Source organism: Wolffia australiana, chromosome 19, assembly GCF_029677425.1.
Source record: "Wolffia australiana isolate 7733 chromosome 19, ASM2967742v1".
In the NCBI taxonomy this organism is placed as follows: Eukaryota; Viridiplantae; Streptophyta; class Magnoliopsida; order Alismatales; family Araceae; genus Wolffia; species Wolffia australiana.
In genome coordinates, this window is record NC_135853.1 from 3,678,958 (window position 1) to 3,749,217 (window position 70,260).

A 70,260-nucleotide genomic window follows, 5' to 3' on the forward strand; every position below is an offset into this window, starting at 1 on the left:
TTGGCCAGGGTAGAGAGGATATTGGAGAAGATGTTCTCCAACAATCCCTATTAAGCATAAGTAATAACCAAATGACGGATTAGGGTTTGATGATTAACCATACCCTAAGTCATGCGAGAGTCTCACGCAGATGAAAGATTATACATGTATGGAAAGTAAGGATGGACAAGGTTCCATGAGAGATCGATTCATTGTAAAAAATGATATGTTCATGGTTTTGTTTTTAATATTTTTTTTTTTTTACCTCGGCATGTCGGGGTATGAGGATTTTTCCCCTAAAGAGAGCCAAGAGTTATAGGTGTATTTTTTTTAAAAGACTGCTCAATATCTTCTAGAGCATGAGGTGTAGCTTGGCACCCTACGGGCAGAAAACTTAATCTATCGATTGGGTTTATTGATCATATATTAGTTAATGTATATGTTGATATAGTTAATTAATAAGGTTGGTCGATAAATGTCATTGGGCATCAAAGTTATTAACTATAATGATATATGAGCCTAGAGGGTCACACACATAAGACTAAAAGGATGTTGAAAGATATACTTTATTTTAAAGATATACTTTATTCTAAAATGGGTGCCCCCTTATTTATACATTAAATAAGGGGGCACCCATTTTAGGTACTAGGCATGCCAGATCTGGGTGGTCCCCTCTTTATTCTTTCTCTAGTTTCTCTGCTCATTCCACAAGTCACCTTAATGGTGATAAGAATCACAATATCTTAAAGGAGTGGTGAACAAGGAGAGGAGATCCAATGCCATCCTAGTTGAGTGCATACCGCTGGAGGCTGTGCAATTGATCAGCTTGGAGAAGTTCTCACTAAAAGCAAGTAAAGGGTGGAAAAAGTTCCCCAAAAGGTAATCATTGTATCGCATGTTATATAGATCATTTCTGAAATGATTTAATGTTTCCACCGATGAAAATAAGTTTTCATGAATCAAAACTATAGCCCCATAACCCAACATGAAGTAGGCGGAAGATGGCAATGATCCAACTAATGTATGTGATGGAGAGACAATGTAAGGCAAGAGACAAATCTTAGATGCCTACATTATGCCAGATCAGGTCAATTTTTTGATGCCAATCAGCCTCTCCTTTCCTTTATTGAAGTTTCTCAAACCTCAAGACATCAATAAACCCTCGATGGACCTTCAAAAACTCACTATATTTCAGTTTGCTTCTCTACGAGGAATTGAGTTCAATGATGTTTTTACAAATATTTAGGAGGAATTTATGTATGAATGAATAAATAATAGAAAAATGAAGTTTCCTTTGAAATTTCAGCCTCGTCTGCCTTCTAGATCATCAGCTATCAAGCTTTGAAGTTGGAGAATTTATGACCATTGATTCAATTCATTTATTTCTCTCTCCTCATTCTCGTCACAGTCACCACCTCATTTTTAGGACTGTCTTCATATTGGCATTAATGTAAGCATTGGCCCAGATTCTCTAGCGTCATCCTCAATAGATGGAGCATGTATTGTCACATATCCTTGTAGTAAAAAGACAAAATCAAGGAATATAAAAAAGTCAAATATTCATGTAACGAGATGGCAAATTAGTGCACAACACGTCAATGTGCTTTTTGAAAAGCCCATATATTTTAAAAGGACTCTACGGTATCACATGTACACGTGGTGCCATGTGTCATGTGACACATCAACGGGCATTGGAAAATTTTGACTTGGTCAAAAGTAGAAGTAATAATAAGATAAGATATATTCAATTCATATTTTCTCAGTCTCCGCATAACATTTATTGCAATTTAAATCTCCTTTTTTCCTGATTGGGCCACGTCACAACTGTAGTTAGTAAAGTTATAAGAAAAAGTGCGAGTAATTAATGACATTATGGCATCCCTAATCACAACGTCATAGCAGTGGTGTGTCAATGATTGGCTGACACCAATCATTAATATGAATAATTTATGCGTTGTCATTCAACGAATCTAATGGCGACACAGGGCGCTGTAAATTTTTAGCCAATAAATATTTAATGAATTAATAGAAAATCAATTAAAATTACAAAAAGTACAAGTAAACATGTTTCTTATCATAAAAATCATATCTTAATGAATATAATGTCAAAAAGTTTTTTGAAAAATCTAATGTAGACTCAAAAAATTATTTTCTTTCAGAATATAGCATAAAAAATTTCCCAAAAGTTTCTTTATCATCCACAAATTTTAAATTGGATTTAGTCATTTAGGCTTGATAACACACATATGTAACTAATTTAATGTAAATATATTTATGTAAATACCGTCATATTAGCCTAATTAGAATGTTTTATCACTCAGAATGAATTGTACATGTGGTATCTTGGGTCCTCGAGTGAGACATGTTAAGCTGCTCAATTATGTGACCTCTAGACGTAGTGATGTGGTCGTTGACACATCAAATATCCTCCTTTACCTTGATGAGACATGTTCATATTCTGTTGTTGTCATTACACAATCTAGATTGTGTCTAGAATGGTGATGAGCTATGAAAATAGAGAAAAGGAAGAGCCTTGAACCATTCTGAATGGGATAATTTTTTTGTAGGGATTTTTCATGTTTATACTACATGGGTATTTTTCATAAACCCCCTAAACTTTAGGTATATCTTCCAATGTCCAAAAGACCACATGTGTATGGCCCCCTATGCCCATGTATCATTCTACCAAATGACTTCAATGACCAATAACTTTTATTGGCCTTGAAAATGAATTAACTATATTATCATATAGATTTAACTCAATCGATAGGTTGAGTCTCCGCTACTAGAAAATATTCTTGAGCAATTGGAATATAAGGAAATAATATTTCACAAAAAGCATCATCTAAGAGTTTTTAAAAGACAAATGCATTGATAATGATTTCATTAGATGCAATGTGATGGGCACATGTCCTCACTAGCCAATGTATCCATTTAAGAAAAAGAGAAGTTTTAAGAAAATATGTTCTAAAGGGAAACCTTTTCTCTTTATATAATCAACAATATTTTCAAAAATAATGTATTCATACTTAAGTTGTTGAAAACTTAAAATAATGTATTCATACCTTTCATATTCATACTTACAATAATATTTTTTAAAAAAATTAAAATATGAAAGTTAGGGTCACAGAGTTAGTTTCCCCAGGTGACATCTAACACTCTATTTTCAAACAATATATATAGTGTTTTATGATGATCAACAAGATACATTCTCTTCCCTATATTTCTATTTGCATTGCTTGACCTGACACTTGGCCCTTCATGAAACAAAATGTAGGATGAAATTTCCAATAAAAAGCTATTACCAATAGTTAATTTTTGGAGTATAGTATTTTTTGGGATGAAAAAATACTAGTGAGACCTAGGGTATTATAACTAGTGACAAGGTACAGTTTTTTCAAACATGAGTTTTTGTCAATGAAGATTCTCAAATGCCATGTAAGGCATTGGTGGGAATAGGCTTTGACCTCAATAATAAGCCGTTAAGTAGCGCCCTGATGGAAGGATAATTTTGATGATAATTACATGTGTTTGTATATTTTAGATCTTCAAATGAAAAATATATCATCTTATTAACAACAGGTTATACATATATTATTTGAAACCCTAGAAATATCAATTTATATGCAATAATGATATTTTCAAATAAACAATACCTGATTACATGATAATTAAAGCACCTGATTATAGAAAATTGTGATACCCAAATAGGCTGAAAGCATTCTCAGTATTCCGCATGTTCAATGTCAATGATTGATAACATGCATTTTTAATATTTTTATATGACCATATTTACATATTTATTTGAATCAAATTAATTATATATGCATGTTATCAAGTTTAAAATGATTAAATTCTTTTTTAGAATGATATTCTGAATTTTCTATATTTTTATGTATTTTCAGAGATTTTTTTGTTTGCACATTCAGAAAGAATACAATTTTATGAGTCAGAAAATGATTTTTTTGGAAATTTTCAACATTAAATTTGGAAGGATATGATTTTTCTAAGTCAATATATATATATATTTGTATTTTTTGGGCCTTTATTTTATTAAATATGAATTTTAGAATATATTTTGAGTTTTTTTTACTTTTCTTGGTGCAGGTGAAGTGGACCAATCAGAAAAAAGAAGCTATTTTTTTACAATAAATGTACTCCGTGGACCGAGAAAGACAAAAAAAATTGCAAACCTGGCGAGCACTAATGCAAGCCATGTCAGCTGTGAGATAGTATTTTATAATATATTTAGATAATATATTATTATTCCTTTTTTGTCTTTCTCCCAAGTCAACACGAGGCACGACAAGAGCCGTCAATTGTGGTTGACGAGAAGGAAACTCAGCCAATCAATTCATTTAATACCCATATGACATGACGGCATTGACGAGGATGAGGAGAGAGAAATATTTGAATTAAATGAATGACTAGAAATCATCCAAATTTTAGGCTTGATATTAAACGATCCAAAACTCAGATCGAGCTGAAATTTTGAGGCCATGTTTTTGTCCTCTATCCATCCATATGGTTGGATCTATAAATTGAGCCTCCCAATCTTTGTAAACAAAATCTTTAAGCTCACTTCCTCCTAGTGAGGCTGATTGAAAGAAAGTGAAGTTTTGAAGGTCCATCAAGTGTTCCTTGGTATCTCTAGTTATTGGAGAGGTTCAACGGAGAAGTGGGGAGTTTTATCTATAGCAAGAAGACGTCGTGATCCCAGTGGAATATAGGGATCTAAGGTTAGCCTTTTGCCTTACATTGAATCACCTCCAACACATTTAGTTAGTATATTTGTCTCCATTTTCCATCACCATCATCCATTTACATCCTTCATCCACTCCATCATCATCTCTTATCATCCACTCTCACCCATTTCACATCCCCTCTTACGTCGTGATGATCTCACCACCTACCTCTATCTTTCCTATTTAAGCTGACATTCCTCTCTCATTACATCCTCTCACCTCCTACCTCAATATCCCTACATCATTCAACATATCTACTCGCATTTTCGCCACCCATCACACCATTATTACGATCCCATCTCGCTTCCCATTATCATCTTATCTTAAACCCTAACTAGTCATTTCCCATATTCTTGTACAGTATCATCATGCATTCACAACTATATACATAACTCTTCTCATATTATTTCTTCACCCAACTGAGATCGTATTATCCCTAAGATATGTTCCCCGTTGAGACAACCTTTACTTGTCATGAGCTAGTTAAATTATTTACGAGTGTAGGTTTATAAAATTTATTGATTAAAATCAAATTCTCAACGACGTAATTCTTATCTCAATTTTGGGTTTGTCAATGATACCTTTTAAACATTGGCTACAAACTCCATGAGTCAATCCTTTATGAGCACATACAAATTCTTTGTAGTCCTAATAAAATTTATATCAGTCATGCATTTAAATGTCATTAACATACTTTCAGAAAATAAATTAGAGAAATAATGCATGCCATCATTTCTTTAATACAAATTCTCATTATTCATGAATAAAATAATCATCCATAATTTTATATTTTTAAAAACTACTTTAGTAAAAAATTATGCTTTGAATAAAGTCCAAATATATTGAGTGCCTTTTTATATGTCTTTTCATTCCTTTGCGTAAATTTTCAGGATCTCAAAAAGTCACAAATAAATGAATCATTATGGCACAATACACTTTTAAATATTGATTTTGTTCAATATGAAGAAGAATTGGCTTAGTACATCATTGTCTCATGTTTTGGAGCATACTATTGGGCTGTGTAGATGGGCAGGCAAGCAAGTGGGTTTAATCATGGGTGTGGAATCATCCATGCTGACTTAGTTCAGGTTGAAAAATCCAAACTCATGTGAATATTCCCCAAGTGTAATAAAATCTACTCCAATTTGTAAAGTTTTATTGTACTCATTGGAAGGCTAAGATGAAGTAAAACTATATTCAATGAAAAATATATATTTTTTAAGAGTTTATGGTGAAATCCCTGCTAAAACCAAGGGATTGTGAATTTTTGATTCACTGTAAAAAACCACAAATCTCGCATACAATTTTCCTGATTATGGGTTTTTATTGGACTTAGCCACTATTGAGATTATGAGACAAGATTGATTCAAAAGACAAAATATGACTTGAGACAGACCTTAAACTGAAACTAAAGCACATCGATAATCAAAAGCATTTTGTGTGGAGTGAAAACACATGCTTATTTTTTAAAACACATTGTCTCAAGCCTCATAGATTTATGGCACACAGATATATCCACATGGTTTTTGGCACATCGTGACGCAGCCTTAGTACACAAACAGTGTAGAAACAGGACTTGAATCCACAAGACTTACTCTACTTGAAGGAGCCAAGTCTTGAGTCCACAGAACTAGCTTCTCCGATCCTTGAGTCCACAAGGGGTTGTGCTTGAATACTCTAGCAAAGAGAACACTAAGAGGGGAGAAACAACAATTTCAACAAAAAATAGACTTCAATCATGATCCTTCAAGGGTACATGAGGGCCTTATATAGGCGCCAATAAGTGCAGGGTCGTCCATAAGGACTGTACCCATGAAATGACAAGTCAAAACGTTGAGAAAAATAATTCTGACAAGCTAAAAGAGAGGATAAGCAGCTTGACAGGCCTATGCAGAGATATCCTTTAGATTTTGGGGTATGTGGAAGCTGTGAGGAGATATTTATGTAGCTCAAGAAGATCCTTATGGGACAAAACAGAAGATATATAGCTCTGACAAGTTAGAGCAGAGATCATGGGAGAAGAAGAATTTGTCAAAGGATTTTTTTAGGTATGAATCTTTTAGAAGATCCTATCAGAGAAAATCTTGTTAGAGAAAATCCTGTTAGAGGATTTTAAGGGGCTCTAGGTAATTCATCCTGTCAGCTCTAGAAGATCTCCTTATTGGGCCATAAATTGCTAATGGGTCTTAGAAAATGGGCTTCTAGGCTACATCACATCAAATCTCCTTGTTTTATTCTCAATCAGTCCCATTGGAGGATTTTCTTACCATTCTAAGCACACTTGGAGGGGAGAGTACCTAAGGAGGAAGGAGAAGGAGAGGAATCCTCAGTGTAAAATCATATTGGTGTTTGTCACTTAGGACTTTACTTTTATTATAGACAAAATATTTCATAGCAATCCTTAAACTTTAAGTTTATCATCCAATCTGCAATAAGCCTTACGTGTGAACCTCTAGGCCCCTGTACTAGTCTTATTAATGACTCTATAAATTGTAAAAATAAATTAATTAGTTATATCATAAATAAAGATTAACTAAAATTTGATTTTTTTGACGTGGCTGATAGATTGTGCCAATACATGACATGATTGATGCATATTATGTGGCCGTCAAGCCAATCACACTGCCATGTTTATTTAAGTTCACTAAATAAAATATTTGCATTCAATATTATTCTGTGTGATGTTTATAATGAAGTCCATGAATACGTCCAATGACTTAGTGAATTATGACGAGATCATAATAAAGTGATCACTAGTCTTTAAACATGTATTCTAAATATTCCTATTCGATGGATAGTTGAGATGGAATAGAATAGCACTAGTTGATCCTACCTATACGATAAGTATAGTTGATCATGTAGCTGTTAGTGTGGCAACACTAAAGACAGATAGTGGGTGCTCTTTGGAGAAAGATTCACTGAATTGATCCGTACGCATCCCTGAATAGTATTATACCTAGACATCAATCAGGTTGATTCAAGTCACAGTTGTATAAGTGATCCATTGACCTGAGACACCAAGGACATCTCATGAGTGGACGGCTACGTTTTGACTATGACTTACGAGCCTCTAATCATGGGATTCAAATAAGTTATAGATTAGATGTAGTAAGAAGCTTACGAAGATGATTGAGTGTTCAAGATGAGAGCATCGACCCTTGGTATAAGAGGAGATTGGCTCGAGGAAAATGATGCATAAAAATCCCTGGCCAGGGTAGTGAGGATAATGGAGAAGGCATTCTCGAATGATCCTCGTTACGCATCAGTACTAATCGAATGGCGGATTAGGGTTTGACCATAAACCATAGCTAAGTGATTTGAGAGTCTCATGCAGATGATGGATTATACATATACGGTAACCAATGAAAGTACAGGTTCCATGAGAGAGTTTGAGACCACTCGGTATCTTCTATAGCACGAGGTGTAGCTTGGTACCCCACGGACTGGAAGCTTAACCTATCAATTGGGTTAAATCGATCCTTATTTAATTAATCTATATGTTGATATAGTTAATTAATAAGGTTGGTCAATAAATTATATTGGGATAGTAAAGTTATTAACTAGAATGATACATGGGCCTAGAGGGTCACACGCACAAAGTCATAAGGGCATTGGTGGATATATTTTACTTTGGAGGGTTTTTGAGAAAAACCTTAAGTAAAATATAAAGAGAGAATGGAGTCTCATTTTAAGCACCCATGCTTGCCTGATTTGAGAGCCCCTTCCTTTCTTCATTCTCTACTTCAACCAAGGAGAGAGTCACCAAGAAAAGTTGAAGAGGAAAAGGTGGAGATCCAAGTGTCGAGTGATCGTGTGGATACTTCTAGAGGCCGAACGCGTGAACGGCTTCAGAACGATCTCAAAGTGAGCATGTCAAGGGTGGAATAAGTTCCCCAAAAAGGGTCACTCAATATTTTATTTTAAAGATCGATTGTGAATCGATCGACACACTTCGGCATCCATGGAACGTGTTTTACATGGATGAACCAAGGTACCAAAACCAACAATGACACCACCATAAGTTCCGTAAGTGACAAAGGGCTGAATCCTTCATCCACTTATATATACCAATAATCCTTCATTTGACACTTGTAGAATGACTGAGAACATGCTCAAATGTCCAATCACAATTATACATCCTAGTGAGGGCCAATTCCTTGGGAGATCATCACAAAACTTCTTCTAGATAATTCTATGACCTTGGCCTTGGGATTAATTGCATTTTCTTCCTTCAGTTTTTTCCTCTCATACTGAGGGTAAATAATGCTCTCTTGACCACAAAATCACATTTGATATTTTTTCATATGAGTTAGGGTGATTTAGAGTATTATGATGGACTCTAAATAATATTGTTATTTAGAATATTTTAATAGTTTTTGGGTTCTACATGCCCAGATCTGGATGAAGAAATCAAAATGATATGCATTGGAAGACAAAAACAGAATTGAACGGCGTCAATAAAATCATTAAATGAAGTACCTTTTCACGGATCCCATCCGTGATCTCTTGGATCCTAGAGTGAGACGAGTCGAGATGCTGAAGTGTGCAGCCTCTAGACGTATCCATGCATTCCTCGGCATGTTGGATCTCCTCCTCTTCATGAGCCCTGTTCTACCTCCATTTTCATTGTTATGACGTCTCGATCGCATCGGGTAGAGAGAAGAGTCAAGGGGAGAATGGAGAAGAAAGAGAATGCCCTAGGTAATTATGGTCTGGGTGAATTTTGTTCAGGGTCTTCCCTTATTTATACTTAGTGGGTAATTATAATAAAAACCCACAAAACTTAAGTATATCTCCCAACATCCAAAAGACCATTTGTGTGTGACCCTCTAGGTCCATGTATCAGTCTAGTTAATGACTCTAGTGGCCCAATAATATTTATTGGCCTTCTATATTAATTAACAATATCATCATATAGATTAATTAACATTGGATTGAAATTAACTCAATTGATAAGTTCATTAATAGAACATATTCATTATAGTGCATATGTGATGCTTATAATGAAATCCATCAATACATGATCTGACTTGGTGAATTATAATGAGATCATAAGACGGAGATCACTACTCTTTAAGCATGTGTTCTAAATATTTATATTTAAAGGATACTCGAGAAGGACATCAAAGTATCCGGATATAATAGCATTATCTAGCTTCACTCATGTGATGACTATGATCATTCCTATAGCCATTAGTGTGGAGACACTAAGGATAGACCTTGTGTAGCTTTTAGTGGAAAGAGTTCACTAAATTGATAAATATGAATCCCTAAATGGTATTATACCGAACTCTCAATCAAGTTGATTCATGTCATGATTGTGTAAGTGGTTCTTATATCGTAGACACCAAAGACATCTTGTGGACAGACAGTTGTACTTTGAGTATGACCAACAAGTCTCTAATCATGGGATTCAAACGGTCTTAGTTTGGCTGTATTAAGAAGTTCTCAGAGATAATTAAGTGGTCAAGATGGGATCGTTCACCCTTGGTATAAGAGGTGACATCTCAAGGAAGATGATGTGATGAAGTCCTTGGCCAAGGGAGTGAAATATCAGGAGAAGAGTTCTCCGATGATTTTAGAATGCATCACTACTAACTTGGATGACCGATCAGGGTTTGACAGTTGACCATACACTAAGTCATCCTAAGAGCATCAAGTGGATAAGGGACTATACGTACATAGTAACTGATGATGAACATGTTCCATGAGTCAGCCGATACACACTCCTTTATATCTTTTAGAGCACAAGGTGTAGCTTGGCACACCACGTGTTGGAGACTCAACCTATCGATTGGGTTAAATCGATATGAGGTTAATTAATCTTTACAATGATAAAGTTAATTAATTTAGAAGGTAATTAAAGGTTGTTAGACCGCTTGAGTCGTTAACTATATTGATACATGGACCTAGAGGGTCACACGCAAATGCTCTTTTTGACGTCAGAAGATATACTTAAGTTTGGGGGCTTTTATGAAAAATACCCACTTAGTATAAATAAGAGAAGGCCTTGAACAAAATTCACCCAATGCCAGAATTGCTCGGGCCCTCCCCCTTTTTCTCCCTTCTCCCCACACCTCCTCTCCACCCTAATGCGATATGGATGACATAATGATGACAACAAAGCATGAATGGAGTTTGTATGGTTGAAGGAGGAGATTCGACGTGCCGGGGATTGTATGGATATGCCTGGAGGCTGCACCATTGAGCAGCTCAACTCGTCTCGCTCTAGAATCCAAAAAATCATGGATGTAATGCGTTCACATGATCTTCGTTTTAATGATTTTAATGATGTTGTTTGATTCCAGTATGTTTCATTGTGTGGAATCCTCATCTTCATGCATATCTACGCCTTTAGAACCCAACACCTTTAACGTTTCGCATCGTTGTCACAAGCAAACAAGTTTCATCGTCACCAATACATGTATTCATTGACATCATTTGCAATGTTGATCTCAATGCTATTCGTTGATGTCAATGTTGTTCCTCTAAGTCAACACTTTCATTCGTGAACATCATCATTTTAGCGATAGTCATCTACATAAGACATATTTTCGAACATCGTTAATCAAATTTTAAAAGTACTTGTTTTTTCCTTCTTTATTATTCTTCTCCCAAAATCCATCCATCACTTTATGCCATCAGTCATCACTCACCTTGGTGTTGGGTTTTGTGCCTTGGTTCGACCGTGGGAAATATGGTTTACATTAAGTGGATGTGTGTTAATCGATTCAAAATCTGTCTTTAAAATAAATACAGAAAATGTACCTTTTGAGGAAATTTTTCCGCCCTTGACATGCTCTCATTGAGATCAATTTTGAAGCTGCTCACGTGCTCAACCTCTAGAATTATCCACGCAATCACTTGGTGCTTGGTCTCCACTTCTTCTTCTTCAACTCTCCTTGAAAATCTTGGAGATCTTCTCACCATGAAGACATTGTCCTTAGTTGAATGGATAAGAGAGTAGAGAGGAGAAAGGGGGGCTCTCAAATCTGGTTGGCTTGGGTGCGTGAAATGAGTGCCCCTTCCCTATTTATACTTTACTTAAGTTCTTCTCAAAAACCCATAAAGTAAAATATATTCACCAATGCACGTGTGATTTTATACGTGTGACCCTCTAGGCCCATGTATCATTCTAGTTAATAACTTTAGTGACCCAATAACAATTATTGGTTAACCTTATTAATTGACTCTATCAATATATAGATTATTTAACTAATGATTGATTTAACCCAATCGATAGATTAAGTTTTCAGCCTGTGGGGTGCCAAGCTACACCTCATGCTCTATAAGATACCGAGGAAGGGTTTGAACTCTCTCGTGGAACTTTTACCATCATCGGTCACCATATATGTATAAGCCATCATCCGTAGGAAACTCTTGAATGACTTAGGGTATGGTTTATCGTCAAACCCTAATCCATCATTCGATTAGTACTGATGCGTAACGGGGATCATTGGAGAATGCCTTCTCCATTATCCTCATTACTCTGGCCAGGGATCTTTCTTCATCGTTTTCCTCGAGTCAATTTCCTCTTATATCAAGGGTGGATGATCCCGTCTTGACCATTCAATCATCTTTGTGAGCTTCTCACTACATACGAGGTATGACTTGTTCGAATCCCATGATTAGAGGCTCATAAGTCGTAGTCAAAATATAGTTGTTCATTGACAAGATGTCCTTGGTATCTCAGGTCAGTGGACCACTTATACAATCGTGACAGGAATCAACATGATAGACGTTTATGTATAATACCATTTAGGGATTCGTACGGATCAATTCAGTAAACTCTTTCTCCTAAGAGCACCAACTATCTGTCCTTAGTGTCGTCACACTAATAGCAACATGATCAGCTATAATTATCATATAAGTAGGATCAGTTAGTGATATTCTATCTCGATAATTTGATGCCCATCTCAAGTATCCATCGAATAGAAATTTCTAATGATCATTGTATTATGATCTCATCATAATTCACTAGGGCACTGCAGATATTCATGGAGTTCATTATAACCATCACACTAGAATAATAATGAGGGTCATATTTTATTCAATGAACTTAATTAAATATGGTGGTGTGATTGACTTGACGGCCACATAATATCCATACCATGGAAGGATAACTGATGACTGGTGGAAATGGTTTCATCCTGTCATCCATCCATAGGTCTAGATGATGACAAATATTAGATTTTTTGTTAGTCCAACAACCATAGCAGAAATAATTTTTATCACTAAAAGGTTGATAAGTCCAATTTTAGGGGTTTTATATCATTGTTTTGATTCAGACTTAACCAACAATATTTATGAAAATTTTCAACTTAGATACTCTTTAATTAATACAAGACAAGTAAGGGGTCGATCCACACAGAGGCAGAAATTTAATTTCAGGAATTTTCTCAAGCTTGGAATGAAGGAAATTAGTCTAAAAGAGAGAAATATAATTTATGAGATTTTTATGGATTTTTAGTCAATTTATATAAAAGAGAGAAATACAAACAAGAACACAAAAATATTTTAGACTAATTCTCATAATTTTAATTAACACTAGAAATAGAAAATAAATAAATATTTTTAATTTTTTTGGAATTTAATAAACACCAAAAACCACTAGAAATATTAAAAATGAGAGTTAAATATTTTTTTAGAATTTTTGTAGATGTTAAAAACACTGAAAATTGATTATATTAATTTTAGGGATTTTTTATATTTTTGTGGAATTTTTAAATACAGAAATAAGGAAAATACCTTTGTCGGCGGTCCTTGTGTGACCCGTATAGGGCTGGCCTTAGTGGGTCAGCCCACTTAGGTTCAACCCAATTTAGCTAGGTAAAGACTTAGCCAAATGGGCTAAGCCCTATTGTGTTTGATCCAATATGGTCAAGACTTAGTCAATTTGACTAAGTCATGCACACTCCACTTTTTTGCCCTAAATGATGGAATTCAAACACATTTTTTTAAAAATTTTGAAGGAATGGATGAAGGATGATGTAGAGAGAAAATTTAATGGATTTTAGAGAGATAAAGAAACGAGTTTAGAGATATAAAATGACTGAAATGAAGAGATAGAGAGAGAGAGAGAAAAAATAAAGAGAGGGTGTAGAAAAAGTTTGAGATGAAGGCAATGTTTTATGAAATTTTGAGAGCAGAAACTGGGGATATGGATGAAGATATATGGAGAGAATGAAACTGTTCTAGATAGATAAAGTAGGGAAAACTAATGTATGAGTGAGAAAATGATGGATTTTAAGGGTAAATGGATGGATGGATGATGATGTGAAAATGGAAATCTAGGTTCCTACAACCTCAATGCCAGTCTGGTGAGCCCTCAATGCTTCCTCTCATGTCTGGATCCTTATATTTTGCCAGGATCAGGCGTTTTTCAATGCAAACAAGAGACGAGATTGAATGAAAACTTCAACAAACTTACATTAAGCAGGTCGGACAACCTGGATTCTGAAATATGCCTTTTTCTGTTGGCCAGCTACTTTCTAGAGCATGTCCAGAATGAGGGGAAATGAGGGAGAAAAATAGTATTTATACATTTTAAAAATTATTAAAATACCCCTTTGGGCATTTTCTGTTCTCTTTTCTAGCCATTCTGCCTCTTTTTCTCCATTGGTTGAGAGCTTTGGCCTTGTCATTTCTATCTTGTTTCTTTTTTAAGGTGTTTGAAGGTCCAATAGGTAGGTCAGATCATGGCCCAAGCCCCTCTGATATCTTTTTTAAAAGCCCACAACAACATTTCATCATTTCAGCCCATTTTGATAATCACTAAGCTCCCAACAATTCTCCAATTCCTTAAGAACTGTATTTTCTAATTCCTGTGAATTTCTGCACATTTGGAACTATGCAATACTCATCAGTAATCAAACTTCTTGACTTCATACAAGTCAATGAAGTTAGTGAAAAATAACCATAATGTGCAAAATTTTGAATTTCTAGCTAATGCAAAAATATTTGGTTAATTCAAACGATAACATGATAACTTATAAACTAATAATACCAAAAACATCTAAAATGTATGAAAATATATATGCATTTATCATGTTATCAAAGCAATTATAAAATTCTACTCTAATTGATTGAATTTTTCAATTCAATAGGTCATAGATCGTAATCATTAATATATTCCCTAAACAATTGGGATAAAAATCTTTCATGAAAATAGTTTTTGTATAGTCATTATTTAATTGGATAAAACATTATTTCACAATGTCATTTACCATTTCCATCGGCGTGATGATGATGTCTTCTCATTCAGACCATTAATCATCTCTCTCGTATGCATTCAATATGAGATGTCTCTACCCTTGCCATCCCCTTTTTAACCTAAGGCAAGATTTAAATTCCTGAAGAAGGCAGAATTGGTCCTCATTCGCATTCAATATCCTAATGCACCTTCACATGAGACATCTCTATTGTTCACTTTGTATATCTTATCTTCTTCTGCATTAGTCATGTTTAAAATTGAAACATATCATGATCATCTCTTTTGCTCGTACATATGGATTTAGAAATCCAAAGCACCTCTCTCTCTCTCTTGCTCCCTATTTATATCTCTCTTCCCCCCTCTCTCTCTATAGCTCTCTCTCTCTCACTTTCTCTTCTCTCATTAAAACTTCGAGATGGCTCTCTTCCCTAAAAATATATAGCTCTCTTCTCTTAAAAGCCTCAAAATGGCTGAAAAACCTTGTCTACCAGGTACAATCTCACATTTTCTCTCTATCTCTAAGGCTCAAATGCCCATCATTGTATGTGGAGAAAGAATGGATCATGTGGTAAAAGTGCTTTAAGTATGCATTATATCTCTCTCAACACTGGGTTGGAAAGTTAAATGTGGGTGAAGCTAGACAGAGGACATAGAAAGAATGCATAAAATAATTTGATCAAGCTAACGGGCTTCCATTTTTTGTAGATATTTTCACATGTACATCCGACGAATTGGTAAACAGAGATTAGAAGAGAATGTTGAGATAGAGAACTATCCATCCAGCCATGGAGAAAACGGCGAAGATGTGGACCCAAAAGAGGACGGCCGCAGCCTCTCGCCCGCATCCTCTCAGACTGGCCACGGCACCTGCGACAAAGTCATAGCAAATGACAAAAATGACTTAAAGAGAGAAAAGAGAGAAGCTAATTTCAAAGCAAATTTATTTTTTTATTTATGTTTCGACAGGAGGTGTTGGTTCAAATATCCATCATCAAATATCGATTAGAATGTCATTTCCATATCGTCAAGAGAGAGAGGGAGAGAAAGAGAAACTTTGATTCCAGACTAGCAAGAAAAAGGCCAGCTAATCATGATATCTATAGATAGGGTAGGAGATAAACAGACAAAAGCTGATTCTAAATTGAACATCAATTAATGCCCAAAGAATTTCATTATGTCCTGGATAACATCAGTAGATAAGGGAATTTTTTTCAAAGAGTGCGAGGAAAAAACCACATTTTCTTAAAATCAAATGTACCAAGGGTTTAGGAAGAGAAAGAGAGGTCACGACTAGATTCTTCTGATGGATCACGATAGAATTTCCAACTCAAGGTGCAGTCTATAGATGTCAAGGTTTGATCATAGTGATGTAAAGTTTAAAAAACCTAGGGCGGATGGGAATGAATTATTAAGTTTCAAGAACTTGCCAACTTTGTTTAAATTCTATAGCAGATAACAAGGGAGCCACTTTTTTTCTTACCCAGGATTTGTTCTTCAAAATGAATTAATATGGAAGAGGTTAAAAGAGAAATATGAAAGATTACCGGAGAGGACGGAGGTGGGCATGGAGTGCTGGAGGAGTAGGACAAACTTAAGCATCTTGTCAGCGGGGATGAAGCCCATCTTCTCTGCCAGTGTTACAATGCCCAAACCTGTCGGTGGAACCAGCATCAGTCGCCCGATTATGATGGCCGCTGTTGTTCTCATTCCCAGTTTTGAGCTCCCTGGCCCTGTAGAAGAAACATTTCTATCAGCTCTCCCTTGCTCTCAGTATCTCTCTCTCCTATATATATATTAATGTATGCTCCCTCTCTGTCAGCGCCCCCTCTCCAGCTCTCTCCCACTCTCTCTATAATTATCTATCTCTCTCTTTCTCTCTAATCAGCCCATTATTCTCTCTCTCTCCCCTCCTCCTCTCTCCCTCTCCCTCTCTCCAGCTCTCTCTCACTCTCTCTATAATTATCTATCTCTCTCTTTCTCTCTAATCAGCCCATTATTCTCTCTCTATCCCCTCCTCTCTCCCTCTCTCCCAAACACTCTCACTCTCTCTCCCACTCTCACAATCAATCCCTTGTTCTCTCTCTTCTCTCTCTATCAGGCCCAGTCCCCCTCTCTCCTCCTCACTATTGAAAAAGATACTAACAGGACGTACCATCGATTAGATTTCCCCCGAGCGCCAGCAAAATGCAAGGAATCATTGCTTCCCTGCAACATATCATTGTTATGTTATGAGGAAAAACCATTTATCCATCAGAGAAAATCATTGAAGTGAACAATATATATTAATAGTATATATTTTTAGATTTTTTGAATAAAAGAATGCATATGTTAGCTAACTCCATACCCCAGAATCATACAGGTGTCTGTGAAAAAGAAAAATGGTGCGTCATCCGTAAGGATCAGTCGCTTTAGAAAAGGCACAGTCCCAATACCCATGGCTAGAATCTGCATCAATAATGAGAAACAAGTAAAATAGGAAATAAAATAAAAACTGGCCATCGGTTTAATAAAACAATGTTTTATTACAAGCATAGGAGACAGCTTACGGAGGCAATGATTGGCGGCTGAAGAATCTGCTTCATTTTCAGCTTTTCCAACAAAAACCAAAGTATGCCGGTTCCCTAAAAAGAGGAAAATATATCTTTAGGAACCATACTTTAATTAATCAGAATCTAGACCTCTTGAAAATATTTTTTAAAATACTTTTGACGATTATAAGTCTCTTGGAAAAACGACTAAGGTATAGATTTTCTGCAGAATAAAAAACTTAAGTCAAGGATCCTGGAATAAATATTAAAATTTTCAAAAACATGAGGATAATAAATGCTTAAAATATTATTTTGAGGGTAATTTCCTATGATTTTTTTTGAAGATCGCACCTTTCCAATGGTGGGAGATACCTCTGATGGGTCGAGCGGTTGTGGAGTTAGAAGAGGGACTTGTTCTGGGGAAGGATTGATAGGAAGATCTTTAATCGGAAGATTTTCTCCTTCAGGGAAATCAAAGGAACCGCCAGGAGGAGGTGCAAGCATTTGAAACACAAACGTATACAGGATAATAGCACCAACCTGCCAAATGTTAATGACAAAATAAATTATTATCGTTTCTAATGTCAGAGGGAAAAGGTAAGACAAAATACTCATGAAAAAAAATAATTTGTTAATTCTTCTTTAAAAAACGTAGTTAAAGGCATAACAGAACCGAATAATAAGGTAATTATGTTTAGTACCACAAACCATTTAATCAGATCGGGAAAAATAAAAAATGAGATAAATAAGAATGAACAAATTCAAGAATGAAAGAACATATTTCCTAGAATTATTGGGGTAAAAAAATTCAAATGAAAAATCGTGGTGGAATGGGAGGACACTATTACCCATTGTCCAAACGCTATATATGCGGTACCATCTGAGCTGCATTTATCAGAGTCCCCAAACGGATTTGTGGGATCCCGGCATAATGCAGAAATTAAGACGAGAGGAACATTTCCAATATTCCCTGGAATCAGTACATAAACATGAGAAAGGTTATGATATGACAAAAAGTTAAAAAATATTTTACCACTCCATAAGTAGCCAGCAGAGAAAATTTAAGAACACACGGATATTTGATATTTTTAGTTCGTCGTTGATATTTTCTGTGACAAAAATACTCATGTATACTTCTATTCAAAATAAATCATTTACACAAAATATCATGGTAAAAAGAAATTCGACAGATAATCGATATTTGACCAAAATTAGAAAGGATATGTAACAAATTAAATAATTTAATGTAGTTGACTTTCATGTGCGAATGCACCTTCGCAATTATTCTTTTTTATTATAACTATCATTACCATCCCAACTTTATTCAGGGTTTCATGGCCTCAGACCCATGAAACGTGGTGAATCGGTCGTGTGCATTTATGGGGCTTACCGATTCCAATGTGTACAATGGTAAACTTAAAATAAGGATAAGGCGGCCGGGCAATGCACGCAACAAGAAAACCAATTAATGAGCCCGCTATTGTTGAGAGAATGACATTGACCGGTATAAACCACCTGAAATCGAGATCTTTTGTCAGTATCCTCAATTTCTAACAGTAAAGAACGAAAACTAAGATTAGAAAAGAAACTATTTAGATGTTTCGTATAAATTATGAACTTATCCCATTTTTTGATTGAATAATCTAAAATTGATATTAAATTATTTGACTCCTGGAGATATATCAGCCTTCGTCTTTCACTACTTTTTAAGGTCTCACTACCACACCCCAAGAAATTACGAAAATTTTGAAACCATGTTACCAGAATTATGTTGTCAACAATTACTCACCATTCCATCATTTTCTGAAGCGTTATTGCCCGCCCAAGTTGTGAGAAGATCAGGCATGGAAGCAAAAGGGAAAAAACCAACTGCAGAAGATGTGTAGAGAGGTTCAGTAATAAATAATTGGAGATGTTCAAAAAATATTTTTTTGCAATTAAAATCAGAATATACAACCCCAAGATAAATTTTTGGTTCATACATTTTCATTTTCCAGGTTTTTGAAATTTAGAGCCAAACCCAACGAATCAAATTCCTTGGGACGGATTCCTGAAGAATAATCAAGTGCGATGCAACTCACCCCATTTAGTAGCTTTCTGCCATTCGCTGGCAGAACGTTGACATACTTTGAGGCCATGAGAAACCCTAGAAAGCACATAGTGAAGACCTTTGCGACGGGAAGAACAGCATACAACATGCTATCCAATAGAGATTTTCCGCCGCCCAGGTTGTCGACGGCGGCCGACAAAAAGTACTCTGCCATTCTGCTTGATTCTCCAAATCTTCAGCAAAAACGAAAGAGATCTTCAAGAGAAGTGAAATTTCCTCTTATCTGAAATAAGAAAAAAACCTCTTTGAAGCCACAGCAAATGCGACGCCTGTGAAGAGTAGCTCTTAAAAAAAGGACAAAAAAGTAGGAAATCACGAGCAAAGAACGCGGAAAACTAAACCTCTCCAGAGAGTTAGCTTTAATCACTGATCGGAAATTTTGAATTCCGGCAAAAAAAGATACTAACAAGACGAATCTACTCATTCAAAAGCAAAACCACTCCACAGCAATCCCATCTCCCACGAAACTCCTAAAGATTCACGAGGCAGTCCACGTAATCCCTAAAGTTCCACAACAAATAACCAAAAAGAGTATCAAAACCGAACATCAACAACACATCACACCGTCCTCGCGCAATACCAAACTTTCGCCGATGATCAGACGCGCTTTATGCAGCAACAATGCAGATTCTTCGCGATTCGCAGCAATTTGTCCTCCATCGAACGAATTTCTTGAGAAGATCCCCATTAATATCATAAAATTTAAACACTGCCACGTGTGTTCATCGGCACCAACCGTTCTAACGACAAAGATAGGGATAGACACACAAATTAAAATAAAGTATCGCTTCCTTCGTGCCGAAGAATTCGCCCTCTTTCTGGGCATATTCGTAATAGTTAATTTTTATGCACGTGAGGCGCAGAAAATAACAAACCGTGGAAATGGTTATTTTATTTATTATAAAAACCCTATTCTCTTTTAAAATTCCATATCGAGCCTGGACCGTACACGTGTCCGAATAAAAGAATCTTTTCGTACGTCGATCGGGAATCTTAGATGACGTCACGTGCCTGGAATCGGCCCAATAAGAGTTCTACACGTGCGGATGACGCTAAGTCTTGGACGGGACGTATGGGACGGTTGACGACCAGCAAATGACAAAACTGGTGAATTATTGTCTGTCACCTCTCCCTTCCCGTCACACATCCCAGGGTTATGATAAAATATTTCAAAATTTCATCTTTAGTCACAGACTCTCGCATCCCATATTCGATGACGTCACATGCCAAAATCGGCTCAATTAGAGTTTGACACGACAAATCTGGCATCTCACCTGATAGGATTAGTAACATGCAAAACTGTGAATTATTGTTTGTCATGTCTCCCGTCCCGTCACACAACCCTGTGTTTTGATAAAATATTTCAAAATTTCATCTTTAGTCACAGGCTCTTGCATCCCATATTTGATGACGTCACATGCCAGAATAGGCCCAATTAGAGTTCGATAGAATCAGTAACAGACAAAACTGTTAGTTGTTGTTCGTCACGTCTCCCGTCCCATCGCACATCCCTGAATTTTGACAAAATACGTCACACACAACGGGCTCCCAAATCGACCCACATTCATAGCTGACGTTGACGGTGCCGTGATGCCAATGCATTTGTTTAAAACCATCAAAGCAGGGATAGGCACGTCCAGGCGATGAAATCACGACGATGGCATCGACTTCAATAGGCGCAGAAATCACTTGATAACTGAATAATGGGAGATTGATGCAATTAAAAAGATTAGGAATAACTTTAAAAGAACAATGAAATATTTCTTTCTCCAGCATAAGAAGTTGTAAAAAAAGTAGCAAATGGATAGGGTTGGTGGACATTAAGGACAGAGGACATTAGGTCAATGCATTTGAGGGTGGACTGATTGGTTGACATGTTTAGGTCCAAGGGTCAAACCAGACTGGAACCAGAATTAAATAATTAAATATTGATTTAAATCATTAACTATTGATGTTGATGGTGCCGTGACGCCAATGCATTTGATGATGCCAATGCATTTGTTTAAAACCATAAAAGCAGGGATAGTCACGTCCAGGCAATGAAATCACGACGATGGCATCGACATCAATAGGCGCATAAATTACTTGATAATTGAATAATGGCAGACAGATGCAATTAAAAATATTAGGAGTAATTTTAAAAGATCAATAAATTATTTATTTCTCCAGCGCAAGAAGTTAAAAAAAAAAGTAGCTAGTGGATAGGGTTGGACATTTAGGAGCGAGGATCGGTTAGACCAGACCAAACAGAGACCTGAGGTCCTCCATTTGAGGGCGGACTGATTGGTCGGCATGTTTAGGCCCAAGGGTCAAACCGGACCGGAACCAGAAGTAAATAATTAAATATTGATTTAATATTTTTTTGTAAAATTTAGAAGGGAAGGGAGGCGACGAGGAATTCATTACCAGCAGTTCTAAATCTTTATTATGTTGATATAACTTTTCTGCTTTATCTTTGACACTGACTAGTCAATCTGACCAGGCCGAGACTGGACTAGACCGGACCGAGGCCGAACACGAACATACGGGAACTAGACCAAACTTTAGGTCAGGTTTTAGGTACTTGCTAAAAACTCAAACCGAACCGGGACGGTCAAACCCTACTAGTGGAGTCTGGCCAGACTAGATCATAAAACTGCCGCAAAGAAAGTGGCTAGCTCATCATCGGTTGGCATCACACTAACCATTGACCATCGTAGTCATTGTCATCGACATAGTCATAAACAGAAGACGGCAACAAGCAACATTGATGATAATGATGACAACTTCCAAACCCTAATTCCGCAAAAAAACAAAGAATCGACGACATTGACGATGAAGATGACAACTACCGAACCCTATTTCCCCATAGCAACAAGGGATTGACAACATTGACGATGACGACTGCCAAAACCCTAACTCCCCAGAGCAACAAGGGATTGACAATGTTGATGAGGACGATGACGATGACTGCTACAAAAACCCTAATTCCGCAGAGCAACAATGGATTGACAACGCTGACAATGACGGTTGTCAAACCCTAATTCCCCAGAGCAACAAATGGATTGACAATGTTGATGATGATGATGACGATGACCATGACGACTGCCAAAACCCTAAATACCCAGAGTAACAAGGGATTGACAACGTTTATGACAACGATGATGACGACGATGATGACTATCAAAACCCTAATTCCACAGAGCAACAAGGGATTGACAATGTTGACAATGACGGCTGTCAAACCCTAATTCCCCAGAGCAACAAGGGATTGACAACATTAATGATGATGATGACGACTTCTAAACCCTAATTCCACAGAGCAACAAGGGATTGATGACATTGACAATGATGATGACGACTGCCAAAACCCTAATTCCCAAGAGCAACAAAGGATCGATGACGTTGATGATGGCGATGACGACTGCCAAAGCCCTAATTCCCAAGAGCAACAAGGGATCAACGAGGTTGATGATGGCGATGATGACTGCCAAAACCCTAATTTCCCAGAGCAACAAGGGATCGATGACATCGACAATGACAATGACGACTGCCAAAACCCTAATTCCCCAGAGTAACAAGGGATCGACGACATCAACAATGATGATGATGACTACCAAAACCCTAATTCCCCAGAGCAACATGGTATCGATGACATCGACAATGACGATGACGATGTTGGCTGTCAAACCCTAATTCTCCAAAACCGCAATGGATTGACAACGTTGATGATGACGATGACGACTGCCAAAACCCTAATTCCCAAAAGCAACAAGGGATTGACAACATTGACGATGACGACTGTCAAACCCTAATTCCTCAGATCAACAAGGAATCTACGACGTTGATGATGACGACGACGATGATGACGACTGCCAAAACCCTAATTCCCCAGAGCAAGAAGGGACAACGACTGCCAAAACCCTAATTCCCCAGAACAGGAAGGGGTCGATGACGTTGACGAAAACGTTGACGTGGGAAGGGGTGGCGGGAGTTGAAGGGGGGAGGGGCCCAACATATCCAGTTCGTCCTGGCCCCTCCCTTTTTTTTAGGGCTCGAAGTGCGAGCTGAGCAGAGGAGAATCCATGGCCAGCGCCAGCCACTCCATGGCCGCCCCGTGGCGGATCTCGCCGCCGAAATCGCGAGGAGAGGCAGCGGCGGCGCTCGGATCCGCGCGGCGGCAGCCGGCGAGCCAGCGGCGGCGCTTCGCGGCGGCGCCGGTGAGGTGCGGGATCGCGGATTTCGTCGGAGGCGACCTTCTCCGGCCGGATCTCGGGCGATGGCTGGCCGACGTAGAAGAACACAAGGCGCTGGCCTTCTACACCCCGCACGAAGGGGGATACGAAGGGCGGTACTTGACGCGGCTGAGGTACCAGGGATACAGATTGATGGACATCTCCGCGCGCGGCCTCGGCGATCCGGAGGCCACGCTCACCAAGATCCACCCCGTCTGCCCCGTGCGTGCCCTCCGATCGCGATTTTTCTTCGAATTTCGGGGGTTTTTTTGGGGAATCGATGGTGGGAGAAGGATTGAATTTTCGATCTTTGGCAGCCGCATTTGGGGAAACAGCCGATCGCGCGATGGTATTTCCCTCCCGAGGTGGATTACAGGCTCTCCGTGCTGCCGCCCGACGCGAAGGGGCTCGTTCTTTGGGTGATCGAAGCTAAGGTAAGGGTTCTCGTTGTTTCTGGATTTTGGGACGGACGACGAAATCTGCGTCATCACCGTGTAGCAATGGGTTATATCGTCATCGTCATCATGCTACAGATGAATGTGTATGGTGACTTGGTGAGTTTGTGAAGGATGATGAAGAGTAATGACAGGATTAAGTCGTCATCGTCATCCTGATTAGAGCTCTGGCATGGTCATTATAGCTCCGGATCATCCAGGACTTGGACGATGGACGGGACGAAACTCGTTCCGTCTTACGTTCCATTTTAGAGGTTCGTTTAAATTGTACCGTTCCCATTGTTTTCGTCCACGTCACGTCCCGTCCAATTTTTTCACGGGTAATTTGATCGTCATCCGGGCTTATCGTCATCGGTATTGTAACTTAGGGATGGTTGTGCAGAGAATTTTTTAGGACTAGTCACCCACTATAATCATTTGTTTACTTTACAATTTCTTTATAATTAGCCAGTCAAAGCTAATTGTAAATTGCGGAGAATGACAATTATAAAGAAATGATTAGTCCTAAAAAATTGGTCCATGCCTATTATAGTTAAAACTGGGGAGAGCGTCAAGAGGATAATGAGTTTTCTATACCCAATTATCATGTATGAATTATGATGATTATTGTCATTCATCATCATCATCATCATCATGATGGCAAACACTATGCAGAACTTGAGTTCTTCTCTACAGGTGCTGTCCAAGGCGGAATTGCAGTTCTTGGCGCTGCTGCCGACACTGAGGCCCAAGGTCAGAGTCATCGCCGAGTGTGGAACCTGGTAAGATCATTATCCATGAACACCAAAGTATGTATACATATATTTATATAAATTCTTTGATCATTGCTTCTTTAAGAATTCAAGGGGCTTCATAATCAATCTTGCTTGCAGGAGGAAGGTGGAGTGGACGCCACTTCGGGATATCGCCGGGCTTCCTCCGGCGAAACCGTGAGAGATGATGATGAATATCACCTTCTTGGTAAATCTTTATTCTGCCGTATTCCCTATTGATTTCCTATTGTTCATAGATATCATACATGATCAGAGCTGATGATTCCAAGAGAAGGCACATGGAACCTTCTTTTCCTCTCTCATCAAACAAAGTGCACAAGATTAGAGAGAGAGAAACATAGATAGGGAAGAATTACAAGAATTATTTGGAGCTGAGTGTTCACAGATATCATCCATGGTCAAAAATCTGATAATCCAGAGGAATAGCACAACAGACCTTCATTTCCTCTCTCATCAGACAAAGCACATAGTTCTAAGAGAGAGATTGACATAGATAGAGAAGAATTACTTACTTAAACCCGACTGCGGTATCAGGTCATGGCTGATCATAGAGATCATACATGATCAGAGTTGATGATCCTGAGAGATGGAACATGGAACCTTCATTTCCACTCTCATCAGATGAAGTTCATAAGATTATAGGAAAACATATAGAGAGAAGAATGACTTAAGACTTACTGCACTATCTGGAGGAGGCGACTGTCCGCTGAACTGTGGAGACTCCATCGACGAATTTGGTCCGGAACAAGACGTTGGCGTTGTTGAACATCCCCTCTTTCAGAGACACGACGACGAACTGAGCAAAAAAACAAGGCGACGATCACAACCCATGAAAATCACATTTTTAAACTGAGAACTTTGCAGAGATTAGAGAAAACCTGAGAATGGGGGAAGTGGGCTTTGATCATCCTCCCAATGTTCTGAGTGTGACTTAGGTCAAGAGCAGCATCCACCTGATGTCAAGAGAGTTTATCAGATGTCAGTGAACAGCAAAAGAACAAGAGGCAAGCTGACAATTTTTGAATTTGAATTTCACTAAGTTGATGGCTGACACTAGCTAATAGCGTCAGCCGTCTGTAATACTCTGTTAGCTAGGCCAGTTGACGATGACGACAATGTTGACGAATTTCGACTAAGGATTCTACAATCAACAGTCGTCAACGTCATCGTCAATCGCCCGAAAACTGGTCAATGGCGTTGACAATGTCATCGACGCATGCTGAGCCAAAGGCAAGCACCTCGTCGAGGATGTAGAGAGGGGCGGGTTTGAAGAGGAGCAGCGCGAGGATGAGAGAGAGGGCGAGAAGAGATCTCTGCCCGCCGCTGAGCTCCGACAGAGACTGCTTCCAGACGGCGCCGAAGGCGACGCGGACCTCAAGCCCGTCGAGAAAAGTACCGCCCTCGGGGGGCTCGAGCTTCGCCATTGCACCGGGCAGGAGAGTGGAAAATATCGAGCCGAAGTCCCTGCAAGTTGGGAATTTCAAATTATCTTCTGTCATGGGGTTTTTTTCTGCAAAGATGATAAGACTTTTTCTAAGATTTGGAGCACCCACTTGGTTACTTTCACCCAGGTGACCTTCAGTGTCTCCCTCTTCTTCTCGTCAAGCTCCTCAATCACCATCTTGATCTTAGACTTATCGTTCTGAAAAAGGAACGGTGAGGATCAAATCCTGTCACATGAATTGGAGAAAGAAGAGTGCCCGACCTCGATGATGTTCTTCCTGTTTATAAGGTCGTTGTACTCGTCCTCGGCTTTCTCAAACATCGCCATGACCTTCTTGTTGATCCTCTTCTCGAGCCTGTGACCGACAAACATTTTGAGTTTGAAGAATTTTCCTACTCTCGAGAGAGAAAGAGAGAGAGAGAGAGAGAGAGAGAGAGAGAGACTCACCCAGATTGCTGGGTTTGAAGATTTTCAAGCTCCTCTTTTGCTCTGGTAGGATTCCGGGAAGAGAAGTCGTAGTCAGTACACCTACGACCGAAGAGCTGTCTTTCGGAAGCTATCCAGCTGTGCTTCTGGAGTAACTTGTCCACAGTGGAAGCAAGGTCTTTTTCTTCCAACTCCATTCTTTTCACCTAAAACCCACCAGCCTTTTAAAATTACGAACATGGACGTATTCAAATTAATTGAATGTTACCTCGTTCTCCAACTTTTTCTTCTCTAGGTTGCCATCACTGATTTTTTCCTGAAGTCTTTGTTGTTCTTTCACGATTGTGCCGATCTCGGTGTCGCATTTCTTCATCTTTGATCGGACCGACTTCAATTCTGACTCGGCCTGATCGTAATCTTGCTTAATGGAAGCAATCTGGATGGCTCACATAATAGTTTATGAGGATTGATAGGAGAGGGAAAAGAGATGAATATTAGCTGGCCTCTACCTGAGTTTTTTGCTTGTCTACCTCGTCATTGAGGGCACTAACTTGGGCTTGAAGGGAAGCAAGTTGAGTTTCCAAAGAAGAAAGCTCTTTAAGGGAAGCATCTTCCTCCATAACGAGCCGCTGTCTTGCACTTTCATGTTCCTGGTTTTAAAAAAAAGATGCATGCGAGAGAGATGGATAAACCCAAGATAATTTCAGTCTCCAAATCAAGAAACTGGAAAAGAGAAGATATAACTACCTTTAGCAGAGCTGAGGCAGACTGCAGGTCTGATTTCAGTCTCTTAATGGTTGTGTTTAAGTCATTTAATCGGGTCTCGCGGTGGGTCCCGTGATCTTTGATAGAGTTTTCAAGGGTAGATACTGTGGAAACGCAATTCTTGTACACCAGTTGCGTTTTCTTCTCCTCCTGCAGCACCTGTTCTACTTCGTGCTCAAGTTTCTTCACTGCTTCACCAAGCTGAAGTAAATGATTTTAAAAAATTTATAATTTTACGGTTAGCACTTGGAACAGAGCAAATTGGAAAAAAAAAACAGACGGGTTGTCAGCTGGTCATGACGACCTTGCTGTGTTCGTTCTGTTCGGCTCTGCTTTGAAAGAGAGAAAGATCATATGACTTGAGATCGAGCTGAGATTTCAGTTGCATGAACTTTTTGTGCAGAGGGTTCAGTTGGGAAATCTACAAAATAATAGGAAGTGAGTTCATCGCGATATTTAATATGAGAAAGTGCAATTTTTTGAGGAAACCTTTTCTTCGATGTCAGATAATTTCTTCATGTGAAGGTGAAGATTTGATTCTGCCTCAGCGAGAGCGTGAAGCTGCCTCAACAATTCTCCTCCTCCCCTGCGAAAATTAATAGTATAGTTAAGAAAATTTAGGTAAAAAAAAGTTAAAATGAATCCAGTAGACAATTACCCAGTCTTTAACATATTAATTTAACTGTTTATGCATTTATTTACCCACCTCCTGCTTCCACCAGTTAGAAGACCACTCGGCTGAAAAATGTCGCCTTCAAGAGTTACACTGGTAGTAGAGGTCTCTTTGCAGAAAGCAACCTGAAAGACCACATGAAATTAAACCAGATTAAAAAATTGGCCTTAAAAGTAATGGAAGGCATGAAATAGTATAAAAGGGCGTAACACGACAACTGAATAACATTTCTCAGGCCATAAAAAAATTAGAGGCATATATGAAAAAAATGCATCACCTCCTTGGCTGCATCCGTACTTCTGCAAACGAAAGATGAACCAAAAACATATGCCATCGCATTCTGCAACAAATCTTGCAGTTAGGGTTTGCCCAAAAAGTCAGCCAGCAAAAACTGCTCGAAATAAGAACTGAGGAAACTCAGGATATGTAAAAGATTAGTGAAACAAACAGTTCACGTATAACCGGCAAGTTTAAAAATGCATACACTGATTTCTTCTTCATAACCAACCAAAGAAAGTGCCAGCATAGCATTGCCTTCGCCAACCTGCAAAAGAAATTATCGGCAAAAAAAATGAAAAAAGAGAAAATTTAACAGTAGGGGAAACGTAACAGAATTTTATTCACACAGCATCAAAAATCTAATAGATTTTGGAAATATATTAAATACAAAAATATATATATGACTTGAAACTCACCAACTTCACAGCAGCCTGTTGAACCCTTTGCGGAACAGTATGGGACTGAATTTTGTTCAATGGTATTATAGTCACCCGCCTTCTAAGATCTCCGTTTTGGAGAAGTTGTTTCCCAGTATTTTCTGTGTCAACAACGACATTATACAGCTTACCTCCAGCAGCAACCTGCAGGAAACAAAAAAAATTTCTTAAAGGGTTTATAATTATTTTACAATATTTTCTCTCAGAAAAAAATTCTTAAAATAGATAAACAGATTAACCTCGAGTGCAGTCATTGCCGAGCTGTCTTTAACTTTAATGAGCTTTGCAACTACGCCTTTTACCTTAGAACGATCAAAATTCCTTACAGGATCTCTATATGTAAAATCAACGTTGGCCAACTGTCCAGAGAGAATGCGGATTTCATCTTTCAGCTTGTCAACGATTTCTAACTCAGTGGACCTCTCCTGAAAAACCAAGAACAACCATTTTGAATATCCGATTTATATAAGATAAATAAATGCCAACTTGACAATTTTGAACCTTTTGCAATTCGTCCAGCTGCCCATCTTGGTAAGCTAACGACTCCATTGAAGCTTTGACTTGTTCTATTTCTTTTTTACGCTGTTTGAGTTCTTTTTCAACAGCTGAGGCTTCCTCACTTTTTTCCACTAACTGGGCTTTTTTCTCTTTCAGCTCCTTCTCAGAATGCTTGAGTCTTGCCTTCAACTGCTTCAGCTCTGTTTCTGCTGCCCCCACCGCAGCTTTCGCCTCGCGTAATTGATCTTCTAAGCATTTTTCATCGTCCCCGCTGCTCTTGCCCGCAAGCACACCCTGTCCCAAGCGTATGATTATCTTCAAAATTCTTCAACTTAAAATAAAAAAAATGTTTAGCAAAATTTCAAAATTTTAAATATTCACACCTGATACTCTTTTTCGCGTTCGTCCAGGTTCTTAGAAAGGTCTTCCACTTTCTTTTTAATATCAGAAGTTCCATCGACTGCTTTTTGAACGGCAGAATCTTTTTCTTCAATCGACTGTTTAATCTCTTCCATAGTACTAAGCATCTGTCAAGCCATTACCAACCGATTGAAGAAATGAACTAAAGACTGGGAGCTGAAATATGGAAATGATACCTTTTCGACAGCTCTTTTCTCAGTTAGAAGGGATTCCTCCCCGTTGGTCAGAATTGAGGTTTCTTTCACAAGTGCACGGGAAAGGGCATCCACTTTATCTGACATTTTTTTAATCTCACCCCCAATCTTTGCCTCTTTTTCTGCAACTAAAGTCGAAACTTTAGCCTCCATCTCCTCAATCTCAGAACCCATGGCTTTGGTACCAGCATCAAGATCCACTATTCTCTTTGTCATCTCCTCAACCTTGACTGCAACATCTTTTCTTGAATTCTCTGCCTTGACATAATCATGAGCGATGCAAAACCTTTTCAATCGGTCAAGTTCTGCATTTCCATTGGCCCACTGCATGTACTGCATTCTCTCCTTCCTTAGTTTTTCCAGTGCCGGGAGGATTTCCTGGTCCAGCAATTTGTCTATCTCGTCTACTTTGCTCTGCTTTTTTTCCAAAGTTTTTAATGCCGATTCCTTTTTTGTTTCATACATTCTGGTCCCTGCAGCCTCCTCCAGCATGGATAGGATTTCGGGTGGTTTCATGTTCAGGACTTTTGTTATTCGCCCTTGCATAATGAGAAAATGCGGGTTATTGACGTTGAGCTGAACAGAGTGGAAGAGATTTTGAACTCGAGAAGGCTGTGCAAGATGTCCGTTGATTAAGTATTTGTTCCTTCCTCCGACGACGATCTGGAAGATACAATAATTATCATCGTATTTTACGAACAGATTTAGAACAAAAAAAACAATAAAACTAAAAACAGATGTAATAAATTTTGATATGAATCGTGAAAATCGAGACAAGGGTATGATGAAGGGGGTAACAAAGAAAGTAAAGGAAAGATAAAACTCCCAGAAAACTAAGCAAATTAAGAAAAAAATTTGGTATAAATGGGCAAGATAAGAACCTCTTTTGCAGTTTTATGCTTTGCTTTTTCGTCAAACGCTCGTAACACTTAAAGTACTAAAATTCAATCATTCTAGTGAAAATGTAAGTTCAAACAATTTGGCAGTAGTTTCTCGGCCGATAGATATATTCGCACTGTATGTTTATTTCCCAATGCCGTGTTCATCTCTCCTGGAAAGCATTTTTTTAACTTTGAATTTTTCCATAGAAATGACGAGTTGATCCTGAGAAGTCAGCAGTCAGAAAAACCGAGTGAAATTCGCCGATAAAACAATCTTTCTCTCATCGTCGATTTGAAGTAATCCGAACCACTACAGAACGGGGATCGCCCTCTTTGCTGAAGTTTGATCGTTCGGGAAAATAAAAACCGGTTTTTCTGTAATCAAAGAGTCTGAACGGAGAATTTACGTAATGGCATGCAATAATTGTTCTTCGATGATGGAAAAGTTCGGGATTTACCTGGCGAGTCACGGTAATCTCCTGGCAATCTTCGTATCCGAGAGGACTGCGACTTCTATCCGAATTATCAAAGACGATTGAGACAGTCGCCTTGGTAATCCCCGCCTGCCCCTGCTTATAGACGAGTTCCTGGAGGCTAGCGGCCCGAACCTGCTGCAGATTCGTGATGCCAAGCACAAAACAAATAGAATCGAGTATATTGGACTTGCCGGAGCCATTCAACCCAGTAATGGCGTTGAAGAAGGGATCGAATCCGGAAACCACCGTCCTCGTCGCATAGGACTTGAATCCTTCGAGGCAGATTTCCTTTATGTACATCTTTCCAGAGGTGAATCCTCACATGTAATCTTGCCGCGAGGTGGGAAGATTGACGAACCCTAGAAGACGGAGTGGTTGCAGATCGACCAATCTGAACTGGAATCGATAAGTTGATGGCGAGGAGGTTTCCGGAGATCGGAATCCTTGTTTGACAGAGATCAAGGAGATGGCAGGCAGCTTCAGATCTCGAGATCGAGATCGATGTCGAGATCGAGATCGAAATCGAAACTCTCCACGCGATTATCCAAAACTTCGCCAAGGCGGGAAACTTCTTTTTCTTTTTGAGTGTTTTCAAAGAAAGCGAGGGAAATGCAAAATTTCGTTTAAACCCTTCGATGAATGATTTTTTGACGCACAACCCTTGGATTTAGTTCAATTATTTCCGTAGGGGTCGCGGATCGGGTCGGTTCGGATCTCTCTCTCTCTCTCTCTCTCTCTCTCTCTCTCTCTCTCTCTCTCTCCCTCCCTATATCTCTCTGATGTGGGACACGAAAACAGAATTCGAGAAATTGATAAATTAACAGAGAGATAAAATTAATTAAGTATTCCTCGAGGGTGATCCAAATTTGGTTTAATAATATTGAATGGAACTAAATTGATGGAGCAGGGATTTAACGACACTTTGGGAATACTTATGATATTCCTAACTTAATGGAAGTAGGAGATTTGAAATGGTCGATCAAAGTTTAGCACGCAGAATTCTGAGGTAAACAACCAATCAGAGCAAATTAACAATTATCATGAACCAACAATTATCTCAAAATTAAGGTGTCACAAGGTACCTCAGAGACGAGAGCCAATAGCTTGATAGTTATGATGTTGAATGGCATTGATTGATGTTGATCTGCAGCTCCACAAGCAGATGTGAACATGGAGAGGCGTGAGAAGCGGATAAAAGGGAGTGTGAGATTTGATTGGCATGATAAGATATTGATGTGTAATGTGAAAGGGGTGGAGATGAAGTGCGGAAAATGACTTACACGATGGATGGGATAAGCGTGAGAATTGATGAAGTTAAGAATAAAAGAGATAATGAGAACTAGATGGAGATGATGGGGGTGAGATAAAGGGATGTGTTCAATAATGGGGGTAAGATGGAAGGAAAATGGCGGAGATGATAAAGCATGGAGAATGGAAGGAGGAACCCGAGAGGAGGTGACCGGTGTTGAAGACAGAGAAGTCGCCGTAGCTGTTCCGTCGATGTAATCACAGGAGAATCACTATTTTCTCCTCAACAACTTCGTGTTAATTCTCAAGCAAAAGTGTCCATACAAGCGGGTTCGTAGCCCTTTTAATTGAAAAGAAACATGCAGTTACAAAGAAGATAAACCGTCGACAGTTTAAGAGAAAGTGGTAGAGAGATATGCGATTCACGTGGAGACAATTGTGGGGAAAGGAGAGAGGTTATGAGAGAAGTCAGTTCAGAAGTAGACATAGTCGCTTTGTTCTTTTGGTGCGAACTTGTGCGAATTGTTTGTTTTGTTCGGTTTTCCGAACAGAAAAAAAACGAATTCGAACAGAACATCGAACAGACCCGTGTTCTGTTCTTTTCTTCACTTTGTGTGAATTTTAGTCTAATTTTGTGCCAATGTGCGATTTTGTGCGAATTTGCGAATTTTGTTCATTTTTTAAAAATAAAAATAACAGAACAAAGAACAAGGGCTTGTGCGGTTCTTTTGTGCGAATTCTGTGTTCGTTTCAAGTGAACAGAACAGAACGACCATGTCTATTCGGACGTTACGGGGAAGATAAAGAAAAAAAAGTAGAGAAGGAAGAGAACGGTGGAATAGTCAACAATAGTGGGCGGTTAAGAGGACGAGATAGCTAATAGAAAGAAAGAGAATAAGTGAGAAGAAAAGTCAAAGAAAAATGCCGAGTGATGAGATGGAGAAAAATGTGATAGAGAGAGAGGAGAAAAGTCGAAGAAAGGGGCTGAGTGAGAAGAGAGAATGAAAGAACATGAGATATAGAGAGAAAAATAGAAGGGAAAGAATGTGAGAGATATCTTTCTCTCTCTCTATCTCTCACCCTCCCTTTCACTATCTCTATCCCTCTCTCGCTACCTTTCACTATCTATCTCTCTCTATTGTTATCTTTCACTGTCTATCTCTTTCTCTCTCTCTCTCTCTCGTTATCTTTCCCTATCTATCTCTCTCGCTATTTTTCACTCTATCTTTCGCTATCTCTCTCTCTCGTTCACTATCTCTCACTCTCTCTCGCTACTTATCTCTCTTTCTTGCTATCTCACTGTATCTCTCTTTCTCGTTATCTCTCTCTATCTATCACTCTCACTCTATCTCTATCTCTCGGACACTCTCACTCTCGCACTCTCTCTAACTCTCTCTAACTCTCTCTAACTCTCTCACTCTCTCACTCTCTCTGTCATTGTCTCTCTCTCACCTTTCTCATCGTCTCTCTCTATCTCTCGGTCTCTCTCATTGTCTCTCTCTCGCTATCTCTCTGTATCTCTCGCTCTCTCTCACTCGCTATCTCTTGCTCTTCCTCGCTCACAATCTCTCTTTATATCTCGCTCTCTTTTTCATTGTCCATGTCTCTCACTATTCCCACTCTCTGTCTCTCTCTCTCATTATTTATCTCACTATCTCTCACTCTTCCTCACCACTATCTCTCTCTGTCTCTCTCACGCTCTCTGACCCTCTCTCTCTCATTCTCTATATCACTATCTCTCTCACTCTCTCTCTCTCCCATCACTCTTCCTCTCACTAACTCTCTCTCTCCTTCACTCTCCCTCTCGCTAACTCTCTCGCTGTCTCTTTCTATCGTGTTATCTGTCTCTTAATATCTCTCTTTATTTCTCTCTCACCCTCCTCTATATCTCTCTCGAAACATAAAACTTTATGCATCTGAAAGTAGACAATGGGACATCTTATAGTGTAAATATTCTTCACATTGGACATTCACGTCATAACTTACTATGGTTGACTACATTACATCCGTGACAATTATCCGTGACAATTTTTAGTATAATGTTGAATCTTAATTTCATTTATTGATTTTGACTATGACTCATAATCTCAAACCAACGTCCACGATACTTACTAGAATATCGATGCTCTTGAAATATGATTAGATAACTACTGTGGCTTGCTGCATCGTAGAACATGATATTAATATTAGATCGACCAAATCAAATATCTATTCCCTACTCTCAATTATTGAAAATATATTTCTCAATACCAAGTAACTGTAGACCATGTGTATTTCAAATGGATTGTATTCTGTCCACTCGGGCTCAAAATATGTTATTGAGTGGGATCTTCCAGTTTAGTTTTGTCATGTCGGACTGATCAGAGACCGTAGGTCCACCATTTTTTAGCAGACTGGATGACTGGTTCGGCTTCAGTCCAAGGGTCGAACCAGGTCGAGGATTGGTTATATTTAATCAAATATATACTATAATCTACAAGTAAATTGGATTGGTCCCTACTCCAGCTTCTGCTCCCCCTTCCCCGCTCCGAGCTCCCAGACTCCCCCACACTCTCCCGTTCTACACTCCTCAGCCATCACTCTTCCCTCCTCGTTCCCAACTCTCGAGCAATGTCGTATTGGATGTGGTGCTTATGCAATATAGAAAGCAGGATTTAGCTCATGCTACGTGCATTATAACTCTTTTATAATGGGAACTTTTTTTGTTTTCTAAGATGCACTTACATATTGTTGTGTTATATCATTCTTTGTATGGAAGTTTGTGCCATTTTTTTGTGTCTAGTTCTCTATTTTGACTTTGACTTTGACTATTTTGAATCGTGGACTCAATCTTATAAATCCCATGTTCAATAAGATCACACATTCAACTGATCAAATCTGAATCTCTGTCAATGGGGCCAAAAAACTAATCCTGACTCGATCTAAACCATTGGGTCAAATTGCATTAGACGATCCGCCTTAATGTTTCGAGGGGAAAACCACTGGAGACGGTATAGGCATCCCGCTGCGTTCGTTCCTTCCCGCGTGATGGGGCTGGGATTGGACAAGAACAGACTAGACCGAGACCGGACCAAACTTTAGGTAAGGGTTAGGTCTAGGGAACAGTATGTCCGAGACGTGACGAGACGGATGACAAAAAGCGACAGACAGGGATGTGACGAGTATTTCATCACCTCCGCGTCCAGTCACACGTCCTAGGTTTTTGAAAAAATCCGTCACATTCACATCACGCGTAACCGCACGCGTCGTCCCATCACCGTCCCGTCACTGGACGGCGTCGCAGTCACAGGTGATGAAAATTCAACGCTCAGTTCTATCTCTCTCTCTCTCTTAAGGAGATAATTTTTTAAGGTTTTTTTGCCCCTCTTTAAATGTTTTTACAAATCAATCACTTTCCAGGTTTTTTGACGTCATCCGGGACATCCGTCACACTCACGTCACCACGGATATTTCGTCATCAGTCACGTCATCCGTCGTGCCGTCAAACCTTGTTCTTGAGGTAGGGTTTTTCGCCTTGGAAAAACCACCAGAGACAGTATAGATATCTCGCCGCGTTCCTTCAACCAAGGAGATTCAGATGGCCATGGCTGCCACCGCCAGATCGGTCCTCCGCGGGGCTAGTCTTCGGAATGGCGCCGAGAGGATTGCCGCCATGGGCGGAAGAACGGCAGCCGCTGCATCCGCTCGAATCCGGCCCTCTCGTAATGCCGCACGGATTTTTATCAGGTAAAATCGGAATTTTTTGAATCTGGTTTCGTTTTCTAGCATTTTTGAATGTTGGTGTTCCTGGGTTTATACTGTTTTTCTCCAGATCGCCGGCCGAGATGAGTAGTTTTTGCTTGGAATCCATGATGCCGATGCACAGCGTGACTGCATCCGCTCTTATGACTTCGATGTTAGCTGTCTCCCGCCGTGGCTATGGTTGGCTTTTGGAAGGTACTTAAAATAACTCGCTGATTAATGGATGGCCTCTGCTTCTTGAATTTCTGTGATTGGTTCCCGGGTGATCGTATACCCCTTGAATTTTTCTCCTGTTTGTTGTTTTAGTTTGAGTTTCCATCGTTGAAAATGTGGTGGAACAAGCCAAGAATCTCATTTTTACTTGCGGCATTGTTTGGAAAATACGACAAATATATCCAAACTTACTACTCGGAAATCAAAAACTCACTGATTAGAAATTTTCTCCCTGATCAGAGCCCCTGCCGGACTCAGGATTTACTGTTTTTCGGCCTTAGAATCCTTCATCCAACAGAAGATAAACCCCAGGATTTACTGCCGGATTCAGAGATCTCGCACTGCATTCAGCTTTTCTACTCAGACAGGTCCTGTCTCCCGGAAATAACCATCTGCCGGATCGCAGATTATATATCATTCTTTTCAAGAACTTCTCTTACTGGTCATCGATGAGCTGTTAGACCACTGTTTTATTAAGTCTGACGAAAATTGTCATCATCATCCCAGCCCCTTACCGCAGGGTATCACCTTCATCATTATTCTGTTGATTTCTTAAGAAAAACATTATTCTGTTGACAATGATTGTTGGGAACAATGATGATCCATCATCTTCCTCTCATATCTTCAATGGTCAAGATGGACCATAATATTAGACACATAACTCATAAATTCAGTGATGAACAGACTCCTCCAGTACCGCCAAACCCCTTAGATCGAATTAGGCTTTAGACAAGAACATCCTGATAGTTCATTTTGGTTGACCAGTTAGAACACTGACTCTTTACATGTTGGCGGGGCAGAGCCTAATATACCTAAGTCACTTATTCTTCACGCGAGCAAATAAGTGACTGGGCGCATGAGCAACTTATATATGTAGCCCACAGAAGTCATTTATGTTCATGTGTGATGAAACAAGGACTCAATGGATAACAGAAAGGAAGAAGTGAACAACTTATATAACATGGTTGATACATGCCTTCCCTGGAATTACTTAGAAAACTTCAGGAAGAAAGCTTGTGTTACACACGTTCTACTTCAAGAGCTACGTGTGGAGCTGGCATGGGGGGGAATATCCACAACCCACAAATACTGGTCAGATGGGGTGAGCCAGAAGGAACATCCAATTTCATGAATCGTTGCCGAGGAGGCTGCGACTAGGCGTAAAGATCCGCCTGTCCAGAGGAAGGCGAGGTTGACCCAGCGCACCTCTGCACCACCTCTCCTCATGTCTCTACCTATTCTATGATATATCTCCAGCACTGTCCTCTTCGTTGTGAAGTCAGCAACTCGTGATTACTGTTTCTGGAAATTCTTTGCTTAAGCGATTGAGATCCATGGAACTGAACTAGATCTACTGAGGAGCATATCGTATCGAGCTAGATATACCGAGGAGTATATCATTGTTTCATGTACAATTAACTGAAAGTGTATCGATCTTGTCAATTGTAACCTGGTCTCTTGTAGCAGAAGGCGAGAAGAACAGAGTGTAGAAGAGAAGGAAAAGAGGAAACGATTAGAGAAAAGAAGCATACATTTTCATTAACATAATAGGGTATTTATACAAGCCGTCTATAGCGGCTAGTTTGACTAGCTCCAACGGCTAGTTTGACTAGCCGTTATAACTCCGATTTAATAAAATTGGAAGATGGGCCCATAAGTGTTGTGCCATTAATAATAGTCTAATTGTATAATTTCTGTAATTAGCTTATACATCCAACAGATCTTGATGAAGATCCAACATCGAGAAGTAATATTCTGATCCAAATAACCCAAGAAACTAGCAAATGTGGTAAAGTTACTCGAGTAGAAGAAATCCATGAAAAGTGCGGAAGATAGAAAAGTAGGAAGAATGAACGAGATCTGAGAGTAGGTAAGCTTTGGGGTGAGGTCGCATTGACTTCCCTCTGGTAGCGCAAGGGCGGGAGGGTCTCCCTGTTCTCCTCCTGTCGCAGATATGATTTTGAAATCAAGAAACACCTCCTGTCCGGTGCCCGCCTGTCTTATTTATACGTTGGCCTTCCAGCCTGGCTTCTTATTCAAATTGTCAAGTGTCCATCTTCCTTTAATGATACGTTGGGTGCAGAACCGTATCAGAAATACAGAAGGAGATTAAGGGTGAAAGGGACTATCTTACACTCACACGACAACAAGTCTTTCATATTCTCATTTGCCAGGCTTAACTCTTGATGACCATAATCTTTCTCTCATTGGCCCTTATTGGAATTATCATTTCCCCTCATCAACTACCACCTTGACGCGGGGAATCTTCGTTGGGCAATCCTTTGCATTTGATCTCAGTTGGCGAAATTATTTGAACTTCATCAGCTTTTAAGAAGACCGGACTCACAAGCTAATGATTCAAGTTTTTGTGATATAGAGTAGGGCCCAAACAATATAGTGGAGAGTTTCTCATTGATCCTCTTTGCATACAACTTCATTTGTTATGGTCTCGATCTCAGATAAACTTTATCGCCCACTTGACATTTAATTTCTCTCCTGTGTTGATCTGCCTTTTCTTCATCCTTGCTTGGGTCCCATGCAAATTATGTTTGATTGCTCTTAAAACTTGAATACAATACTGCACCAACACATCCACTGATGCAATGGTTGACGGTGGATATCCGTAGCGTATCAATCTGCCATACATTGCACTAAAGGGAGTCATCTTTATATAGTGAAGTGCATTTTATATGAGAACTCTGCCAAGTTTAAGCAATTAGATCAGGTCTTAGGTGTTTCTGAATTAAACCACCTTAGATAAGTTTCTAGTTATCTGCTTATTTGGTTGTTCAGTTTCATGCTAAGCGTTACTCTGATATCTTCAGTTCTTTGGACTTTTGTTGATTGAAATAGTCTGAATTTGTTTTGCTACTCTACTTCGAGGGAGATAAATAGAACGTAGCTTTCTGCGTGATGTTTTCCTCTCTTCCCCTACACCTTCGTTCAATAAGTAGTAAAAGCACGTTTGAGTCCTGTAAGCGGATTGTGTATCCGAGTTTCAATGTCCTTCGTGAAACAAATCTGCACGTTAATCGTTAGTTTCGTCCAAATTATCATATGAACTTCGGGGAAAGAGTCTCTTCTGTGTGATTTTCATCGGTCTTACCTCTAGCTCCAAAATGTTGGCCATCTTTTTATAATGTCTTATCGCAATCTCTCTCGTTTTTCACCGAGTTTTCTCCATTTTCTTGTTCTCAAAACAATGTTAAGAATTCAAACTTTCTTTTACTCTTGTAGGGCAAGATGAAACTAGATGATGATCACGCAAGAAAAGGTGATTTTTTTGCTTCGGTATCATTACTAATATCACCGGAATACTTCAAGTATCACTCTAGATATCACCATTTGTCTATCGTCTGTCTAAAGATTTTGAGAGACAGTATTCACTTTTATCAATATTTTTGGATTCAGTACTCTATATTCTATTGTATTGGGTATCATTACTAGTAGTGCCATAGAATCTCTCTAATTATCACCAATCGGGTATCGTCTGTCTGAAGATTTTGAGAGATAGTATTCTCTTTTATCTATATTTTTGGATTCTGTATTTTATATTCTAGTGTCTGGGGTTTTAGTAGCTTTTATCCTTTAGTCATCCGCGTTTTTTTTTGGTTTTCTTATTGTTGCCTTCTTATCGGCCGCAAAATCTGTTCATCCGTCATGTTATAGTATGTTTGGTTATAAAGGTTTTTGAGGTTGTGTTTCTTTACATGTCATTTTTAACGCAAAACTCCTCTAATTTTTCTTATTTTAAAAACTCATCATAATATCTTCGTGTATTAATTTTCATTGACGAGATAAGGCAAACATTTTTTTCTTTTGAAGCAAACTTTAGCAATTTAGTTTCCAGTAGAAATTGAGGGATTTCAATATTTGCATTCGAGCAGCTGGCAATGACGATGCATGACGGATTTCCTTCCTGGGCCTGTGAGATTCGCTCGACCCGACTTGTCAACAACTTCTCCAAGAGATAATCGATCTACAATTTCCATTCCTGGAAACAGTTATTACTTTTCTTCTCCCATTTGATGAACTATTATCCTAATCCATATTTTGATTTTCAGTGATGACTTAATTATTATTTTATGGCTAAAAAGAGAAGGAAATTGGCCCATGATTCTGATTTTTAAAATTTGTCTTTTTCCAAATCAAGAAATTCTTTCTCTACAAAAATTTCATTCTTGTGTTGTAGATGGATGATATGTTTTACGAGACCAACTCCTGGCACGTAGAGCTTGATCTGGAGATCCTCCCTTCCCGAGAATGAGAAAAACTTGGAACTTGTTGATGCTCAGCATTAAGCAAAAATAAAAAAAAAACTTTCTTTGTTGAATGATCTTGGCGTCATTTGTATAATGTTTTTGACAATGTCTTTTTCATTTCTAAACCTCGATTTCTTTCTCTATCCTAATTATCCATTTTTGTGTCGTTTGATTTTGACCAGGAGTGAACAGCAGCTGACTGAAAATTTGGGTTCAAGTCATAAAGAAATTCAATTCGATAGAAGTTTGAAGAACTTAAAAAAAGTTCTTCAACCCTTGCGTTTTTTTCCACTGAGCTGAGGAGCTTAGTGAAAAATAATGTTAAATTCGAAAAGTTCAAGATATTTAAATCACTGATCAGATGAACTGAGCCAAATTGATCTGTCAACTAAGGTTGATCTGTTTTGTGATTGGAATTGACCAGCTCGTTTCATATTTGAGCAAGCTCTTTGGCTGGTCTTTTAAGGGAAACCAGCCAAATTTAAAATTCCAATCTATTTAGCTACCTGTCTATCTATTTACCCAAGAATCAGTTTGCATATACTTTCCCATCCCATCCTGTCTTTCACCATGGACCTTGCGTTTGCCACCTCCCATAATTGGGATCTTTTAACGATTAATTGTTTGATCATATGTCACTCTACTTTGAAAGATCATGATCGCTAATGATGGATAGAATAGAAAATAAAGAAAGATGCGCACTCTTGTGATGATAAAATGCAAGGCATTCCTCAGTCTCACAGTATAAGATTTTGTGATAACGTCCAGTCTCATCCTTACTTTCTTACGGAGGACTAGATCAGGAAAAGTTGTGTTCTGCTCCATAAAAGCTAAAAAACGAAAAATATATTTGTCCATCAATTTTGTCCATGAACCTATCTCCCTACATATTTGTCTGTTAATCTATCTAGGAATATATCCATCCATCAATCTGTTTGTCTCAGGCTTTGGCTCATCCTGACGATTGATTGACAATCATGGCCTACTGTTAATAGTCATTATCGATATCCATTATCATCATCTGCATTATCCGATGATCATAACGAATTGAAACGCTATCTACAACAATAATGACAATGGATCTTGCCATTATCTGATATCAGATGATACTAATTATGATTATTCGTTAGTGTAATTTGTGAATGTTTCAGATTTTGGATGATTTTCAGGTTTTAATACCATATAACGAATGTCTAAACCTCAAACAGAAGTAACATATATACCTACATTCACATGTCGATATCATTATCGTAATCGGCTTAACACAGGCATCACAGGGTTCTCGATATCCGTTATCGTTATCCGGTATCCAGTGTCAATGTCTATATCAGTACCATACTGTTGTTCTAGGATGATGGATATTGTTGTATCCAATAACAGATACCAGACACAGATACCATTTGTCCACCCTAATGGTGTCGAGTACTTATTCCAGATATTGGACACTGCAGCCCATTATCTTTATCCACAAGCAAAAAAGTACTGGATAACAGTTAAGTGATACAGTACCTGTGTCCACATTTATTACTGATTACCAAGCAGCCAAGGGTGAGACTGATGCATTATCTATTATTATCAATCACTTGAAACAAAAGTTCAACCTTATCATAAACATGAGAAGCTGTTTGACACATACCTCAGCCTGATTGGCTAAATCTAGTTCACCGTCACTGTCAACGTCAAAATGGGAGATAATACTGACTTGGATGACGACGTTGACGGTTGCCTTAACCTAATTCCTCTGTCTAGCTATACCTTCCCATCCTGTCCTGTCCTCTCCTGTGTCGGAACTTTTGTCTCATACCGCCCGCTACCCACGTTGCGGAAAATACCTGCCTCAGCCCGAGTGGATAAATCTACTTAGCGACGTGGACGATGATGACAACAGTCGGTCTCAAGGATCAACCGTGCAGGTCTCCCCGTCAGCGTCAATGTCGACAAGGTAGATAATACTGACTTGGATGACGATGTTGACGTTTAACCATGATAGGGGTGGGTCCAGTCTACGGAAAATACCTTCCTCAGCCTGATTGGCTAAATCCAGTAAATGACGTGGACGATGATGACAACTGTCAGTCTAAAGGGTCAACCGTTCGTGATTCACTGTCAACGTCAACGTCAACATAGTAGATGTTAGGGACTTGGATAATGACGTCGGGTGTTGCCTAAACCTATTTTCTCTATCTATAAACACCTTTTCGTCCCGTCCCGTCCCGTCCCGTCCCGTCCCGTGTGCATGACGTTCGTCTTTGCCAACCATGCTAGCAGGGAGGTTGTGGGGTGAGGGGGGGGTCCAATCTACGGAAAATGAGGAAAAATGTAGGTAAAATATAAATGGGGTGCGTTCATTTATTGGTATCATGGGCAGAGCCAACAACCTTCAACGTAGCTATAAATAATTTGTGCCAGCGGCCCACCAGTCACCACCTACCTCCTTTCTCTCCCATGAAAGACATCCCCCCTCTATTACTTGCTCACCCAGTCGTGTCTATCTCCCCTGGTATGTCCCCATCTCTCTCTCTATCTCTATGTATCTCTCTCTCTCTATCTATTGGTTTCTCTGTGCATGTCTATCAATCAATCAATCTCTCTCTCTATCTCTGTATCTCAATCTATCCTTCACTAAGTTTATCTTCCTCTATCATTTTTTTTTCTCTGTATATCTATCGGTCTCTCTCACTCTCTCCATAATTCAAGATACCCATCTGTCAGTTTATCTACCCATCAATCTATTTATCTCTCTCTGAGCATCTATCTTTCAGTCTCTCTCTCTCTCTCTATCTCAATATATTCATCTCTAAGTTTATCTACCTCTCGATCAATTTTTTTCTCTCTGTATATCTCTCCCCGTCTACATAACTCAAGATACCCATCCCTCGATTTATCTACCCTTCAATCTATTTATTTTTATCTGTGCATCTATCTATCAGTCTCTCTCTCTCTCTCTCTATCTCAACTTATTCATCTCTAAATTTATCTCCCTCTCGAATATCCATCTCTCAATTTATCTACCCTTCAATCTATTTATTTCTATGTGTATCTATCTATCTATCAATATCTGCGTAACTATCTATCTCTCTTTCTCTCTAATTCAACCTATTAATCTCTAAATTTACTAACCTCTCGAATATCCATCTCTCAATTTATCTACCCTTCAATCTATTTATTTCCATCTGTGTATCTATTTATCTATCTCTCTATCTATTTACCTACCTCAATCCATCCATCTCCCCATTTATCTACCCCGTGTATCTATCAAGCTCTCTCTCTCTCTCTCTCTCTCTCTCAATTTCTAAATTCTTCTACGTCTCAATCTGTTTATTTCTCTTTGAAAATTTATCGATCCTTTTCTCTCTATATCAATCTACTCATCGATAAATTTATCTACCTCAAATCCCAGCTCTTTTCCATTTATTTCTCTGTTATATCTATCAATCTTTCTCTCTCTCTCTCTCCCTCTCTATCTCAATTTATCAATTTATCAATCTCTCTCTATTTTCCAATTTATCTACCTCTGAATCTATCTCCCAATCTACTCATCTACCTCTTTATATCTATCGATCTCTCTCTCCTTGTCTGTTTACCAGGCTAGTTATCGACGTATCAACGCATCTATTTCTGGATCTACCAAGTTCTCTCCCCGCATCTATCTATATTTCTGATTATCCATCTCTCCTGTCTGCCTGTTTATCCACATATCTATCTATCTCTGTCAATTTAGTTCCCTCTGATCCTCAATTATCTATCTACAAACAATTTTGTTAATCGATCTGTCAATTGATCTACCTCTATAGATCAACATACATCTCTATCATGTATCCTGCATGTCTCTTTCTATCTACCATCCTATCTCTCTATCCTACCTTCCCACAATCAACCGATCTATCTCTCTCACTCTGTTCATCTACCAAGACATGTATTTCTCTCTCTTTCTGAAATCCATCCATCTATCTCTCCATTAAACTTTAAATCTGTTCATGCATCTATCTTATCCATTCGTATATCTAAAGTTCAATCAATAAATACATCTTCTGACTTTAATCTCTTACAGATAACTACTTTTAAATCTCTTCATTAATTCCTGTCCGAGGATGACGGCAAGGCCGGATGACGTAAAGAGGCGGCACCGCCGCCGTGCGCTGTGGTTCTGCGGCGCCACGTCAGCCGTCGTCCTCGTCTTAGCTGGCGTGGCGGCGCTCGTGCTGGCGCTCGTAGTGTTCAAGCCACGTCAGCTGGAGACCAAGCTACAATCGGCGGACGTGGATGGCTTCGCGCCACGTGTCGCCTTCCCAGAGATCCACGTGGAGATCAACGTCAGCGTGTCTCTCGACTTCCTCGTCAGCAACCCCAACCGCGCTGCCTTCGACCACGGCGGCGGCACGGCGGCGATCTTCTACCTCCGCCGCCAGGTGGCAGATGCTGACGTGGCACCGGGACGGATCCCCCCCCGCGGATCGGTCCACTTGCTCAGCCGGCTCACGGTCCAGGCCGACCGGTTCGCCGCCGACCCGGCCGGTCTGGCCCGCGACGTCATCGCCGGTCGGCTCGAGCTCGACTCTTCGACCCGGATCCCCGGCCGCGTCAGCTTTCTCGGCTTCCTCCACCGCCACGTCATCATCCTCATCGACTGCCACCTCATCATCTCCTTCCCCCCCGTCGCCGTCGCCTCCCAGCACTGCCGTCAGTCGACGGCCTAAACCCCTACCCCGTCGGCATCCACGTCGGACTATCATAACCATCTTTTTTTAAATGCCACGTCATCATCCACGTCGGGCGTTCATAAAACTTCTTTTCTAAGAATACACGTCAGCATCCCCGTCGGACTTTATAACACCATCTTTGAAAACTGCCACATCATTTACCACGTAGGACTATTGCCCCATCATTAGCCACCATCGATTAACAATTTTAAAAACGGCCACAGCAGTCTCCACGTCGGACTATCATAAAACATCTTTTAAAAAAAATCCACGTCAGTATCCACGTCGGACTATCATGAAACATCATTAAAAACCCACGTCAGCATCCACGTCGGATTATCTTGACACCATATTTTAAAAATGCCACGTCAGTATCCATGTCGGATAATAATAAAATCATTCTTTCAAAAAATTGCCACGTCAGTATCCATGTCGGATTATTATAAACCATTCTTTCAAAACAAATGCCACGTCATCATCCACGTCGGATTATATCGAGACTGCGTGAACTGACACGTCACTATGCACGCCAGATTATCATAAAACCGTTATTTTTTAAAACAAATACCACGTCTGCATACACGTCGGATTATCATAGAAGGTTTCTTTTTAGAATAAATGCCACGCCATCATCCACGCCGGATTATCATAAACCATTATTTTTAAAACAAATGCCACGTCAACACCCACGTCGGATTATCATTAAACCATTTTTTTTAAATCAAATTCCACGTCAGCACCCATGCAGGACTTAATTAATAAACCATAATTTCTTAGAAACACGAACAGGTCAACATCCACGTAGGACAATCCTAACCCGTATTTTAAAAGAAGCCACGTGGGCGGACAGGTAGGAGAGAAGCGACGAGTATAAAACCGCGTGAGATATAGAGAGAGATAGAGAGAGAGAGGAGCAGTCCTGGCTGGACCAGAGCTATTAAGGAGACCAGAAGATGGGAGGAAGACGATGATAACACAGAGAGAGAGAGAGATGCGCCGCCGGCGGAACCCTAACCTTAACGGCAGCGCCGTCGCGCTGGCCGTCTTCCTGGCGTCGATCGCGGCCGTCGGCGCGGCGATCTGCCCCTACGACTTCGAATCGGCGGCCAGGATCATCCCGGCGGGCTGCGCCGCCAACGCGACGGCCCCGGCCACGGGCTGCTGCTGGTACGTGTTCGCCTCCTTCCTGTACGCGGCCATCCGCCACGCCAACCGCACCGGCGCGGCCTTCCTGCCCGAACCCACGGCCCGGGCCTGCACCACCGCCCTCTCGGACCGGCTCGTCCGCCGCGGCCTCGTCCCGTCCGTCATCCTCTCCGGCGACCGCTGCAACCTCGCCGGCGACCCCGTCAAATTCGCCGCCGGCTCCCGTCCCTGCCAGTTCCGCCGCCTCTCCGACCTCATCTCCGCCGTCGATCTCTCCAACGCCACCCGCTACTGCGCCCGCGCGCCGTTCGATCTCACCCGCGACCAGCCCGCCTGCGTTGACTGCCAGGACGCCGTCGTCGCCGCCACCTTCGCCCTCTTCGACGCCACCCGCAGCCGCGAGATCGTCCCCTGCGGCATGGCCGCCACCATGGGGATCTGGGCGTCATCCGTCCCCGACCCCGCTCGCTTCACGTCCTACGTCCTCTGCCTCGTCCAGATCCTCGAGAACGTCGGCAACCTCGGCGCCGCCTCCTTCGTCCCGTCCCCCCCGCCGTCGTCCTCCCACCGGACGACGAAGATCGCGGCCGGGTCCGCCGCCGTCATCCTCGTCCTCTCCGCCGCCTTCTTCCTCGTCCTCTGCCTCGTCCGCCGGCGGAGGATGACGGGAGGACCGGACGGGATGACGACGGATATGGACCTCACGTCGGCGATCCAACGGCCGCTGCCGACGGCCGGGCTGTACGTGTTCTCCAAGGCGGAGCTCCGCCGGGCGACGGGGGGGTTCCACGTGCGGAATCTTCTCGGAGAAGGCGGCGCGGGGAAGGTGTACCTCGGTGTCCTCCCCAGCGGGCAACACGTGGCAGTCAAGCGAATCCACCGGAAGAAGAAGAAGCTGGGGGAGTTCTACAGAGAGGTGGAGGTCATCTCCAAGCTCCGCCACCGCCGCCTGGCCACCTTAGTGGGCTACTGCCTCCAGCCCAATAACCACGCCCTCGTCTACGAGTACATGCCAGGTGGCAACCTCGCCGCCGCCCTCCGCCGCGGGCAGCTGACGTGGTGGCGGCGCCTCCAGATCGCCGCTGACGTGGCCGAGGGCCTGGCCTACCTCCACCAGCTCCACGACGGCTGCGTCGTCCACCGGGACGTCAAGCCCAACAACGTTCTCCTCGCGGATGACGGACGCGGGAAGCTGTCCGACTTCGGCGTCGCCAAGGTCGTCCCCCCCGAGTTGACCCACGTGTCAACGGGAGTCAAAGGGACACGCGGGTACGTTGACCCGGAGTACTTCGCCGACGGACACGTGTCGGTCGCCGCCGATGTCTACAGCTTCGGGGTGATGCTGCTGCAGGTGATCAGCGGGAGCAGGGCCGTGGTGGAGACGCCGTCCGGGGGGCAGGAGTCGATCGTGCAGGCGGTGAGGGGCGGCGGGGGCGCCGCCGGGATCGTTGACCGGCGGCTGGCGGCGGAATTCGCTGACTGCGGGGGGAGTTCCTTTGAGGAGGTGTTTGCGCTGGCGGCGCGCTGCGTGATGCCGGAGAAGAGCCGGCGGCCGAAGATGGCCGACGTGCTCGCCGAGCTCCGCCGCGTGTTGGCCGAGCTCGAGAGTTGTCCTCGGGACTCGCCGCTCTCCGTCACCGCCGCCGCCACGTCTCCGACCTCGGCCGGTGACCCCTTCTCCTCTTCCACCTTCTGACTCTGCTCTCACTCAGGCTAACATTTTCCCTTCATCTTTTCCCAATTACTTGTAATTTCTTGGCTTTGGTTTCTTTATTTATGGCCGGCACATGTGGTGGGGTTGGACATTTAGGACCACACCCGGAAGTAAATTATTTAGGGTCAAACTGGACTGGGACCGGAAGTAAATTGTTCTATGTCTCTACTTGTGAACGCTGCCTCTCGCTACTGCTCATGATGTTAGTCCCCTCTTCGTTGGCGTCTTGTCCCCGAAATGAAAGTCTACGAATTGATGATAAATGTGTCTTCTTTGATTTCCCATGATTTGAAAGTCTTGGAATTGACGATAAATGTGTCTTCTTTAATATCCCAGGTTTTAAAAATATAGGAAAAATTGAATATAAATGTCCTCTTTAATATCCCAGGATTTGAAAGTCTAGGAATTGAAGATAAATGTGCCTTCTTTAATACCCAGGTTTTAAAAATCTAGGAAAATTTAATATAAATGTCCTCTTTAATTTCCCAGGATTTGAAAGTCTAGGAATTTAAGATAAATTTGTCTTCTTTAATATCCCAGGTTTTAAAAATCTAGGAAAATTGAATATAAATGTTCTCTTTAATTTCCCAGGATTTGAAAGTCTAGGATAGGCGCTCAAGCCCCCTTGTAGCCAGCAAACAGCTGACGCAGAAGTAGCAGCACCCAACAACCACACTCACACAAGGCCCATCTCAGAGAAGACCGACAATGGGAGCCCGCTGGTATCCAAGAGGCCCAACACATAGATAACCCATGCAAGTGCACGCGGGAAATGTGATTTTAATTCATTCATAATATTTAGAACAACCTTTATAAAACTGTTATGTTTTCTAAAGTGGATCATATGTGATCGTTTATTTCAACTCCTCACCCGCCCTGACCAACAAGAGAGAAAACTAGAAAGAAATCATGATCATAAGAAAACTAGAAAGAAATCATGATCATAAGAAAACTAGAAAGAAATCATGATCGGGTTTTGAACTGACCCAGCCCGAAGCTCCTGTCATGTGTTGAATTTTGGTGGCTTGGTTCAATCATAGAAATCCTGTCATATGTTGGATTCTAGTGGCTTGTTTCAATACATAAATTATCGATTCAAAATTGATCTATAGAATTAATACATCACATGTACCTTATGGGAAACTTGTTCCACCTTTGACTTTCTTGCTTTGAGATTGTCCTGAAGCAATTCATGTGCCCAACCTCTAGAAGTATCAATACGATCACATTACTCTTAGATCTCCACCTCTTCTTCTTCAACTCTCCTTGAAAATCTTGAAGATCTTCTCGCCATGAAGACACTCTCCTTGGTTGAGTGAAGAAATGCTTAGAGTGAAGAAAGGGGGTCACCCATCTATGGCTGGCATGGGTGCCTCAACTAGGTGCCCCTTCCCCTATTTATATTATATTTTCCAAAAACCTATCAAGTAAAATATATTCACCAATGCCCCTATGATCTAATGCATGTGACCCTCTAGGCCCATGTATCATTCTAGTTAATAATTCAGTGGCCCAATAACAATTATTGATCAACCTTATTAATTAACTATATCAACGTGTTCATTAATTAACTAAAGGATTGATTTAACCCAATCGATTGGTTAAGTTTCCACCTCGTGGGGTAAAATCTACACCTCGTGAGCTGTAGAAGATACCGAGTAGTGTTCAAATTCTCTCAAGTAACATTTACCATCATTGCTTACCGTATATGTATAATCCTTCATCTGCACAAGACTCTTGAATGACTTAGGGTATGGTCGATCATCAAACCCTCATCCATCATTAAAATAGTATTGATGTGTATCGGGGATCATTGGAGAATGCCTTCTCCAATGTTCTCAATACCAGGCCAAGGATTTGCCGTATCGTCTTCCTTGAGTCAATCTCCTCTTATACCAAGGGTGGATGATCCCATCTTGGCCACTGAATCATTTCTGTGAGCTTTTTACTACATCTGAGCTATGACTTGTTTAAATCCCGTGGTTAGGGACTTGTAATTTTTTAGTCAAAATGTAGTCATCTATCCATGAGATGTCCTTGGTGTCTTAGGTCAATGGATCACTAATACAACCGTGATATGAATCAACTTGATTGATATTTAAGTATAATACCATTCAAGGATTGTTCAAATCAATTCAATGAACTCTTTCTCTAAAGAGCACCCATTATATGTACTTAGTGTCGCCACGCTGATAACCAAAATATCAACTATACTTATCGTATAAGAAGGATTAGATAGTGTTGTTCTATCCGGATAATTTGACGTCCATCTCGACTATCCATCGAAAGGAATGTTTAGAATACATGTTTAAAGACTAGCGATCACCGTATTTTATTCAATGAATTTAAATAAACATGGTGATGTGATTTGCGGATTGGAACGGTACGATGGGACCCTCCCCAACCCCGCGGAGCAGGTAGGTTGCGACGGGTAGCCCTCGGCAGAGCAGCAAACGAGAAAGTATAGGAAGAAGTAATGATACTCAAAGGGGGGCAGCGAGTTGACCTGCGGGAGCGTACTCCGGTAGGCCGCGGTGGACCGAGGCCGTGTCTCTGGCGCGGACTGGAGGAGCGAGCGTCGTCGGTGACGGTGGCAGCGTCGGCGGCGGCAGGTGGCGAACGGTGTCAGCAACGGGCGGCGAGCGCGCTCGCGGACGGCGGCCCTCAGCGCGTAGACGGCGATCGGCGACGCTGGGCGCGCGCAGATGGCAGCAGGGCGGGCGGCGCCGTGGTGCGGACGGCGGTGCGGGGGTGTGCGCGCCGCGTGTGAGTGATGCGGCGCGGGACGTGCTGGCGGTGCTCGGCGGCGCGGAGCGCGCGCAGGCTTCGCGCGGGTGGCGAGGTGTGCGCGCGACCGGCGAACTGAGGCGGTAGTCGGTGACGTCGGCAGCTAGGGCGAGCTATGGTCGGGGATGGCGATTTGCGAATGGCGACGGTGGTGACTGCCGTCGAGGAGAGGATCAACCCTGGCAGCGGCTAGTAGCGGCAACCCAAGGCGGCCATGACTGGAGGGGGGGGGCAGTCAGCAGCGGCGGAAGTCGGCAGCAATGGCAATGGGCACCAGCGGCGGCGGCCTGCGGAAACCCTAGGTTTCCCTCCTTGTGTGTTTTCTTTCTTCTTGACGAAAATGCCCCTCAAACGCTGCGAATTCACCCGCGAATGCCACAACTTACATCCGGGCCACATTGAGTCGACTCAGTGGTGACCCGGCAATGAGAGAGGATGAGTCGCACCCTGGTTGACTCGACGCCCGAATCGGCCGACCGCGCTGAGTCAACTCAGCGACAAACCCGGCCAGTCGATTTCCCCCCCTTATCGCGCCTAGGTCTCCCGATGGCGATGCCAGTGACGAGGAGAGCGGAGACAGTGGGGAAGACGCCTAGCTTTCAGCGACGGCTGGGGCTGCCGGGACTCTGGCCACAGCGGCGAGAGTTGCAGAAGGCGAGAGGGAGTCGTGGAGGGCTTCCCTCCTCCAGCAACGAAGGACGTGAGCGCAATCCGGGGAACCTTACGTCTCCATAGCGAACTTCAACATCGTTTCTTCTCCTTAACAAAACAACCACATTAACAACAGAGACACTTCCTCTAGGGCACCCTCCTCCCTTTTATAGGAGGGGAGTGGAGAACCCCAGGGGTGGGCTCGTAATTAGGGGGAGAAACCCCTAATCGAGTCGTAAAACAAAATACGGTTTAAAACGTAACGGAGGGGCCAAAACACGGAGGCCCTCCCAAAAACACGATAATGAAAATCCAAAAGACAAAAAAAGGAAATGATCGGGGGAACTCCCTCCTCAAGCCGTATATTTGAATCCCGCGTCTCTCGCGTCGGCTCGAGCTTCACGCCGTGGTTGCTCGCGGGTCGCAACGGGTCGATCTTGAGCTTTGGCTGGTGGATGGTCCCCCATCACTCCCTCTCAGTTGATGTATCACTATATAAGTAATTAATTCTTTTAAAAGTAGACAAACTGATGTCGAACGTCATTGGGGATGTCGTCCGGTCGGCACTGAGTATGATGGCTCGGTACCGATAAGGGATGATGGTATCAAACGTTGACAGTGTCATCGTTTGACGGATGCAACCCTAACAGGCTCCAACTCGAGGGAGGCGATGAGCTCAAAGCTTGGACGGGTTGCTGGGTGACGGTGACGGTGGCCTCTCAAACCTCGTCGGAGCGACGAGGACATCTACGACCGAACGGACTCCGGCCGTTCGGCTCATACGTAATGGACGTACTTGTCCATACCGGTAAGACGCTCAAAATGTTGTAGTTTTCTCTCAAAACCTCTCTCACCTACCTAGCCTGAGCGCGGTAGAGTCAAGACAAAAATCTACTACAAGAGGTAATTAAATGAGCGACGGGAGAGGATGGCGTACCTCGTCGGTGGGCTCGAGTGCAGGATTCGTTGGCAGTGGCAGAGGGGCGCTGGAGAGCGAACGATGACTCGACAAGCGTGGGATGCCGGAGCAATTGGAAGAGAGGGGAGCGAAGCGAGGAGGAAGAGGAGTGCTAGGGCTGTCGTATTGAACCTCCGGACGGGCCCGGCAAGGGAGGGATCGCCCGAAGGAGTTCAATGTGGGTGGCAGTGCTCGGCGGGCGCACGCTCGGTAGGCGCGCGGGCGGAGTGCGTAACGACTTGGTTAGAACTGTGCAATTCATGATTCTCTTTACAACCTTCCTGCGCAGGCTAACGACTCAGTTCCACGTTGGGTCAGGTGTTGTGATGCCCCACGATGCTGCCCGAGCGCCGATCCGGGGAAAATTGACCGATGCACGGTCGATTAGGCACGACTGAAGTAGATCTTCGTGCGGTCAAGATCAGCGCCTCCACCAAGGCTCACAAGGTATCGGTGAGTAATGCTCACATGTCGCAGTCACGGTGCTGATCTGGGGTGAATTGACCTCCACAGGGTCAAAGAGGCACGGGGGATCAGGTCTTCGCACGGCCAAGATCGGCACCTCGACCCAGGCCGACCTTAACTCGCATGATTATCGTGGAAACAAGACTGGCCGAGGGGTAGTGAGCACCGTGACTAGACGCACGGACGATGGAATTCTGAAATTGGGGTCCCTGATTTTCTTGGCGGCGCCACAAACTCGCGGTGCAAGACGGATCGCTGTCGACGGTCGAACGATCCTCAGGTGCTTCGCGGGGTGCAGAGACCACCCGAAGGGTCAGCGAGAGTTTCAGCCAGCTCTGTTGGTGGCTTGATTCTTATCATGGCTGCCCTCGTCAACCTCCAAGGATCCTCCTCCTCTCCTCGTTTCCCCCCTCTCTCTTCTTTCTTTCAAGAGGTTGAGACCAAGAAACATACAAACAAAATTCTTCCGATGAAATCCTGGTCCGCCTGTTTAGGGCGCCCCCTCTTCCCTTATAAAGGGGAGAGGTCAAATGGGCTCCCTAAATGGGTCAACAAGGGGGGGAAATAGGTCCATTAGGGGGGTCCTTATAAAATGGGCTCCCCCATTACAAAGTCAAAAGAAAAGGGAAAACATTAAAAGAAACAAGGGGTAGGCGAAGACGCCCCTCCTCATGACTACGATGACAAACATACGGGATATGTCGTCAATGCGATGAAAACACAACGACGAGACGAGAAAAACACAAAAATGTGAGGAAGAACGACGAAAATGAAAACATGATAATCGAGCATTTGTCACCCAATCTTCGACGACGGTGGTGGGCGGTGCGGATGACGTCGTCGACGATTCTTGATGGTGTGCGCCATCACAAACCTTATTTTATCATCTATCTTTCCTAGGGTATTATTATAAATCCATATTTTTTTCTCATTCATTTATAAATAACTAAATAACACACCATTACTATATATATGTTCCTATCTTCAACTAAGCATAATATATTATTATTTTCTCTAGATTATTAATATTATATAACTCTTCCACTACCTGTCTTAATACATCCCTTCATTATAATACTATAGATATATTTCATTATCTTACTTTCTATATCAAACATCCATGAAGATATTAATCTTAAATAGTTAACACACTATCTTATAATTATCTCACCTTTTCCTTTCACTACTCTACATCACTACTTAGTATTACTTATTATTATACATAATCCTAATCTCACACATCCCTAGCTGCTTCTTTTTACTTACTTATCATCCCCTCTCACTATATTTTTTATGATTATTATCACTTCTCTTACTCGACTTATAACTAATCTCTTGAATTACCCATATTATCATCCTTAATTATCAATTACCCTAACTTAAGCATTAAATGCATCTCTAAAGGCCAATCCCTGTGAGAATATCTTACTCTCATTATACGAGCTGAAGTGTGTTTTCTATTTTAAAAATTTTATTTTTTCTAGGTAAATTAAAATTACAATGACACTAGAGTAACATCATAATTTTCTGCCATCAATATCCCACTACATTGTCATTGTCTTCTCCTGCTCGTATGATGAAGATAGTCGATCATTTAACTATTGCCATGGGGATTGATCTGGAACAAAGGCTTGGATTGAACGACCATTCTGGCGTCAACTAAGCAGGTAAAGAGGTACTGAGGATGTTGATGCAGATGCAAGTGGAAAATCAACGAGAAGCACAAACAATTTGTTGAGGACACTGGCGACCAATAAATCACATTAAGCAGGTCTTGGGTATGCCACGAGGCTTCCAATGACCCGAACGTCAGGTTGAAGATCGACGTTGTGAGCACAGCTACTACCGCTAGTGCGCACACCTTTGACGAGTCTAACAAAATCAATACCGTAATGACAACAATCCTATCTAACTATATCCTGACCCAGCTGTGGAGACACTCCTGTGAGGTATTTCCAGAAGTACGAAACGTTTAAAAGGGACGGCGGTGAGCATACCTGCCAGTTTCTATCAGATATATTGTAGCGGTGACGATGAGAGTTTAGCCTGCATTCAGCTGGGGTCGACGACTTTGTTAATCGAGGCATACTGTAGCAGTGTCAAGCTATCGATTTCAAGGGTTGGTGGCAGCTTGCAGCATTGAAACTTTGGCTCGAATGATGGGTGGTCAGCGTTGCTGGTAGCGACATGAGCAACAGGCGAATGACCAGATAGGGTTTCCAAGAGTTCCAAATTCATAGTGGCAAAGTCATAAATAAGTCAAAAAGATAAAAATAGTAATAAAAATAAAAGAAAATCAGTTTTTTTCTTCCTTATTTTTTGAACAAATGAGGGGGTACTAGTGGGCCTCTAGAAGGCCCACACTTGGGGTCCACCTTCCCAAGTCCGGACACAAGACATGGGCCCGAACACCTATGCCCATCAAACGAGAAGGCGTGCTAAAAATACAAATGAGGATAACATCAATCTCTGTGGGCCGTTGGCAAGGCCGAATACTTGAAGGCCTAGTCTTTCTCCTTCACAGAGGCCGAGTCTTAGGTACTAGATGATTCCCATTGGGGACATTTAGAGAGATAATGGATGTTATTTGGGAAAATATTTTATTGAATAAATATGTATGAATTATCGATGTTTTTATACCTAAATCTTAACCAAGTTAATTCAAGTCATGGTTGTGAAACAAATTATTACACTCGAGAGACCAATATCATCTTGATAGCGGACGGTTGTTGTGGGATTCTATATAGTTTATAAAATTAGGTGGCCAACAATCCAATCATACATTTTGTATCTCATTTTGTGCTCAACTGTACAATGTATTCATTATTATGCATGTGTGATGCTTATGATGAAGTCCATGGACACATAATCTAAATTAGTAAATTTTGATGATATCATAATATAGAAATGGCTAGTCCATAGACTCGTGTTCTAAATATATGTATTCAAAATGATACTCTAAAATGACATCAAAGTATCCAAATAGAATGATAGTATCTAGTCAAACTTATATTATGATTATGTTAGATATCGTAGACATTAGTGCATATACACTAAGGATAAAGAGAGGGTGCTCTTTGGTAGAAAGAATTCACTAATTTGATCCTTATGAATATCTGAATGGTATTATATTTAACTGCCAATTATATTGATTCATGTCACAGTTATGCAAGTAGTCCTTAGACTAACAAAGGCACCTTGATGTGCGGGTTCTCCCTTTGTTTGCAAGACTCCAACTGAGGATTTAAAATACCAAAAACATTTTGAGGATGGACTTTTGCACTTTCAAAATGACCTAAGAGTTCCTAATCATAGAATTCTAAGCATTCTTAGCTCGGGTGTAATTAGAAGTTCACGAAGATGATTGAGTAATCACAACGGGATCATCCAACCTTAATAAAAGATGAGAGAAATCAAGGAGGCGATTCAATGAAGTCATTGGCCAAGGTAATAAATATCGAATAAGAGTACTTTGATAATTTCTGAAACCATTGTTTACTAATTCAGATAGTCGAATAGGGTTTGAAAGTTGACTATATATGGTAAATGTTGATTGAAAGGTTCTATGAGTGAGCCAATACCCTCCTTTGTGTCTTTTAGAGAAAAAGTTGCAGATGGGAAACCCCTCGTTGGAAACTTGACCTATCAATTGGATGAAGTATATCCATTAATAATTAATATTTATGATGATGTAGTTAATTAATTTACAAGACCAATAAAAGTTATTCAACCATTCGAGTTGTTTAATAGAGTGATACATGGCTCAAGAGAGCCACACGTAAATGACCTTTTGAATATTGGAAAATATACCTTAAGTTAAACATTTAAAAAATCTTAGTTAGTTAAATGGAACAAGGCCTCGAACGAAATTCACATGTACTACAGTTGTTCATGGCTGTACCATTCTTCTCCCTTTGCCCCGTTGCTCATATCCATTCCACGAAGAAATCAGGACGTTGTAATGACGATTGAGTGAGAATGAGGCCCAACACAATCATGGAGTAAATTCAACATACCCCACTTGAGCAAATCAACACCTCTCACTTGAGCAACCGAGAAATCAGGGATGCGATCCATGCACACATGATTTGATCAATATGTTTCGAATGCCGTTGGAATTTTCTTCGTAATCTTTAAGAATTCCTTTAGTTTCATCCTAATCAAGTCCATAGAACCCAACAATCTTATAGGTCAAAATAAACATCAAAATGAACTTTCTACTTTTGACTTTGACATTAACTAAGTCACTAGGACCTGGCCAAAGCCGCACTAAACTCTAGGAGGTAAGGTTTACATTTTTGCCACTCTCTTCTTCCTTTTCTAATATTTATGAAAAAAATGTTATGCTGACAGTACAGTCATGGATCGTCCGGGGCGTGGACAATGGACGGGACGGGACGAAGATCGTCACGTCCGACATCCGGAATCAGTCCAGGGATGTGGACGGGACGGTTTTTTCGTCCTAGTAGACGAAAACTGTACTGTCCGTTCGTCTCGGGACGAATTTCCATCCCGGTTTTCGTCCAGCCTTGCGGACGGGACGATCTTGTCGTCGTGACAGTATGTGGGCCCAGCAATATTCTACTGATCTATTTCGTACTTGAGTTAAAAGGACATTGTGAAAGTGACTTTGTCTTTAAGCGGGGGAGCAGGATAAGAGAGAGCGGGGGGAGGACCAGGGGAAACGGGTCGTCTTCTATAAAACAACCGCCAGGTGATTAGAGAGCTGGATTTAGATTGCGAGGATAAGGCGTACTTGTTCTGCAAGCAATTTCCCCGGCGAAGTTGGCGGGCGAAGCTCCTCTTCCACTCGGCCATGGCGGCGCTGACCATTGGATCTCCCTGCGCGAGCTTGGCTGCTGCCTCGTCGAGCCATCTCGACAGGCCGGCGCTCGCCAGGCTGCCTGCGGGCCGCCTCCAATTCGGTTGCTTCTTCGCCAAGAATGGCGCCGTTTCTACTTGTGCCGCGCGCTCTTCGATCTCTCCTCTGAGAGCCGTCGCTGTCGATTCCGATCAGTCGGAGTCTCCTCTGCCCTCCAGTGAGGTATTTTGTTGCGGAAAACGGATTTGTAGGTCGGTTTGGCTCTAATTTTTATGGTAATCATTCGTCCTTCTGGTTTTTTGTCTCTGGATTGCTTTTTCTGTTCTTCTGCGTGGAGCTTGGTGAGGGTTTTAAACTGCGATTCTTTGAAATTCGCTAGAATTTTCTTCTGCTCTGCCCTCCTGTGAGGTAATTCGTTGTGGAAAAGGATTTGTAGGTCGGTTTGGCACTAATTCTCATGTTAATCATTCGTCCTTCTGGTTTTGTCTCTGGATTATTGTCGATCGTTTGTTTTTAAATGACGATAATCTGATTAATTCTCTGGATTGTTTTTCTGTTCTTCTGGTTGGAGCTTGGTGAGGGTTTTAACTGCGATTCTTTGAAGTTCGTGCCCTCCAGTGAGGTAATTCGTTGTCGAGCGGTTTTGTTGGTCGGTTTGCCACTAATTTTTGAGGGAATCATTCGTCCTTTATGCTTGTTATTGTTTTTTTTTGTCTCTGGATTGTTTTCGATCGTTTGTTCTTTACGCGATAGTAACCTGATTAATTCTCTGGATTGCCTTTCTGTTCGTCTGCGTAGAGTTTGGTGAGGGCTTTAACTGCGATTCTTTCTAATTAGCTTGAATTTTCTTCCTCGGTCGTTTGATTTTTAAGTGAGAATCATTTATTTATTTTTTGGATCGTTCATTCTTTAAGTACCAGTAATCTGATTAATTCTCTGGATTGCTTTCTGCTCGTCTGTGTGGAGTTTGTTGGGGGTTTTAGCTGTGATGCCGTGTAATTTGCTGGAATTTTCTCCCTCGATCGAAGGCCGATAATCATTTCATACTTTTAGTGCTAATCATTTGATTTTTTCTTTGGATTTCATTTTTTTTCCTCGATCGTTTATCTTTTAAGTGATAATCAGTCCGTATCTGAGGAGTTCTATGTGGGTTTTAACCGCAATTCAATGTGATTCAATGGATTTTTCCCTCCATCTTTTATTCTTTTAACGCTAATCTCTTCATATTTTCTCTGGATTTCGTTTCTGCTCGTCTATGAGGAGGGTTTTAACTGGGTTTTGCGCAGGCGAAACCGAAAAAGTACTATTTTGTGGTGGCCAATGCGAAGTTCATGCTGGACGAGGAGGAACACTTTCAGGAACAGTTGGCGGAGAGACTCCGCCTCTTTGCCGAGCGTGGGAGAGAGCAGGATTTCTGGCTCGTCATCGAGCCGAAGTTCCTCGACAAGTTCCCCAATGTCGCCAAGAGGCTCAAGAGGCCCGCTGTCGCTCTCGTCTCTACCGACGGCCCCTGGATCACGTAAGCTCTCGGCCCTTCCGATCTCATTCCTTTCTTCACTGATTAACCAAATCCCCAGCTTAGGAAAATCATAACCTGTTGGATCGTAAGAGAATTCCCAAATTTCATCTAGTACTCCATCTTATCATCAAACTCTTCGTTTGATGGTGACGATTGCTGTTCTTCTTGCGATAAAACAATTCTACACTTTGCTAAAAAAAAGTTAAAATATGATCCGTCAGATTCTCCATCGGTATAGATGATCATCTGCAAAACTATTCCCAACTCCATCAAGCTCTCCATCTGTTCATCGAATGTTTTGTATAATTGAGACGAGTCAATCCCTTCCAATTTTATTTGAAGAATCCTCTGTCCTTATTGTTACTCTGTCACATTCTTTGGGGAAAGAGTCATCCTTTTTCGTGGAAAGTTCTTTTCAATCTACTAGTCATCTGTCGACTTATATTTCCTTAAACATTAAATCTGATCAATCGAATTCTCCTCCAAGAGAGATGATCCTTCCCAAAACTATTTCCACACTTCATTTCACACTCTATCCCATAATAAAAAATTAACATTTTACAAATCATTTATTGCTGCCATATTCAATTAATTTATAAATGATCATTTCCATGATGATGCTATGCATAAAGTGAAAGTTAATTTTTGACTGAGAATGTGGAAATATTTTAATAATTAAAATATTTCCACACTTCATTTCACAAGCATGATTATCATTCATCTTCCAATACTATCTCCCTCATTTTGATTTTCAACCTACAAAATCCATCTTATGTATTAAAATTCTGAATATGGCAGCAATAAACCAAGCCATATATTCTATTCTCAGTCATCTGGTTTAGAATATTCACATGATACAAATCATTCTTTAAAATATGAATTTATGAACTTTATAAATGATCATTTCCTTGATGATGCTATGCATAAAATGAAAGTTAATTTTTGACCGCTTTGCTTACTGCCTACTGAACATTTCTACCCTTCTTTTACCTTCCCTTCTCCTCCACATTCCCATGAAAGCAGTACTCTTTTTTCTTGAAAAGTTCTTTAATCCAATCCATTGATGATCTGGCTCCTGATGAATTCTCAAAAAGAAAACCAAGGAAAAAAACAAAATCCTGTATACTGCATCCAAAGTCTTGGTGAATAAATTTTATGTTTCACAATTTCAGGTTCATGAAGTTGAGGTTGGATAGGGTTTTAACGGAGAGCTTCGAGGCCGATAGCCTCGCCGAGGCGCTGGCATCGAGTCCTGTGGACGTCCAGTTTGAGAGGCCCAAAAACTGGGTCGCGCCCTATCCCAAGTACGAGTCCGGCTGGTGGCAGCGCTTCCTCCCGCCCAACCCTTCTCAACCAGAGGCATAAACCCCAGAATCAAGATGAACCTTCCGTCGTCAGCTCGTCCTCGTCAAACGCCCTCGGGTTTGCCGTTCCTGTAGAACAAAGGTGCCATTTTTTTTCTTCTGTTTGTAGAGTATTGATAATCCGCGTGTTTTTCGGCTCACTAGGGGCATTTTGGTTTGCCATCAGTGTAGTTTACCCCTTTTTATTAGCGAATACCTCCCTTTCTCAAGTTTCCATTGTTTAATTATCATTAATGAGCCTTTTTTCTTTAATGGATTTAGTTGAAATGACTGCCACTCATGTGTTCTTAGAGTTGGATATTGTCTGAAAGAGAAAACTGTAAGAAAATCTTTCATTTCTTTGTTTCATTGTAAATATATGCCTTAGTTTTCCTAAGCAGAAGCTTAGGTAGCCCCTTGTTAAATTTCCACTTTACTGATTTATTATCTTTATAAGAAGACCCATGTCTAGCTTCACCGCTCACTTCTTTCATCAAGCAATGCAGCCTAGCATAACCTGAGCCATAGTTCGTACTGGTCAATTTCGGTCTTTCTAATGCTTTTTAATTTCTTTACTTCGTAACGTTGATTCATTTTTGTTCCTAAAGTCACGTTATTGTGCTTTGATGAATTGACATTTTTTGAAAAATTAAACTTTAAGAAAATCTAATTAGATGAGACTGACCCTTGTGTCAAAGTTGTATTATTGATTTTATGTGCGTGGTAAGATGTCTGAAAAAAGGAAAGTCTAAGAGACGTTTCATTAGGCATTGTAGATCCTAGTGAAGTATCAATTGTTCTTTTATCATTCCCCAAATAAGATCCATTAATGTACCACGGATTTTAATTATGTTATAATCCGAAAATATAGACCCTTGTTCAAGTTTCTATTGCTTGCTTATTTAATCCGAATGAGACATAAATGCACAATGATATGATTTTGTCTGGAGAAGGACACTCTGAAAGAGTTATAATTAGAAAAGATCTCAAATTCTTATCTCATTCTTGACGTGATCACTTGGCACTTAATTTTTATCTACAATTTTTTTAGGGGTACATCTAACATTTATGAAATGGCAGTTGGAGAATTAAATATACTTATCTATATTTCGGTTTTTTTTGTCAATTTGAATAAAACATTTTCTTGAACTGCCATTTGAATAAAAAATTTTCTTCAATCTCGCTTCCAGGGTTTTCTTCTTTTGTGCCTCTGCCACCTCTCCATATTAGGGTTTGAACCATTGCATCTACGGTTCTTCAATCTATTTAATATTTATCCCAAAATACTCCAAATATTCACATTTTTCTTGTATTGGCGAATCCACAAACATGGGAGATTTGAAATTGTATCTTTGATGCATTTTTTGAGAGAGGAAGAATCATAGATGAAGGGGGGAAGATGTTTTTAACCCAGGCAACCTGATTATAATCATTTTAAATATACTTTATTATTTAGAATTGGTTGCAAATACAGTAGAAATCAGCCTTTGGGCATGTAGAAGAAGGAATTTTGCCAAATTCCCATTGGATCTTGAGTCAACAAGCGGAACTTGATAGCGTACAACTTGGTTCGAGCTTGAATTTCTCCTTGGATTCTTGATCAATCCCAATTTATATGCAATCATATTCATATGATAGATCTGGATCCACTGAACATAAAAAACATACCTTGGCGTATAGTATATTATTAATAAGCTCTGCATGAAAAAAATATAGAACTGTGCAAGGAACAAAGGGGTCATGCCATTCATGCATGTACAAATAAATGCAGCTGTATTGATGTCTTGTGCTCTTGAGCTCATGCCATGAGTAGGTCCTGTTACTTTTAGCCATGTCCCCAATGATTTTACTAGAATATGTTTTGAAAAAAATGTCAACTGAATCAACCCAGCCAATTTATCCCCCTTGACACAATTCATCAACCAATTTCTGCAATTTGATTTTGTGTCCCACTATACAACAACTGCAGCCCACTAAACCAACTTCACCTGCCTGGTGGCGTGCTGATAAAGTTCCAATTATTGCATTAATAACTTGGATTTTACTTATAACTTTGAATTAAACTAATCATTTATCCATGCCATGACAAGATGCATGATTAAATTCAATTTTACAGTCACATTCTGATTTTTCTATATTTTCTGGCATTTTTTAGTTTTTGCCAATATCATATTTGCAAATAAATTAATTAAATAAGTCACACATATATTATAATATTAACATGTTTTAAAGTAAGTTATCTTGAAATTTAATAGGTTTGATGAAATCGCGGCACCTTTCACAATTTCAGGATAAAAAGGCACGTGCATGCGTTTAGAAAATACTTTAGTCATTGGACGTCAACTCAATAATTTACACATTTTATCTGACCCTTTTTGATATATGCAGGAACAGAACTCAAGAGCAGAATTGGCCAATGAGAAAAGGACTGCCTTTATTTGCACTAGTTCTTTTAGATTTAACAATTTAAATCTCAATAAACAAGATAAAACACTAACACTCTTGCAAATAAGGTGAATGTCCACTGGCTGAAAAGGAATAAATTCTAACATGGTTCCTGCACAGCCACATCGTAAACTTTATAGTTAAATATTAAATGCTTATGATTTTATTCTACTGGTGAGGATGTTATACTGTGAGTCAGTTGTCAAAAGCAAGGTCACTACGTGGAGTTCCAATGACCCAATCTATGCACACTTTTGGGATCTGTTGAGGACATGGGCATCCAAGAACTGGTGGTGGTGATGAGGAGACATAGGAGGAAATAAACGGCTCAGAATTGTTTAAGTTCTGAGCACAAAGGCAGTTAGGGCTGAAATTTTAATTGTAGATTTGTATTTCTCCTCCCCATCTATCCACATCCTAAGACAAGTTGGGGCCAAAAACAAAAAATCTTTTGTAATAACCTCCAACATAGTTGGGCAACATGAGATAGTGCATCGGTGGATCATCATCCACTGTTAAAGCTTTGATTTCAACACTTTTTTTCTTTATTAATTCCATATTTGTTTTTGCAAGATGCCTATCCTGGGTGAAATGTATAAAATATTGAATAATTAAGTTATTTAGGAGTATCACACATCAAAATACTTAAAAATATTAAGTTTATTCTGCGTATTTTGGCATTTGATTAGTTCATCATCATATCCATTATCGCCTTCTCTGATCTTGATATCCAGATCTTGAAAATGAGATCAGTATATTTTAATAAGCTCTCTAGCTTCTCTCTGTTCATCTCATCTATACTATCTTCTTCAACATTAATTATTCCACTTTTTTTTGCACTTAGACCTCATATTAATTCATCCTCCTTTCTGTGATTCAACCCCATAAGCACTCCATAATTGGTATTTGGTGCAAAAAGTGATACTATACATTTTTTTATTGAGTAAATTTTGTCTAATAATAATATGCTTTAACCTTAAAATGAACTTATTGATAGGTGCTGTTGCTGGGAAGGTAGGTGTCCATGAATCTCATTTTTATTAGTGAAAGATGAGTGGGAGCAGAAGGGTTTACGAGCAGGTTACGAAGTAACAAAGAAAATCATCAAAGGCGTTGAGCCACGCACGACCCCATAGGAACTATTTCTGCGTCCTAAGCAGCAGAATGCGCCATCACCTACAGCCCATTCCTCTGCTGGGGACTTCCACAAAAACGGGCGGCATCGTCGTATGCTTGACATTAGTTGCCCTGCTCCCGGAGTACTCCTATGGCTTTTTTTCTCCTCACATTTATTTTATTTTATTTTTTGAGGTAATATTATTTATAGTGTAGGATTTTAGCCAACACAAAAGTAGAATAAGCCTTTTGAAGAAGAGAGTAAGTATTGATTCTAACAACATATATCAGAATTACTTCTCTAAATTAGCATTTTTTTGAACTTGATATTCGGATTTTATTGCATAATATTCATTTTTTTAAATAAATGCTTGTGCACATGAAGTTATCATACTTAATTATTATTAAAAAAATAAGAATTACAATGAGTGAACCTAATAATTATAATTACATAGAAATTTTTTTTTCCAGATCAGGAAGATACATTTCATGACTATAGAAGAAATTATTAATATTATGATGACCATACTAGAAATGATTTTTAGAATGATTATCATTCATCTTCCAGTACTATCTAGCTCATTTTGATTTTCAACCTACAACATTCATGTTATTTATTAAAATTATGAATATGGCAGCAATAAACCAAACAATATATTTTATTCTCAGTCATCTGATTCAGAATATTCACATGATACAAATCATTATTTAAAATATAAGTTTATGAACTTTTTATATGATCATTTCCTTGATGATGCTATGCGTAAAGTGAAAGTTAATTTCTCCAAACTTAAATGATTTTTCTTAAATTTAGGTGAAATAATTTAAGGAAATTGATAACACATGAAGTATTGGATTAATACTATGGAACTTACATGTTTATGCACTAAAATAATTATATATGTGTTATCAAGCTTATAATATGTGGGTTTTTGGTATTTTTATATAGAATTTTACAGCATCATTTTTGGAAATAATCCATTTTTCTCAGTCGCAATATATTTTTATGAGATTTTAAATATTATACTCAGGGAGATATCAAATTTCTAAGTCCTAGTTTATATTTATATTACACATTTAAATTTATTTTATTTATTTATCCGTCATTGAAGTAGTGCCCTGCCATGAGTGGCAATTCGATTGGACCAAATGGCAACCAGTCAGCACTTCTTGCTATGGTTAGCACATCTAATCATTTCCAAAATGTGCCATTATGGCATCACCAATTGTGATGTCATAGTGGCCAATGACTGGATGATAAAAGTTACCTTTTTAGGCTGCCAGTGACATGGACTGACAGGAAAAATTAATCAATTTAAATTGCAATAAATGTGTGCAGATACTGAGAGAAGAGATAACTATTTATTATGCATTTTTTGAAATGGAAAAGTCAATAAAAATGACTTTCATATGTGGTGACAGATGATTGGTGGAAAATGAAGAAAGAAGTGTGGTATGTGATGAACCCAAAATGAGTTATGCAATCATACTAATATTCCATAGTATGAATCCAATAATTAATTCATTTCAAAACATGTCCTATTTAAAATATGAAATGAATACCCATGTAAAGATGGAGATAATATCAATAAAATGATCCCAAAATACCCTTAATTAAAAATGTTTTTTTTATGAAGCAATAGAGGCAGCTGTGCCAAGGGTGCATCAACGCTCAAGCCAGCCCGCAACCAATAACAATTGACACTCTAGGTCAGCCATCCAACAACCCTTGGAGGACCCCCAAGGTCAAACCATATAATCCACAACCATGAGAGATCCTCCTTGGTCCTTTAAAGGGGCTTACAACCCCAAATTTGATGATCTTTTGATCCATTTATTCATCGGCAGTGGGAGACCCATACGATGACAATACCAGCTAGGGAAGAGGAGTGACACCTCTCCCATTGCTGGGAAGGCCAAGGAAGACACCCTAGGAGTGATATAACTCCTTCGATTTGTGCCAGCATGGAGGAAGGCGGGAGGAGATGCACACCGAAGCTAGGTGGTGGCGATTGGCGCCACCAATCTCTGACCGCTTGAACCATAGAGATTCAGATGAGTTTAACTCAAGAGTTACACTCCTATGTATTTTTCCTCTCTGGATGCACACATTTGATTCAAATTGAAGCTTGGGTCTTTTCGATTAGTTTTCCAAGTTCGGCCTCTTTGATTCATTTTCACAAATACCAACCGGGCATTGAAAAAAAATTCCGATTCATCCTATTTTCTCCCTATTTTACCTTATAAAAAATAATAAAATTACTAATTATAAATATAAAATTCTATAAACCACATAAAATACTAAATATTAATATTTCTATCTTATTAATCCTATCTAAATTCTCTAAGCTTCCTTCTCTACATTTAATTAAATAGACTCTTAAAAATTAGCTAATACCTATACTCTCATCTATCTCTCTTAAGCTAATAACATATATGAATTTTTATGGCCTCATTAATCTATATCTAATTAAATAGTTTCTTCATTACTATCATTTTCATTCTTATCCTTCTTATCATACCTTACTAAGTAAACATTCATATTGACAAACTCCCTACATAATCATCTTTCTTCACTATTATTTATCTCTTATCTTATACATAACCTACTATTAATTAAATAAATAGCTCTTCTATATCATACTGTTAATAGTATTTTATTATTCTCTACATCTTAATAATCTTATATACACTTTTTCTGAAACCTACATTAACATCATCCTGAATTATAATACCATTAATTCATTTTAATATCTTACTTTTTTATTATCTCTAATATCTCTAAAAAGATATAATTTTATCTTATATTATTTCTCTCTTTCTCTAGTTCTCTCTCTCACACCATTTACTATTCCTTACCATTACATTTACCTTAAGTTTCTCATCGATTAAATACTTCATCCCACCTACTAATTACTTATCTCTACTATTTTTATTATCTTAATCATCATTATTACATATATTAGTCTACTATAACTGATAAACCCAAAATTAGAGGTGAAATTACATTTTAGTAAAATTGAGTTTAATCAATAGTATTTCTAAACCTCTACTCATAAAATAATTTAATTAGTTAGTGATGAGCAAGGATCCCCTTCACAGGGAACAAATATTAGGGAAGGGATCCTCTATATAGGGTGAATTTGAGAAGGAGAAGGATTATGTATAGTGCAGGAGGTATTGAATGGCGAAAATCACAATAGAGGTAGTTGAAATTTAAAAAGATGGGACAAGTTTAGTATTAGTAATAGATCATTATCAAATGAGTAGGACCAGAGGGTAAGAGGGTGTGAAGCAGTGATGGTGAGAGGAGATGGAAGTTAATGAAAGAGGTACCTAATTTAGGGTTTTATAAGCTATGGTTAATAGAATATAGGAGAAAGGGAAGGCAAGATGGGATCATGACGACATAAGTGACACATAAAGTGGACGGTAGAAGATGATATGTGGGGACGAGGATGATGGATGAAGATGGATGTTGATGATGGATGGGAGTGATAGGTGAGGATAGAAAATGATCTATGTAAATGTGTTGGAGGAGAATCAATGTAAGCCAAGAGACTAAATTTGTATTCCTATGTTCCGCCCGGATCAAGGTATCTTCATGATGAAGATCAGTGTCCCCACTTCTCTGTTGAGCCTCTCCAAGTACTAAAGACACCAAGAACAACCTTGCTGCACCTTCAAAACTTCACTTACTTTAATCTACCTTTCTAGGAGGAAGTGAGCTTAATTTTTTTTTACAAGGAAAAGGAGTTCAATTTATAGGTCAGACCATATGGATGGATAGAGGACATAAAGACGAAGTTACCTGAAAAATTTTAGTTTAATCAGAGCTCTAGATTGTCAGATATAAAGCCTGGAAGTTTAATGATTCTCAATCATAGATTTAATCTAAATATTCTCTCTCATCATCCTCATTACCGTCGTCACACTGCCTCTAGGTTTGTAGGCATTCAATGCATGTGATTGCAGGTAATTAATGGCCCAGATCATTCTACATCATCTATATACATGGATGTCATTGTGTCACATGGCTCTAGAAGAAAAATACAAACAAAATAGAAATAAATACATAACAGAAAGCACGTGCGATGTGGTGGCCCATCAGTGTGCCATGCCAGCATACTCTCTTTAACAGCCACTTCATAATGCAAAGGCGTAGTTACAAGTTTTAACTTTTCAAAGAGAAAAGAAAATGTATTTCAAGTCCTCGCTCCTCTGTGCAGCATGTATTGCGAAAATGCATTCTTTTCTTTGATTGGATATGTCGCCTTGCACTGAAAAAAGTTAAAGCACAAGGTGAAACATTAAATGCTATTATGGCATTGCTAAACACAATGCCATAATGGTTTATTTTAATGATTGGCTTACGCCAACCGTTATCCCTAACCATGGTTGGTTGCTATTTGATGAATTGAATGGGGACACATGGTGTCACAGAAATAAATGGGTTTAAAAATATTCCAAAATTTATATTAAATAAAAATAAAGGCCAAAAAATATAAATAAATATGTATTTTGACATAGAAAAATCACACCTTTACAAATTTAATGTCCAAAAATTCCAAAAAATTATATTCTGACTCAGAAATTATATTATTTCATAATTTGGTGTCATAAAAATCATTATAAGTATCATTCTAAAAACAAAATATCATTCATAAAATTCAAAGTATCATTCTAAAAATAAATTTAATCATATCAGGCTTGATAAGACACACATATAATAAATTTAATGCAAATGAACATGTAAATATGGTCATATCATGCTACTAAAAATGTGTGATATCAACAACAAATATCTTTAACTACCATTATTATCATCTTAAACTTTCTATCACCCTAACTTAAGTATTAAGTTTACCTCAAAAGGCTAGTCCTTGTGTAAACGAGCTCACTCCCATTATACACATAACCTGCGCCAGTTTTCTATATTTATAAATTTTATTTGATTTTGGAAATTTAAATCACAATGACAGTAAAATCAAAATCAGAATTTGCTTCCTTCTGTGTGGCTCACAAATCTGTAAAGTACTCATTGACACACTTCAGCGTGGCGATGAATGAATTAACAAAAGAAGTGAAAATGTATTGACATGGAGTGTGGTTATGTGTCCCCACCTCATGAAATGATTGTGATTCCCTTAGCTTTTTCGATGAGGATGACATGCATCAGCATGCCATTGAATCATATGAAAATGCAATTGTATTCTTTCTTCGTGCGTGGCACATGACACTCTTAGAGTTGTGTTTTGCTGAGGATAAGGGAAGCACACCAATTATTCAAATGAGAATATACAAGATTATAAAACCATTAATGCAAAATGATGACACTGAAGAGGAGAGATAAAACTTAATCAAACGGATGACCAAGATACCCCCAATTTAAGAGCTTAATATATAACAATTTAGAAGGTTGAATGAGCTGAAATTTTGATTGTATCTTTCTCTTTATCCCCTATTTCCATACACAATCTCTAATCTATCAATTGAGACATGGATCCTTGTAAAAATCATCTTGAAACTCTCTTCTGATATGTGTGGGATGGTTGAAAGAGAATGAGCTTTTCAGATCCATCAAGCTCGTCATTGGTGTGGTGGGTGTTTGAGAAGACAT

The 70,260-nt window shown here is 40.0% G+C and overlaps 7 protein-coding genes across 21 annotated transcripts; 5 read left to right on the plus strand and 2 right to left on the minus strand.

Moving 5' to 3' along the window:
- Positions 1-15,587: 15,587 nt before the first annotated feature.
- Positions 15,588-20,293, minus strand: LOC144715723 (Auxin efflux carrier family protein). Of its 6 annotated transcripts, none has more exons than XM_078590694.1 (11): positions 20,156-20,293; positions 19,547-19,798; positions 19,255-19,334; positions 18,856-18,980; positions 18,314-18,435; positions 17,817-18,005; positions 17,484-17,558; positions 17,282-17,382; positions 17,090-17,142; positions 16,482-16,667; positions 15,588-15,804 (listed from the first exon to the last, which is right to left on the minus strand). In XM_078590694.1, exons 2-11 carry the CDS (start codon positions 19,727-19,729, stop codon positions 15,683-15,685), a joined length of 1,236 nt encoding a protein of 411 aa, XP_078446820.1. In that variant the 5' UTR covers positions 19,730-19,798; positions 20,156-20,293; the 3' UTR covers positions 15,588-15,682. The 6 variants fall into 6 exon arrangements, with proteins under 6 accessions (XP_078446820.1, XP_078446822.1, XP_078446823.1 ...); XM_078590696.1 differs by having other exon boundaries at positions 20,122-20,247; XM_078590697.1 differs by having other exon boundaries at positions 20,140-20,241.
- A 3,312-nt stretch (positions 20,294-23,605) lies between these two features.
- On the plus strand, positions 23,606-29,942 carry NDHN (NADH dehydrogenase-like complex N). Of its 2 annotated transcripts, XM_078590405.1 has the most exons (5): positions 23,606-24,011; positions 24,107-24,223; positions 24,920-25,005; positions 25,117-25,204; positions 29,696-29,942. In XM_078590405.1, the coding sequence occupies exons 1-4, from the start codon at positions 23,640-23,642 to the stop codon at positions 25,175-25,177; spliced, it is 636 nt and encodes a 211-aa protein (XP_078446531.1). In that variant the 5' UTR covers positions 23,606-23,639; the 3' UTR covers positions 25,178-25,204; positions 29,696-29,942. The 2 variants fall into 2 exon arrangements, with proteins under 2 accessions (XP_078446531.1, XP_078446530.1); XM_078590404.1 differs by lacking the exon at positions 29,696-29,942 and having other exon boundaries at positions 23,607-24,011; positions 25,117-25,328.
- Positions 25,339-32,075, minus strand: LOC144715476 (structural maintenance of chromosomes protein 2-2-like). Of its 3 annotated transcripts, none has more exons than XM_078590402.1 (21): positions 31,493-32,075; positions 30,136-30,816; positions 29,923-30,066; positions 29,543-29,833; positions 29,281-29,466; positions 29,021-29,185; positions 28,810-28,869; positions 28,603-28,665; positions 28,359-28,450; positions 28,142-28,238; positions 27,957-28,073; positions 27,635-27,853; positions 27,397-27,537; positions 27,156-27,323; positions 26,909-27,093; positions 26,723-26,816; positions 26,571-26,659; positions 26,256-26,481; positions 25,896-25,970; positions 25,696-25,813; positions 25,339-25,596 (listed from the first exon to the last, which is right to left on the minus strand). In XM_078590402.1, exons 1-20 carry the CDS (start codon positions 31,808-31,810, stop codon positions 25,700-25,702), a joined length of 3,525 nt encoding a protein of 1,174 aa, XP_078446528.1. In that variant the 5' UTR covers positions 31,811-32,075; the 3' UTR covers positions 25,339-25,596; positions 25,696-25,699. The 3 variants fall into 3 exon arrangements, with proteins under 3 accessions (XP_078446528.1, XP_078446529.1, XP_078446527.1); XM_078590403.1 differs by having other exon boundaries at positions 25,339-25,617; XM_078590401.1 differs by having other exon boundaries at positions 25,339-25,813.
- A 4,188-nt stretch (positions 32,076-36,263) lies between these two features.
- On the plus strand, positions 36,264-41,123 carry LOC144715784 (protein NUCLEAR FUSION DEFECTIVE 6, mitochondrial-like). Of its 6 annotated transcripts, XR_013584737.1 has the most exons (5): positions 36,265-36,484; positions 36,570-36,694; positions 39,950-39,986; positions 40,600-40,715; positions 40,905-41,123. XR_013584737.1 is itself a non-coding variant. In XM_078590783.1 (4 exons), the coding sequence occupies exons 1-3, from the start codon at positions 36,336-36,338 to the stop codon at positions 39,967-39,969; spliced, it is 294 nt and encodes a 97-aa protein (XP_078446909.1). In that variant the 5' UTR covers positions 36,265-36,335; the 3' UTR covers positions 39,970-39,986; positions 40,905-41,123. The 6 variants fall into 6 exon arrangements, 4 of the variants coding, with proteins under 4 accessions (XP_078446911.1, XP_078446910.1, XP_078446909.1 ...); XR_013584738.1 differs by lacking the exon at positions 39,950-39,986 and having other exon boundaries at positions 36,264-36,484; XM_078590783.1 differs by lacking the exon at positions 40,600-40,715.
- A 2,163-nt stretch (positions 41,124-43,286) lies between these two features.
- On the plus strand, positions 43,287-45,789 carry LOC144715633 (uncharacterized). The gene is made up of 2 exons (XM_078590591.1): positions 43,287-43,474; positions 45,026-45,789. The coding sequence occupies exon 2, from the start codon at positions 45,066-45,068 to the stop codon at positions 45,669-45,671; it is 606 nt and encodes a 201-aa protein (XP_078446717.1). The 5' UTR covers positions 43,287-43,474; positions 45,026-45,065; the 3' UTR covers positions 45,672-45,789.
- Positions 45,790-46,564: 775 nt separating this feature from the next.
- On the plus strand, positions 46,565-48,706 carry LOC144715604 (uncharacterized). Its single transcript, XM_078590551.1, has one exon. The coding sequence runs from the start codon at positions 46,642-46,644 to the stop codon at positions 48,514-48,516; it is 1,875 nt and encodes a 624-aa protein (XP_078446677.1). The 5' UTR covers positions 46,565-46,641; the 3' UTR covers positions 48,517-48,706.
- A 9,403-nt stretch (positions 48,707-58,109) lies between these two features.
- EMB3143 (YCF54) lies at positions 58,110-61,309 on the plus strand. Of its 2 annotated transcripts, XM_078590475.1 has the most exons (4): positions 58,110-58,439; positions 58,822-58,839; positions 59,504-59,736; positions 60,909-61,309. In XM_078590475.1, exons 1-4 carry the CDS (start codon positions 58,212-58,214, stop codon positions 61,099-61,101), a joined length of 672 nt encoding a protein of 223 aa, XP_078446601.1. In that variant the 5' UTR covers positions 58,110-58,211; the 3' UTR covers positions 61,102-61,309. The 2 variants fall into 2 exon arrangements, with proteins under 2 accessions (XP_078446601.1, XP_078446602.1); XM_078590476.1 differs by lacking the exon at positions 58,822-58,839 and having other exon boundaries at positions 58,111-58,439.
- Positions 61,310-70,260: the final 8,951 nt, after the last annotated feature.

Coding starts and splice junctions, on each gene's coding strand:
- LOC144715723 (XM_078590694.1), bottom strand. CDS start 19,729: ATGGCAGAGTACTTTTTGTCGGCCGCCGTCGACAACCTGGGCGGCGGA. Junction 17,383..17,483: donor AGCCGCCAATCATTGCCTCC/GTAAGCTGTCTC, acceptor TTATTGATGCAG/ATTCTAGCCATGGGTATTGG. Junction 15,805..16,481: donor GCCCACCTCCGTCCTCTCCG/GTAATCTTTCAT, acceptor ACTTTGTCGCAG/GTGCCGTGGCCAGTCTGAGA.
- NDHN (XM_078590405.1), top strand. CDS start 23,640: ATGGCCAGCGCCAGCCACTCCATGGCCGCCCCGTGGCGGATCTCGCCG. Junction 24,224..24,919: donor TTTGGGTGATCGAAGCTAAG/GTAAGGGTTCTC, acceptor TCTTCTCTACAG/GTGCTGTCCAAGGCGGAATT. Junction 25,006..25,116: donor ATCGCCGAGTGTGGAACCTG/GTAAGATCATTA, acceptor TCTTGCTTGCAG/GAGGAAGGTGGAGTGGACGC.
- LOC144715476 (XM_078590402.1), bottom strand. CDS start 31,810: ATGTACATAAAGGAAATCTGCCTCGAAGGATTCAAGTCCTATGCGACG. Junction 26,817..26,908: donor CTTCAAACCCAGCAATCTGG/GTGAGTCTCTCT, acceptor TGTCGGTCACAG/GCTCGAGAAGAGGATCAACA. Junction 26,660..26,722: donor ACAGGAAGAACATCATCGAG/GTCGGGCACTCT, acceptor TTCCTTTTTCAG/AACGATAAGTCTAAGATCAA.
- LOC144715784 (XM_078590784.1), top strand. CDS start 36,336: ATGGCCATGGCTGCCACCGCCAGATCGGTCCTCCGCGGGGCTAGTCTT. Junction 36,485..36,569: donor GCCGCACGGATTTTTATCAG/GTAAAATCGGAA, acceptor GTTTTTCTCCAG/ATCGCCGGCCGAGATGAGTA. Junction 36,695..40,599: donor CTATGGTTGGCTTTTGGAAG/GTACTTAAAATA, acceptor GCATTCGAGCAG/CTGGCAATGACGATGCATGA.
- LOC144715633 (XM_078590591.1), top strand. CDS start 45,066: ATGACGGCAAGGCCGGATGACGTAAAGAGGCGGCACCGCCGCCGTGCG.
- LOC144715604 (XM_078590551.1), top strand. CDS start 46,642: ATGATAACACAGAGAGAGAGAGAGATGCGCCGCCGGCGGAACCCTAAC.
- EMB3143 (XM_078590475.1), top strand. CDS start 58,212: ATGGCGGCGCTGACCATTGGATCTCCCTGCGCGAGCTTGGCTGCTGCC. Junction 59,737..60,908: donor ACCGACGGCCCCTGGATCAC/GTAAGCTCTCGG, acceptor TCACAATTTCAG/GTTCATGAAGTTGAGGTTGG.